The sequence below is a fragment of the Somniosus microcephalus genome, chromosome 8, assembly GCF_052327205.1.
Source record: "Somniosus microcephalus isolate GS21.2 chromosome 8, FLI_Smic_1.0, whole genome shotgun sequence".
Classification (NCBI taxonomy): domain Eukaryota; kingdom Metazoa; phylum Chordata; class Chondrichthyes; order Squaliformes; family Somniosidae; genus Somniosus; species Somniosus microcephalus.
The window spans coordinates 224,232,044-224,304,132 of NC_140994.1; positions in this window are offsets into that span (position 1 = coordinate 224,232,044).

Genomic DNA, 72,089 nt, shown 5'->3' on the forward strand with positions numbered 1-72,089 from the left:
AATAAAGGAAACTATGATGGTCTGAGGAGCGAGTTGGGTAGGATTGATTGGGGAATGGCACTCAAAGGGTTGACGGTGAATAGGCAATGGCAAACATTCAAAGACCGAATGGATGAACTACAGAATTTGTTCATCCCAGTTTGGCATAAAAATAAAACAAAAAAGGTGACCCAACCGTGGCTAACAAGGGAGATTAGGGATAGCATAATGTCCAAGGAGAGGGCATATAAATTAGCCAGAAGAAGCAATAATCCTGAGGATTGGGAGCAGTTTAGGATTCAACAAAGGAGGACAAAGGGATTAATTAAGAAAGGGAAAATAGAATATGAGAGTAAGCTTGCAGAGAACATAAAAACTGACTGTAAAAGCTTTTATAGATATGTAAAGAGAAAAAGATTGGTGAAGTCAAGCGTAGGTCCCTTGCAGTCAGAATCGGGGGAATTTATAATGGGGAACAAAGAAATGCCAATCCAACTAAATACATATTTTGGTTCTGTCTTCACAAAGGAGGACACAAATAACCTCCCAGAGATGCCGGGGAACATAGGGTCTGATGAAAGGGTGGAACTGAAAGAAATCAGTATTTGTAGGGAAATGGTGTTAGGAAAATTGATGGGACTGAAGGCCGATAAATCCCCAGGGCCTGATAATCTACATCCCAGGGTACTTAAGGAAGTGGCCCTAGAAATAGTAGATGCATTGCTGGTCATCTTCCAGAACTCGATGGACTCTGGAACGGTACCCATGGATTGGCGGGTAGCGAATGTTACCCCACTATTCAAAAAAGGTGGTAGAGAAAAGGCGGGGAATTATAGACCGGTAAGCTTGACATCGGCAGTGGGGAAAATGCTAGAGTCCATTATAAAAGATGTAATAGCAGAGCACTTGGAAAGCAGTGACTGGATCGGACAAAGTCAACATGGATTTACAAAAGGTAAATCATGCTTGACTAATCTACTGGAATGTTTTGAGGATGTAACTGGTAAAATAGATAAGGGAGAACCAGTGGATGTGGTGTATTTGGACTTTCAGAAGGCTTTCGATAAGGTCCCGCATAAGAGATTAGCGTGCAAAATTAAGGCACATGGGATTGGGGGCAAGGTATTGACTTGGATAGAGAACTGGTTGGCGGACAGAAAGCAAAGAGTTGGAGTAAACGGGTCATTTTCCGAGTGGCAGGCAGTGACTAGTGGGGTACCGCAAGGATCGGTCCTAGGACCCCAGCTGTTCACAATATATATTAATGATCTGGACGAGGGAATTGGATGTAATATCTCCAAATTTGCAGACGACACAAAGCTGGGGGGGAGGGTATGCTGTGAGGAGGATGTCGTGAAACTCCAGCACGATTTGGACAGGTTGGGTGATTGGGCAGAAACATGGCAAATGCACTATAATGTGGATAAATGTGAGGATATCCACTTTGGTGGCAAAAACAGGAAGGCAGATTATTATTTGAATGGTAATAGATTGGGAGAAGGGGAAGTGCAAAGAGACCTGGGTGTTCTTGTACACCAGTCGCTGAAGGTAAGCATGCAGGTGCAGCAGGCGGTTATGAAGGCAAATGGTATGTTGGCCTTCGTAGCAAGAGGGTTCGAGTACAAGAACAAGGATGTCTTGCTGCAGTTGTACAGGGCCTTGGTGAGACCACACCTTGAGTATTGTGTGCAGTTTTGGTCGCCTTACCTGAGGAAGGACGTTCTTGCCATGGAAGGAGTGCAGCGAAGATTCACCAGGCTGATACCTGGAATGGCAGAAATGACGTATGAGGAGAGATTGTGTCGATTGGGCTTATACTCACTGGAGTTTAGAAGATTGAGAGGGGATCTCATCGAAACCTATAAAATTCTGTCAGGCCTGGACAGACTAGATGCAGGAAGGATGTTTCTGATGGCCGGGGAGTCCAGAACCAGGGGTCATAGTCTAAGGATAAGGGGTAAGCCATTTAGGACTGAAATGAGGAGGAATTTCTTCACCCAGCGAGTGGTGAACCTGTGGAATTCTCTGCCACAGAGGGCGGTGGAGGCCAGTTCATTAAGTATATTCAAGAAAGATTTGGATATATTTCTTAAGGCTAAAGGGATCAAGGGATATGGGGAGAAGGCAGGGATCGGGTACTGAATTTGGATGATCATCCAAGATCTCATTGAATGGCAGAGCAGGCTCGAAGGGCTGAATGGCCTACTCCTGCTCCTATCTTCTATGTATCTATGTATCTATGTATCTCTTCTGATGTACAAGCTGCACATGATGTAAGCATGCACCTCTTGCTTTCCTGCCCTCACCTCACCACAACCCTACCCTTCTCCCTTCCTCATTTCACACACCCAAGAAATGCAGTCTGCCCAACCAATGGTTGACCAAGAAGAGGGAGAGGAGAGTGAAGAAGAAGAAGAAACACCATCACTCGGTTTCATACTCCCAGCCACCAGCTCCTCGAGGTTGTCCTGCAAGGCCCACTGAAAGTCAGCAGCCTTCCATCAGCCATGCTGCAACCAATGGGGTAGCACTGCATAACATCGCTAGAATAGGCAACGGCACATGCAAGACAGTCACTAAGGAATGCACAAGGGTGATTAGGTGATTTTTTGATGTAATATTGGACACATATATGGATAAAGTTAGATTGAAAAGTTTGCTTTGCGGTGGCCTTTATTTCAGCATTGTGGCCAAGAGGATGCTGTGATGGTCAGTAACAGAGGGAAGGTAAGGTATGGGACAAATGCTGACAGGGGAATTGGGGTTGTGTTCACTGGTACATCAGGCAGATGATTCGATACCGGATATCCCGGCCAGAAAGGGGCTGTCTGGGTTGCCTCCTTCCATCTGCTTCCTCCTCTTCTACTTCTTCCTCCTCCCTCTGCGAGCAGCTTGTGCCCTTTGCTGCCTCTGCTTCATCTCTTTGTGATGTTGCAGGCCAAGGGACAACTAGTGCCCCCAGGATGGTGAGCAAGTGGTCTTCTCAGAGGCCTTCCTTTAACATGCAAAGCCTTGCAAGCATCCAGCAGCACTCCCTGCACACTTTAACAACTTTTTACATATATTTCACCAAGCCACTACTTCAATAAAATGTATTTAAAAAAAGCCCAAAAGCTGAAATCGAAACTTACCTGAAAGATGTGTGTGTCCCTTTTAGAAGCACTGGCAACATCTCTGTAGTACTGCTGCGTGCATGTTCTTCCATGCGTGGTTTGGAGAGGGCGGTATGGAGAGAGACGATGTCCAAAATCGCAGTTGTGCGTCAATTCAGGCGTTGCACGCCGATTGACGTCACCAACTGCATATTTATATGTGAGAGATGAGCACAGGCACTGGCAGTGCTAATGACCTCTCCAAAATGGGGCCACCATACTCCGCGGTAGAAATGGGCGGACGTGTGGCGGCCGCCTTTTTTTCAACAAAACCGACCTTAACGTCTGCCGCTTCATCCCCGAATTTTGTGGCCTACCTTTCCAATCCATAATATTTACATGCTTCGGAATTCAGGGATGGTAATGGTACTGACCTGTCATATTTTTACCTATTACTGTCCCAATTATAATAACAACAACTTGCATTTGTATAGCGCCCTTAATGTGGTAAAACATACCAAGGCGCTTCACAGGAGCGTTATCAAACAAAATTTGACACCGAGTCACACAATGAGATATTAGGACAGATGACCAAAAGCTTGGTCAAAGGGATAGGTTTTAAGGAGCATCTTAAAGGAGGAGAGAGAGGTAGAGAGGGGGAGAGGCTTAGGGAGGGAATTCCAGAGTTTTGGGCCTTGGCAGCTTAAGGCACGGCCAGCAATGGTGGAGCAATTAAAGTCGGGGATGTGCAAGAGGCCAGAATGGAGGAGCGCAGAGATCTCAAAGGGCCAGAGCAGGTTATAGAGATAAGATGGGGCGAGGCCATGGAATGATTTGAAAACAAGGATGAGTTATAATGAACATGGTTCTGAGGATTATTTAACTGGGGATTAAAATTAATGTTTGAAAAGGCAAAAAATCAAGAGAAATAATGTTCAATTCTTAGCATACATTGTTTCAAAAGAAACTAGTGGGAAAATGCTAAATATAATCATAAAGGACATTTATTCTGTGAAAAGACGTAAAATAACAGACCCACATGAGGTCATCTGTAAAAGCACATTCACTGGAGGGGCTGAACACCTTTATCATTGTCACAACATTCATACATTGTGGTGAGAGCAAATGAAACTGCAGCCACTGCACCACGGCGAGTAATTTGCTTGTTAATTAGAATCTGTCGCGTGCGCAGGGTCGAGCAGCTACGTGAGAAAAGGTCTGCCGTATGGTTCCGAAGTGAGATTTTTATTCAGCTTTTAATTACATTTTCTTCACCAGAGGTGCTAAGACCATTTTGAACATTTAACTAGAGCATATAAATTGGCGAGATCTTTGTTGTTCCACAAGAAGAAATCCCATCATTTTCTTTATTTTATTTATTAGTTTCAATTATTTTGGGAGATACTTTGTGCTGTTCAAGGTTTCAGTTTGTAATGATAGAGGCATTGGATTATGAAAACAATTATGTAAATTGAGCAAGTTCTCATTGATAAAGAAGTCTCGAGGTGATATTATTGATGTTTTAGGATTCTAAAGGGACCAGATAATGTCCCATGACAAGCTGTGTAATTTTGTCCAAAGCAGTAGAGCCAGAAGATAGAGCCTGCACTTGAAGGGGGGTAATTCGAAACTAATCTGTGAAAATAAGATTCCAGTGAAAAAGTAGTAAATCTATGGAACAGGCTCCCGAGGGAGACGATGGAAGCCGATAGTGTTGATTCATTCAAATTCAACATAGTCAGATTTCTTTCAGAAAATAACGGGGCAAATTTTGCGGTCAGTGGCAGACCATCGGAGTACACCGCCGGCATCCGAATAGAATACATAGATACATAGATACATAGAAGATAGGAGCAGGAGTAGGCCATTCGGCCCTTCGTGCCTGCTCCGCCATTTAATGAGATCATGGCTGATCCTTTAATTCAGTATCCCGTCCCCGCCTTCTCTCCGTAACCCTTAACCCCTTTTGCCCGTAGAAATATATCTAATTCCCTCTTAAATATATTTAATGAGCTGGCGTACACTGCCCTCTGTGGCAATGAGTTCCACAGGTTCACCACTCTCTGAGTGAAGAAATTCCCCCTCATCTCTGTCCTAAATGGTTTAGCCCTTATCCTTAAATTATGTCCTCTAGTTCTGTTCTCACCCGCCAAGGGAAACATTCCTTCTGCATCCAGTCTGTCTAGACCTGTCAGAATTTTATACACTTCTATGAGGTCCCCTCTCAATCTTCTAAACTCCAGTGTGTACATCCCTAAACTACATAGTCTCTCCTCATAGGTCATTCCCGCCATTCCTGGTATCAGCCTGGTGAATCGCCGCTGCACCCCCTCCATGGCAAGAACATCCTTCCTCAGATGAGGCGACCAAAACTGTACACAGTACTCGAGGTGTGGTCTCACCAGTGCCCTGTACAGCTGCAGCAAGGTATCCCTGTTCCTGTATTCTAACCCTTTTGCTATGAAGGCCAGCATACCGTTTGCCTTCTTGACCGCCTGTTGCACCTGCATGCTCGCCTTCAGTGACTGGTGTACAAGAACACCCAGGTCTCTCTGTACTTCCCCCTCTCCCAATCTATTGCCATTTAAATAATAATTTGCCCTCCCGTTCCTGCACCCAAGGTGGATAACTTCGCACTTGTCCACATTATAGTGCATCTGCCATTTATCCGCCCAATCGCCCAGTCTGTCCAAATCGCTCTGGAGCTTCCTGGTCTCTTCCTCTGAGCCCACCCCACCTCCTAGTTTAGTGTCGTCTGCAAATTTGGAAATGCTGCATCCGACTCCCTGATCCAGGTCATTAATGTAAATTGTGAACAGCTGGGGGCCCAGGACAGATCCCTGTGGTACCCCACTTGTTACTGCCTGCCATTCAGAAAATGAGCCGTTTATTCCAACTCTCTGTTTTCTATCTGACAGCCAGTTCCCTATCCACGCCAAAACTTTCCCCTTTATCCCATGAGCCTCAATTTTCCATGCTAATCTTTTATGTGGGACCTTATCGAAGGCCTTTTGGAAGTCCAGGTACACCACATCTACTGGCTCTCCCCCATCTATTCTACCAGTTACTCCCTCAAAAAATTCCAATAGATTAGTCAAGCACGATTTACCCTTTGTAAATCCATGTTGACTCTGTCCTATCCTGTCCCCATTTGCTAAGTGCTCCGCTATTTCATCCTTAATGATGGACTCCAGCATTTTGCCCACAACTGATGTAAGGCTTACAGGTCTGTAATTACCTGCTTTTTCCCTACCCCCCTTTTTGAATAGTGGGGTAACGTTAGCTACCCTCCAATCCATCGGCACTGTTCCCGAGTCTAATGAATTCTGAAAAATCATCCTTAGTGCATCCGCTATCTCTAGGGCCACCTCCTTCAGTACCCTAGGATGCATGTTATCAGGCCCTGGGGATTTGTCCACCTTCAATCCCTTTAGCTTCCTTAACACCATATCCTTAGAGATATTGATTTGCGTCAGTTCCTCCTTTGCCAATGTCCCTATTTTTCCCGATATCCCAGGGAGGTTTTTTGTGTCTTCCTTCGTAAAGACTGACCCAAAGTATGCATTTAGTTGATCTGCCATTTCCTTATTTCCCATTATATATTCCCCCGTATCTGACTGCAATGGACCAACTTTGGTTTTCACCAGTCTTTTCCTTTTGATATATTTATAAAAGCTTTTGGAGTTAGTTTTTATATTTTCCGCCAGCTTGTTTTCATAAGCTATTTTGCCCCTCTTGATCATGCCCTTTGCCCTCCTTTGCTCTATCTTAAACTGTTCCCAATCTTCCGCTCTGGCGCTTTTTTTGGCTATTTTATACGCCCTATCTTTGGATTTTATGCTGTCTCTAATTTCCCCTGTTATCCACTGATGGGGACCCTCCTTCATAAACTTGAATGGAGAGTGTCTACCTCCAATACTGGGAACACTCTTTATATTGCATTTCACATTGCAGAATTATGTGCAATTGGATGCATTCTCAGAATAATTGTAAGGACTAGGAGAATATAGTCAATACTGAGGAGGACTGCCACAAGATACAGGAGGACATTAATAAACTTGCAGAATGGGCATATAATTGGCAAATGAAGTTCAACACAGATAAATATGAGGTGTTACATTTTGGTAGGAAGAATAGAGAGGTCACTTGTCACTTAGAGGGTGCGAGTCTAGGTGGAGTAGAGGAACAAAGGGATCTCGGAGTACAAATACACAAATCACTAAAAGTTGCGACACAGGTTAGCAAGGCCATAACAAAAGCAAACCAAGCACTAGGGTTTATATCTAAAGGGATAGAATTGAAGAGTAGGGAAGTTATGCTAAACCTGTATCGAACCTTGGTTAGACCACACTTAGGATACTGCGTGAAGTTCTGGTCGCCATATTATAAAAAGGATATAGAGGCACTGGAGAGAGCGCAGAGAAGATTTACAAGGATGATACCAGAAATGCGGGGGTATACATATCAGGAAATGATGAACAGGCTGGGTCTCTTTTCTCTTGAAAAAAGAAAGGGTGACCTAATAGAGGTCTTTAAAACATAGAAACATAGAAACATAGAAGATAGGAGCAGGAGTAGGTCATTCAGCCCTTCGAGCCTGCTCCGCCATTCAATGAGATCATGGCTGATCATTCAGTTTCAGTACCCTGTCCCTGCCTTCTCCCCATATCCCTTGATCCCTTTAGCCTCAAGAAATATATCCAACTCTTTCTTGAATATACTTAATGAACTGGCCTCCACCGCCCTCTGTGGCAGGGAATTCCACAGGTTCACCACTCTCTGGGTGAAGAAATTCCTCCTCATTTCAGTTCTAAATGGCTTACCCCTTATCTTTAGACTATGACCCCTGGTTCTGGACTCCCCGGCCATCAGAAACATCCTTCCTGCATCTAGTCTGTCCAGACCTGACAGAATTTTATAGGTTTCGATGAGATCCCCTCTCAATCTTCTAAACTCCAGTGAGTATAAGCCCAATCAACACAATCTCTCCTCATACGTCATTCCTGCCATCCCAGGTATCAGTCTGGTGATGGGTTTTGACCCATGAAAGGTTTTGATAGAGTGGATACAGAGAGAATGGGCTAGATTTTCAGGGAGCCGTCAGGCGGGGTTTCAGGCGTGTGTGGGGGGGGGGGAAATCCCGAATTTGGGGGTCCCGACACCATCCCGCCCAAAACCCCGCCCCACCTAAGTTTCAGCGGCGGCGAGTACCCGCCCCGCACTGGGACCCACTGAAACCAGGCGGGAAGGGATTAGTGCCAATTAACTGCCTGTTAACAGGTAGTTAACAGGCAGTTTTTAGCCTAATCCCTATTTTGAGGGGTTTCGTGTGGGTTTCCCGACGGCTCTAAACCACGCCAGGTTAGAGCAGGCGGGCCGTCGGGTTGAAGGAGTTGGAGGGGTCGCGATGTCGGCGCTCAGGTGAGTGATGGGTGCATGAGTGCAAAGGTAAGTGTGTTTGGTGTGTCTAAAGTGTGTAAAGAACTTTTACTTACCTGTACTTACCTTAACAGCCTTTCTTCCTGTAGCCATCGGGAGCGCATCACTCAGCCAGAACTTAAAGCTGAATGGCTGCGATCTGTCAAAAGTGACAGCCTTCAGCTTTGAGTGTCGGTGTGAGTTCTAACTGAGTCTGTGCAGAATGACTCATGTCAGAACTCAGACTGTCAGTGTTTCACAGCTTCAAACAGCTGTCAAACGCTGATATTTCATCTGTCAAGGACTCTTGACAGATGAAATTTCAGTCTGTGATGTCACCATTTGCCGGGTGGCCCGTAATTGGCCTGCTGAGCCCGGTGGGCGGGCTCAACAAGGTCAATCAAGGGAAAATCACGCGGATTGGCTGGACGTCGAAGTAGGCGGGTCAAAAACCCAAAAGGGGAAGTCCCGCCTTCTTCCCGAGAGGTTCGGCAAAATCTACCCCAATGTTTCCACTTGTGGGGAAGAGCATCACTAGAGGCCATCAATATAAGATAGTCACCAAGAAATCCAATAGGGAATTCAGAAGAAACTTCTTTACCCAAAGAGTGGTGAGAATGTGGAACTCGCTACCACAGGGAGTGGTTGAAGCAAATAGTATAGATGCATTTAAGGGGAGGCTGGACAAGCGTATGAGGAGGAAGGAAATAGAGGGTTACGCTGATTGATTTAGATGAGGAAAGACTGGAGGAGGCTCGAGTGGAGCATAAACGCCGGCATGGACTGGTTGGGGCGAATGGCCAGTTTCTGTGCCTTATATCCTATGTCATCCTATGAATCAATAGTTCCAAAATGACCCGCTGTTCTGGACCGATGGACTATTTTATGTGCAGATAGCACCCTCTGGTGGTGGTTATGTGTTAGCAGTGTGTTTGTATGAAGCAGAGGTCATTTGACCTTTGTTCCTTTCTTCCTGTGTGAGGTCATTTGATCTTTGTTCCTTTCTTCCTGTGAGAGGTCATTTGACCTTCATAACTTTCTTCCTGTGTAACCCAGGAAGTAGAATCCCAGGAAGTAGAATTCCAGGAAGAACCTGGCAGTAATAGTGGATTCCATGAGGGTTTCACAATCCAATGTAATCTGATTTCATATGGTAGGCCAAGCACAATATCTGTGAGTATCTTTGTTTGTTAGCATAATAGCAACGTTGTCAGAGTAGTATTTTGACAATAATATGCTTATAAAAGGTTAATATTTGATAGTTACAGAAGTTAGTCCAAATGTTAGTTAGTTATACAATTAGTCTATTCTACTGTTGTAAATGTGTTTATATCTTATGTAATATTGAATGTATAGTACTCAGTTTATGTACAAAACATACTTTGTCTTTGTTTACAGTTTCACAAAAATTGTTCAAGTAAAGGCTTTAAACAGCAAACAGCTTCACGAAGAATTATTTTGAATAAGTGTTTAACTTGCTGGATAACTAGATAGGAGCACGTCTAGCGTGGCCAGTACAGTGAAAAGATATCAGTGAAAAGATATCAGTGAAAAGATAGCAATACGGTTAGCTGTGAAGAGCAGAGCAGGAGGAACCCAGAGTAAGCCTTAACCTCGTAGAGCACATCTACCTCACATCAACATGTCAGAAGATAATAACGAAAATGCTTTGCAGCGAGGAGAAGACCTTAAACAGGCAGACGAAACTGTAGAAGGTGACAATTGGTCTATAAGCTCCGGTTACGTCAGATCGCAAGCTGGTTCACGGTCATCAGGTGGTTCTAGAATAAGCATGACTATCACCAGAGCACGGGCTAAGCTAGTGGCAGCTCAAGCCAGAGCTGCGCATGCGAACAGTGAAATAGAAATAAAAGTAAGACAGGCCCGTCTCTAAGCTGAACCCCAAGCAGAACAGGCCCGACTCCAAGCAGAACAGGCCCGACTCCAAGCTGAATTCCAAGTGGAACAAGCCCATCACCAAGTGGAATGGTAGGCTGAACAGGCCCGTCTCCAAGCCACATTAGACGCTCTGCAGCAACAAAAAGAGATAGATGCTGCATTAGCCGAGACACAAGTATTCGAGGCAATCTTGGAGGGAGCTGTTCCCGAGACAGCTTACAAACCTTTAATTCCCGTTCCGTGGCAGAGTCCACGACAGCGCACCATAGATTACGTGAGCGACCATGCTGATATACAGTTTACAGGAGAAAGGGATGAAGGCCCGCACATCTCTACAGACGCAAGCACTTCGTATAACATGCCACAAGTTGCCAATCAAGGTCAAAGCAGACGGCGTGCCTCAAGCCGCAGAGTCTCCCCCAGCAGAACGGAAGACACAGTGCAGAGGAATAGGACGCCGAATAGAGAAAGTGAGAGGCAAATCCCCTCTCGGTTCCTTGAGACCCCCAACAGAGCCCCTAGCCAAGGCAACCCTGGCACAGGTCCCAGCACCTACGACCTTGCCAAATACCTTGCACGCACCCAGCTGGTGACTTCGGGGTTAATTAAGTTTGATGACAGGCCGGAGAATTATCGGGCTTGGAAGTCCTGCTTCCACGATGCCATATCGAGCTTAGACCTGTCGGCAGGAGAAGAGCTCGGCCTCCTTATCAAATGGCTCGGCCCAGAGTCCGCCGGACAGGCCTGCAGGATAAAAGCGGCTAATGTGGGACAGCTGCCAGAGGGGTTGAAGAAGGTTTGGGCGAGGCTGGAAGAAAGCTACGGCTCGCCCGAAGCCATTGAAAGGGCTCTCTTTGACAGGTTGGAGAACTTTCCGAGGTTGATGAGTAAGGAACCCCAGAAGCTCCGCGACCTTGGAGATCTGCTGTCGGAAGTCGAAGCCGCAAAGCAGGACGGCTACCTACCCGGTCTATCGTGCTTAGACACTTCCAGAGGGGTAAGTCCCATCATTGAGAAGCTTCCATTTAACCTGCAGGAGAAGTAGATAACGTTTGGATCAAAGTTCAAGCTAAAGCACAACGTGGCGTTCCCACCATTCTCTGCGTTCGTTAAATTCATCCGTATAGAAGCCAAAGCCAGGAACGACCCCAGCTTCAACTTCTTCTCCTCCCACCCAGCACTTGCCAGAAGAGACAAGTTCGACAGACATGGATAGTCACCAATATCTGTCCACAAAATGCAAGTGTCCTCAACTGAGCACACAAAGATTCAGAAGAAACCTGAGGATATGAGCAAACAATGCCCTATCCACAACAAGCCCCATCCTTTAAAGAAGTGCAGAGGCTTCAGGGAGATGTCCCTGGAAGATCGGAAACAATATCTTAAAGAGAACTCTATATGTTTCAAGTGCTGCTCTTCCACGAGCCATCTCGCCAAGAACTACAAGGTAGATGCAAAATGCACTGAATGTGAAAGTGATTGGCACATTTCAGCACTACACCCAGGCCCAGCTCCTTGGAAGTCAGAGACGCCTCCTCCCGCTTCAGAGCACGGTGGGGAGAGAGAGGGAGCAGCTGGTCCGGAGATTACATCCAGGTGCACCGAGGTGTGTGGAGAAGGAGTGAGCGCAAGAGCATGCTCCAAGATATGCCTCGTTAATGTGTACCCTGCAGGATGTCACCAGGAATCTGAAAAGATGTATGCCATACTAGATGAACAAAGCAATCGTTCTCTAGCAAGATCCGAGTTCTTCAACATCTTCAAGGTTAAAGGAAGTCCGTCGCCTTACACGCTGAAGACGTGTGCTGGACTTTCAGAGACAGCCGGCAGGAGGGCCTGCGGTTACGTTGTTGAGTCAGCCGACGGGAAGATTAGTCTCCCCCTTCCTACACTCATCGAATGTAATCAAGTCCCCGACAATCGTTCTGAGATTCCCACTCCGAATGCAGCTCGTCATCACCGTCATCTGAGACGCATTGCAGACGAGATCCCACCTCTTGATCCAGATGCAAGCATACTTCTGTTGTTGGGAAGAGACATCCTGAGGGTACATAAGATAAGGGAACAGATTAACGGTCCACATGACACCCCTTTCGCCCAAAGGCTAGACCTCGGCTGGGTCGTTGTTGGAGATGTGTGCCTCAAGGGCACTCATAAGCCATCTCAGGTGAGCACACTCAAGACTTCCATCTTGGAGAATGGTCATCCAAGCTACCTTACCCCATGCAGTAGTCAGATCCGAGTGACAGAGAAGTTCAGTCATACGGCTCAGCCTCAGAAAACCCCAGCACTGATCTCCGCAGACAGCACACAGATGATGCTCACTGGAGAGAACCCGGGTCAGTCAGTCTTCTGTCGCACCGCCAATGACCACAAACTTGCTCCATCGATCGACGACATGAGGTTCCTCCAGATTATGGACAATGAGGTCTCTAACAGCTGGGTTGCATCCTTATCCTTCCGGAACCCCAGACGACGGCTGCCGAACAACAGGGGGTATGCCTATAATCGTCTTAACTCACTCCGTCGTACACTAGAGAAGAAGCCAGAGATGAAAGCACACTTCCTAGAATTTGTCAAGAAAATGCTTGGCAACGATCATGCAGAGATAGCTCCTCCACTCCAGGAAGGCCAAGAGTGTTGGTACCTCCCTTCCTTCGGAGTCTATCACCCCAAAAAGCCGGAACAGATCCGCGTGGTGTTTGACTCCAGTGCACCATTTCAGGGAGTCTCTCTCAGCGACGTACTCCTCACAGGGCCCGATCTTAACAACAGCCTCTTGGGAGTGCTCATGAGATTCAGGAAAGAGCCCGTCGCCATCACTGCCGATATCCAGCACATGTTTCATTGCTTCGTGGTGAGAGAAGACCACAGAGACTTCCTCCACTTCCTGTGGTATCGGGACAATGACCCCAATAGAGACATTGTGGACTACAGAATGCGTGTCCATGTCTTTGGGAATAGCCCATCCCCTGCTGTCGCCATATACGGACTAAGGAGGGCTGCCAAGGAAGAAGACGACGACTTTGGCAGTGATGTGAGAGGGTTCATCGAACGAGAGTTCTATGTCGACGACGCACTGAAGTCATTCCCGACCGAAGCAGAGGCCATCAGTACCCTCGGACAAGCCCAGGAACTACTTGCACTATCCAACCTCAGGCTGCATAAGATAGCCTCTAACAGACCAGTTGTGATGGAGGCATTCCCCCCTGAAGATCGTGCTAAGGACGTCAAAGACCTAGACCTCTTCACTGATGACCTCCCCCTACAGCGTAGCCTAGGGGTGTCGTGGAACATAGCAACAGACACGTTCACGTTCCAAGTCTTAGACGTCAAGCAACCCTTCACACGTAGAGGAGTGCTCTCTACAGTCAACAGCCTATACGACCCTCTCGGCTTCTTAGCCCCTGTCACCATACAAGGCAGGCTGCTCCTCAGGGAACTCTCCACATGCGCTGAAGAGTGGGATTCACCTCTCCCTGAAGAGATGGAAGCAGAGTGGGACAGATGGAGAGACTCACTCCAAGACTTACAGGAGATCCGAATACCTCGCTGCTATTCGTCTTTCTCTCCCTTAAATGCCCAATTCAAAGAGCTTTGCGTCTTTGCAGACGCATCCGCTAAGGCCATTGCAAGTGTGGCTTATCTGAAGGTCACCACTCAAGATGGACAAAGCAAAATTGGCTTCGTCTTTGGTAAGGCCAAGTTGGCACCCCAGCCAGACCTCACCATACCCAGATTGGAACTGTGCGCAGCAGTATTAGCAGTTGAGATTGCAGACTTCATAGAAGACGAGATTGATCTGAAGTTCGACAGCATCACATATTATGTAGATAGCAAAGTGGTGCTAGGATACATCCATAACCAAAGTAGACGGTTCTATGTATGCGTGAACAATAGGGTCCAACGTATTCGACAGTCCACGTCCCCGACCAGTGGAGGTACGTCCCTACAGACCTGAACCCAGCTGACCATGGGTCTAGATCTGTAACAGCGTCCCTACTCAGCAGCACGACTTGGCTGTCAGGACCTGCTTTTCTTCAGGATCCGTTCCCACACTTCTCCGAAATCAACGAGTCTTTTGACCTACTCAACCCTGTTTCTGACTGCAAAATACGCCCACAAGTAACAGCGAACGTTACTCAAATCTCTAAGGACCTGATGAGCACCAAATGCTTCGAGCATTTCTCCAAATGGAACACTCTCATAAAGACGATAGCACGCCTAACCCATATAGCTCATACCTTTTCCCAGCCTACGCAAGGGAGTAACTGCCATGGGTGGCACATCTGTCTTAAGAGTCCCTCTGAAGAGGAGCTCAAGAGAGCCACAATCCTTGTGATAAAGAGTGTCCAACATGAGTGTTATGCAGAAGAGTTGAAGTGCGTAGCAGCAGAATACAACCTACCCCCTCACAGCAGTCTATGGAAGCTGCATCCCATCATCGACGCCGATGGCCTTCTCTGAGTTGGGGGACGCATATCGCAGTCTCAACTAGGAACGAATGCAAACAACCCCATCCTCATTCCAGGTCGTCATCATCTGGCCATTCTGCTTGTGCGTTATCATCATGAGGCTGTGAAGCACCAGGGCAGACATTTCACCGAAGGTGCCATCAGAGCAGACGGCCTCTGGTTGGTTGGAGCTAAGAGATGTATCAGCGGCACGCTTTTCAAATGTGTCATCTGCAAAAAACTCCATGGGAAGACGGCGCACCAACAGATGGCAGATCTGCCAGCCGAGCGGCTACAAGTAGCACCACCTTTCACCTACGTAGGCGTAGATGTCTTTGGACCATGGGACGTGGTCTCACGCTGCACCAGAGGAGGACACGCCAATAGCAAAAGGTGGGCGGTGATGTTCTCATGTATGTCCACAAGAGCTGTACACATCAAAGTCATAGAAACAATGAACGCCTCCAGCTTCATAAATGCTCTGAGACGGTTTTTCTCAATTAGAGGCCCGGCAAAGCAAATACGCTCAGATTGTGGCACAAACTTTGTTGGCGCTTGCAGAGAGCTGAAGATGGATGGATCTAGTTCCAGCTCTCAGAGGGTGGAGAAGTATCTCCAAGAGCAGAAATGCACCTGGGTATTCAACCCACCTCACTCATCCCACATGGGCGGCGCATGGGAGCGTATGATTGGCATTGCCCGCCATATCCTCGACTGCATGCTTCTCCAAGGTAGATCATCGTGCCTCACACATGAGGTCTTGACCACACTGATGGCTGAGGTCACCGCCGTGATGAATGCAAGGCCCCTCATTCCTATATCTTCAGACCCAGAATCGCCCCTCATCCTCACTCCGGCCATGCTTTTGACCCAGAAGGCAGGTGTTCCCCCTTGCCCTCCAGGAGAGTTTGGGGAAAGAGAACTCTTCAAGGAAGAATGGAAACGAGTCCAGAGTCTGGCAGACACATTTTGGAACAGGTGGCGAAGGGAGTACCTCAACACACTACAGAGCCGACGCAAGTGGCAGGACAAGAGGCCGGATCTCAAAGAAGGAGATGTTGTCTTGATGAGGGACAATCAGGTAAAAAGGAATGAGTGGCCTATGGCTATCATCGTGAACTCCCATCCCAGCCGGGACGGGAGAGTGAGAAAGGTGGACTTGAGAGTCATCAAAGAAGGAACAGCAAAGGTCTTCTCTCGGCCCGTCTCTGAGGTGGTTCTTCTTTTGTCGCCAGAGGACTCCAGTGACAAGTAGAGTTCGGACTATGTGGCGTCATTAATGACCCCAGACGGGGAGTGTTCTGGACCAATGGACTATTTCATGTGCAGATAGCACCCTCTGGTGGTGGTTATGTGTTAGCAGTGTGTTTGTATGAAGCAGAGGTCATTTGACCATTGTTCCTTTCTTCCTGTGTGAGGTCATTTGACCTTTGTTCCTTTCTTCCTGTGAGAGGTCATTTGACCTTCGTACCTTTCTTCCTGTGTAACCCAGGAAGTAGAATCCCAGGAAGTAGAATTCCAGGAAGAACCTGGCAGTAATGGAGGATTCCATGAGGGTTTCACAATCCAATGTAATCTGATTTCATATGTTAGGCCAAGCGCAATATCTGTGAGTATCTTTGTTTGTTAGCATAATAGCAACATTGTCAGAGTAGTATTTTGACAATAATATGTTTATAAAAGGTTAATATTTGATAGTTACAGAAGTTAGTCCAAATGTTAGTTAGTTATACAATTAGTCTATTCTACTGTTGTAAATATGTTTATATCTTATGTAATATCGAATGTATAGTACTCAGTTTATGTACAAAACATAAAGTTTACAGTTTCACAAAAATTGTTCAAGTAAAGGCTTCAAACAGCAAACGGCTTCACGAAGAATTATTTTGAATAAGTGTTTAACTTGCTGGATAACTAGATAGGAGCACGTCTAGCGCGGCCAGTACACCCGCTCTCTCTCTCACATGCAGACCCACCTAAAAAAATGAATTGGGAATTAATTCTTAAATCTAATTTAGGAATTAGAGTTCTGATAAATTGTTCAAGCTCTGTGAAATTCCTTACAAAATACATCGATAACAGAGCCGAGACAAAAATCCGTACCTTAATCATTGGAGATGTTTCGGACAGTTTTACAATTCATTACATCACATTCCAGAGCTAATAGAATGAGTAACTCTCTCTATCTAATCCTCTTACGCTGATGCAAACAAGCCCTGCTCATCAACCGTAAAATTTTCATATGTAATTGCTGGGCAGTTGCTGCCCAACTTTGCGCCAGCAATTGTGATTTCCAAGGCGGTGCGGATCACCTGTCAAGGCGCACCTTGACAGATCGCAAGTTCGGGATTTAGTGCATGCGCTCCCGAAGTTGCGGTCAACTTCAAAGGCAGTATATGAATAATTTGAGATCTGACATATGGTAAGTGTAACGTGCTTGGTAGGAACAGGTGTGATTAGACCTATGGTTCTGAAAGCTCCCGACCGCTGGGGTTTTATTTGCCTTGCTGTGGAGTATTTTAAACCAACACTTGACACAAGGTTTTTAGATCGATAGTCAAATGGTGTTTATTACACCAGTGGGGAGATAATCTTTACTGGCGAACCAGCAGACTTCTCTGAAATTATACAGTAAGCGTTACATATTTATGCGTTCAAAAGTCGTGGTAACCTCCTGCATATTTTGTTACATTGTTTTAATTGGCTTAAAGCCCACATGCATAGTTGCTGGTTGGCTAATTCCCTATCTCGCGTCGCACAATCTTTCGCCTATCTTTTATTGTCACCTGTTGTTATATTTTGTAACCTTTAGTAAAACCACATGTCTGCATTTCTGTCTTGCTGTGCCCCATGTGGTTTCACTTCCATAGTTTGTGGTTGGTTCTTCTGAGCTCACTTCATCTAATCTTGCAAAAGCATCAAGACCTTGTGGTCAACATATCTGATCTCTGCCGATCGCTGTCTCAACCGTTTCTAGTGTGCAAGCTGCATTGTAAACCCCTTAATTCCTGAAGGGCACCACTGCTCCACTTCAGCCTCATGTCTGTGTCTTGTCAGATTCTGAAAAGTGTAATAAAACCGCTGCTACCATGTGGAGATCGAAATTGCGAATGAATTGTAAGATGATAATGGACGGATTCAAAATGTAAGAAATCAGTAGGTGTTCTTTGTTTGTGAAGACACAAAATGGTGGTCAGTATGTGTTCTTTGTTCGAGAGGCCACCTGGACAAGAGGGGGAGAACATACATCTCACGGGAACAGGAATGTGTCATGCGGATGGAACTCCAATTAGGGAAGGTTTGGAGTGGAACAGACCTATCCAAGGAGGGCAGAGAGTAATTTACGATCAACAAGGCCTTATAACCCAGTGGTGGGAGTTTTCAGAGATAAGTTGAAGAACACAGAAGACAATGCAGGAGGAAGATTGAAATGAGAAAGCTGGCCAGTTTATGTTTCGACTTACAGTTTCCTTTCACCGATCACCCAGAAATGAAGGAGTATGTATGAAAGTTGGACATGGGCTTAGATATTATTAAAGGGGGTACTTTTATGTACATTTGATTCATTAAAGGGGCACTTTTATATACTTTGAATTGATAAGTTGTAGGCATATTTATTGCCGGGAGTTCTTTGAATTTATTGACGAAGGTGCTGCTATATACACTTGAATTTTGAACTATAGTCTGATTAAAAGACCAATTTTATTGATCACATCCTTGTCTGTCATTGTTAAGCTAATTCATCATTCTCAAGGTCCGAACAGTAGTAAGAGAAAGTGCTACATAAATTGCCGAACCCTGAAGGGACCTCGAGGGGAAAAAGCATTTTTATAACAATGCCGGACAAGAAAGTGAGAAGTATCGAGGATTTGGTAGCAAAATATATTAGTTCAAAATTTGATACAGATAAACTGTAATGATCAATAACATGTCATTCTATAGTGGGCACTAGGTGGAGCCGTAGAGCTGTGTAGAGCTGTATATAGTTGTATGCATAAGACTACACTACCCAGCTGTATGTATATAAGACTACATTACCCATGAGGCACTAGGCTACCCACAAGGCAGCAGTCAAGATGGAAGCCTCTACAGATACTGTACCTAGTCCACATGCGCTCAATAAAGTAACTAGCAAAAGCTAGATGTGTTCATAATAAGAATGTCTAGTTATTAATGAACATAAGATGGTACCAGGATGGTGAAGTTCTGCTAAAAATTGTGAAAAGCGACATGGAGAATTTGAAGCCACCAGAGCGTTTGAAACTCACAGGAAAAATCGGCTACAATTGGCAGACTTTTAAACAACAGTTCGAACTCTACATTGCAGCCATCGGATTCAGTACAAAGCCAGACGCAAGGAAGATAGCATTGCTGCTTACGGTTGCAGGCCCACAGGCGATAGAGGTATTTAATACATTTGTATTTAATCCAGAGGACAACAGAGAAAAATTAGAAGATGTGCTAAAAAAAATTTGATGCACATTGCTCTCCCAAAAAGAATGAGACGTATGAAAGATACATCTTCTGTTCTCGGACACAGCAGCAAAATGAGACTTTTGATAGCTTTATAACTGATCTGAAACTGAAAGCATAGACATGTAATTTCTCTGAGCTCAAAGCATCCATGTTTCGTGACCAGATTGTGTTTGGTATTCATGATAAAAAAGTCAGGGAACGTCTGTTGAGAGAAACCGAACTAAATTTGGAAAATGCGGTGAAAATATGCCAAGCCAGCGAGCTAGCTCAAAAGCACGCGAAGACTTTCAGTGAAATCAATAATGATGCGATTGTAATGAGTGATAATGCTGCTGTCGGTGCTGTGTCATATAAGGGGAAGAAACATGGGCAGAACAGAAATGAAAAGCAATCGGAGGATGAAATTTTTAATTGTAAACGCTGTGGTTACAAACACCAGTTAAGACAATGCCCAGTGTTTGGAAAAATGTGCACAAAAAGTGTAATGGAAAGAATCACTTTGCCAAACAATGCTTTTCAAAAGTACAAACTAAGAAAGGGCAACGAGTTAATGTAATTGAGGACACTGATTTAAGTGAGACATTTTTTGTAGGAATGGTGTCATGTGATGATATCAAAAAAGATACAGAAAATGTGCAGCCCTCAGAAATGGACAATGCTGAACATAAAGTCAATGCAATAAAAGTGGACAAATGGATGATCCCACTGCAGATAAATGGAGCATTAGTTACATTGAAACTGGACACTGGGGCAAAAGCAAACTTAATCAGTATGAGTGACATAAAATTATGAAAGAAAAGCCCAAAATACAGAAAAAGTCAGTACTACTGAAGAGATATAATGGACAGAAAATAGATAGCTTAGGTGTATGCAGACTTAAAGTGACAGTCAAAGACAAAGTGCATCATCTCATGTTTTCTGTTGTGGCTGAAAGACTTGATTCGATACTAGGTGACAAAGCTTGTGAAGACTTAGAACTGGTCAAGAGAGTCTACCGTATAAACTGTGCCATAAGCAGACCAGATGACTCAGGTGATGAAGCAGAGAGCCCATCAAGGATGAAAAGGCCAAAGGGTATCCATGTCTTCAAAAAGCCTAGTTTCTCCAAGAAAAAAGAAAAAGAAGAAGCCTGCTCCAGAGCAGGAAGCAGTTCCGGTGGATACTCCTTCTTCCCTCAGGCCAATCTTTGGTGTTCCATTAGCCGAGGCTGCTGAGAGGACTATGCTGTATGATGGGATCCAGCTGCCAGCAGTTTTTCGAGAGTGCATTGACTACATTGAGAGTTATGGCATGAAGAGTGAAGGAAACACTGAAACCCTCTCCAAGCAAAGATCGCAAGGAGACCTCGATCTATACAAGAGCAGATTGATGACAATGCCGCAACTGCATCTTGTCATTCACCGCCAGAACAATCTCATGAAGACACATCAGACTTACCCGTGTTGAGAAGATCCACACGTGAAGTAAAAGAGCCTGATAGACTTAATCTTTGAGTACAATGTAAAGCTTTGAAAATGTGTTGACTGTTTTTAAAATGTTTATGTTTATAGAGCACTAACAAAAGTATTACTGATATTATCTTTATTGTTTTCTTGAAAGTTGATTGATATTGATTTTGTTAAACCTCAAAGAAAGGGGGATGTAATGATCAATAACATGTCATTCTATAGTGGACACTAGGTGGAGCCGTAGAGCTGTATATAGCTGTATGCATAAGCCTACACTACCCAGCTGTATGTATATAAGACTACATTACCCATGAGGCACTAGGCTACCCACAAGGCAGCAGTCAAGATGGAAGCCTCTACAGATACTGTACCTAGTCCACATGTGCTCAATAAAGTAACTAGCAAAAGCTAGCTGTGTTCATAATAAGACTGTCTATTTATTAATGAACATAAGAATAAACCATGGGTTAGAGATATTGTGCAGAAAGATAACCCTATACAAAAAGCAAAAGAATGGACGGAAGGTCCATTTGGAAAGGTGCCATGGTATAAAGCGGTATGGCTTTTAGCTTATCAAAGACAATTAGTTCAAAATAAGAAAGAGTTTGAGCAACTGAAACAAAAGGCAAGTGACAGGGAAGTGGTGGTGAACCATTTGCTAAAAGAGTTAGAGGAATTAAAAGAACAGAGATAAGCTGAGAAAGTGAAAGGGGAAAATAAAATAGAATACTTGCAGTGTCAGGTAACATAGTACTGGCCAAGAGCTGATAGATGGGAGAAAGAAAAGTATAAGCAACATTGGCAGGCAGCCTCGGCTAAGGAAGAGTTAAGCAATGTAAAAACAGCATTTAAGGTGTTGCAGCAACAAAAAGCAGGAGAAACAAATCACACTAAATGCCGAAAGGAAATTGAGCGATTGGAAGCTCGTCTATCGGTAGAGAAGGGGATTTTGGCCCAGTAATTCCGGTCCCAACGCGTGAGTACGGACGGGGTACTCACGCGTTGGCCCGTTGGAAGTGCCGGATTTCAGCATGCACAGCGCATGCGCGGGAAACCGGCATTTCCTCCAAGGGGTTCAGAGGGTCAACGCGTGCGCGCAGGACTCTGCGCGCATGCGTTGAACTTCCTTCTTTTTGACAGGTTTGCCCGTGTGTAAGGGCCTCAACTTTTTAGAAATGTATAAAGGAGACGTAAGGACTTGATTCTTTAAGGTAAGTGGTCTATTATTTAAAATTATAACATTTTTTCCACAGCTTTATTGTTTTTAAGGACTTTACAGTAAGGTAAGTGTATTTTTAGACCCGATTTCTTAAAAAAATATATTTTTCAAAAATTTGATTAATTGTTTAAAATAGTTTTTTTAAAGTTATTTATAGTTCATTTAATTAGTGGGATGTTTTTTAAAATTTTATTTAAAGTTTAAGTAGTGTTTTGGGCGCCTGTAGTTTTCATGAGTTTGACAGTCTTTACTATCAAACTCATGAATGAAGTTTTCCCTCCCCTGATTGGCTGCCCAGTGCTCACCTGATCCCAGCCGGCACATCGAACTAACTACGCCGCAGGATCAGGCAAGCACAGTGCGCCGACAGCTGAACCGGGCCAGTGACAGGAATTCCAAGCAGGCCCAGGCTTCAGCTGTCGGCGCGCCGGGTAAGTGCACATCGGGGGCTTGCACGCGCGGCAAGCCCCCGAACCTAATTTCTGGGCCAATATGCTTAATGATCCCAGAGGAAAGGGATATCGAGGGGGAAGGAAAGTGGTCTGATGATGGGCCACAATACGGGGAATTGAGACCCCCGCCAGAAGTACCGGAACCTCCGGTCCCACTGCCAATGAATCCTATGAGGCAGCAGAAATTTGGTCCCCCTCTAGGAGCACAGGATAGAGGGGTGTTACAGAGTGATTATACCATACCGTATAACACCACGCCATTGAAAGAAATGGTGGGTGATTTAGTAAAACTAAAAATGGGACATGACCCTACAATTATGTTTCAGGAAGTAGCAGCTGCGGCCGCGATAAATGAGTGTGATGAACCAGAACACATTAAGATGTTACTATTTACGCTGTCAATATCGGTCCTAAGTAACTTACCAGCTGCCATAAAAAGGGGTGCAGGAACATTGCAGGAAGTTAAAGACCAAATCACAACAGCACATCAGGTAATCCATTCAAACAGGTGGGAAAAACTAAGCAAAGACCCGGGGAATGTCCTGAAAGTTATGCAGAAAGGTTGTGGCCGGTATATAACACGGCCTGTGGAAGGATACTTGCTAGAGCTAACCTACAGCAGGGCCCCTGAATCATTGGTTGTGAGCATTAATAGCCAATAGCCTGCCACATATTAGAGCAGTGACAGAAGCATGGTATGACCCGCAAGGCAACCAGACTGAGGTACAGACCTTGCGGAAAATGAACCTAGCTTTTGAAAGAGAAAGGGGGGCCTAATTAAGTCAAGACAAAAGGGTAAGGTGTGTGAGACAAGGGGATGGAAACAGAAAGGAGATTACCCCCCTATGGAGGATAAGTGATGCTTTAATTGTGGAGGAAAGGGACATGTTATTAGAGACTGCAGAAGACCGAGGAAAGATAGAAATGAAGAACGGATTACAGAGCAGACAAAGGCAACCGTAACCGATCAGGCTGTGCTGGCCTCAGTGGGAGCCCTGAAACAACTAGGGGTCGCTGGGAAGGTGGATGCTGTAACAGGAAGCGATACACCACTAACATCATAATGAAGGGGCCGCGCCCAGCCCGAGTACCTGTGTCCCCTCAGGTACGACAATTGGGGACAACCATGAGTGAAAGTAGAAGTAGAACATACAAACGGAACGTGTCTAGTGGATACCGGAGCCTCAAGCAGCATGATTCATTTGGAATGTCCTGATAGTTAGCCGGTTTCACGGGCAACCAAAAGGCAGGGGCGGTATCAAGAAATTTAAAAGTTAAGGTAGGGGGACTAGAATCGAAGTGAGAATGTGTTCTTATGAATTGGGATAAGGAAGGGCATGGGGTGCTAGGCTCTGATTGGAGGCTGGCCCACAATGTGATAGTGGACCGGCATAATGATTGTTTCTGGGGTGCAGCAGAAGAGGATAAATCAGGAGAGGTGCAGGTAATCCCAAAGGGAAATAAAGGGGAGCTGCATGATGCAACCGCAAGTGAGATATGACAGGGAGAATAAGTTGTGGAGGTAATTTAAGAAAAGGAAAAAGAAGGGAAAAATTAAAGTTTTACCGACACGAAGCTGTTAGTTTCTGTCCAAAACAAGTAAAAAACAAGATTTGCTGAGTGAAAGGATCAGAAAAGAATGCTGGAATCTCAGTTTGTGTGAAAATGTGTGTTAAAAGTGTGATAGTTTTCTGTCTTTGAAAGAAAGGGCTCAATTTTGTCATTGGGGTGGGCTGGGGTCATGTCATCTGCTTTTCGTGTTATCCACCCAATTCCAAATTGATGTGGGAGAATGATGCGATTTTCAACTAATTGGGCAATTGAGTTCCAACGTGTAGGAACCCATGGCCCAATTAGTTTTTTCAGTTTGAAACTCCCCTCCGATGACATCATGATTGCTGCTGCATTTAAGGTCTGCAAGAAGCCTTGCTTCTTCTGCAAACTGCCAACCTTTTGGCCTTTGCTGTGAGAGGGACCTGGAGGCAAAATGAGCAGCGGGAAACCTAAGTCTGCTCCCAGATTTGATGACGTCGCCCTGCAAGCTTTGGTGGAGGGAGCAAGAGCTAATAAGGAGGTGCTGTTCCCTTCTTCAGGGAGGAAGAAGCCTCCCCAGCAGACGAAGGCTGTGTGGATCCAGGTGGCCCAGGAGGTCAACTCGTTGTCGCTGATCCGCAGAACCTGGCTTCAGTGCAGGAAGAGGTTTCATGACCTTCTGCACACTGGAAAAGTGAGTATGACTTTCCCATCACCCTCAATCTGATCCCCATTGCCTCTCCTCACCAGCACTCAGCTTTAGCAACCTCTTTCTCCACATCCCACTTGACACTGATATCCCTGCACCCTTACCCATTCCCTCACTCTCTATGGTCACATTCACCTAACTATTTGACTATGCAGCCCTCACACTCCCTAACACTGTGATGCTATGAAAACAACTTACAACACACAGGGAGGGAGGGCCCTTGGTCTTGCCACCTCACACCATCTTTGTCTCCTTCTAACCATCAATGATATGGAATCTCTACACTCACTCCCTCATTCTCACTCAAACTCCACTTGTCTCCCTCATTGCAGGAAAAGAGAGCTCACAATAAGAGGGAAAGAGTGAGGACAGGAAGAGGGCCACCCTCAGTAGTCCACCTCACCCCTTGGGAGGAGGCGGTCCTGGAGAGAGTGGGACTCGAGGACGATGCGCAAGTGGGGGACGGACAGACGGGTGCATCAGAGAAAGCTGGTGACAGAATAGTTTTTCATCTCTCTCATTGACATTGCATGAGTAGCTGATAATGAATCTGAAGCTCTAACAGATGGACTTATGATCATCTGCAATATGCAATGTGCATGTAACCTTGGCCTCACATCTCTGACTCTTTCCTTTACTCCCCCACAGGACCATCGCAAGCACCCGTCCCCACTATCCAGGTGGAATAGCCTGAGTTTCCAGACTCCTCAGAGGAAGCTACAACCTCTGAGGGTGCAGCATCAGCAGAATTCAGCCAACCCAGCACCAGCACAGACACTAACACCTCGGTGGGCCCATCACGAGATAGAGTAGTGTTGTCACCTGGTGTATCACAGTTCACAAGTGAGCATCAGCAGATTGTGGAGACAGGGACAGCAGTGGAGCATCCTAGTCGGAGGGAGCAGGACTCTCCCAGTTCGGCTCAGCTGCATGTCGACCCTCTGCCTCTGGGTCCATCCAGAAGAACAGCGGTGCTGGAACTCCAGGAACAGGTGCAGGAGTCTCTGGCAGGTTTTGTCTCCAGGGTCGCTGCGAGTGTGGAGCGAATGGAGGAGTCCATCGCGAACATGAACAGAGCCTTTGTGGAGTCATTGGCGTATGAACGCAGCACCACGGAAAGGATGGCAACCTCCGTGGAAAGGATGGCTACAGTAGATGAGAGGATGGCTATGGCCATGGAGTAGCTAAGTTGCCAGAGTGTAGAAAACATGGTGAATGTTCAGAATAGACTGACCTCTCTGGCGGAGCGATGGTCAGCTATTGAACAGAGAAACCACACCTTCATGGAAGTCCTTCTGAGTAGGACTGCCAGTGCAGATACGGGTCCCCATGGCCGCCCTGATGTGCATCAAGGTGCTCTCAAGCCACTTGCAAGCACTGAGGTGGACCTGACCCATGAGAGGGATGTTGGTGGCAGAGAACAAGGAAGTGGGGGCTCCTCTCCAAGTGCTCACACTTTCATGCCACTGCTAAGTCCTCGGTCAGAGCCCCACCAGAGTCCCCATCCAACTGAGATCGGCGTCTCAATGCCTGCACAGCTGCAGGAGCAGCAGACTGTTGCCGAGCACTCACAGGTTTGCAACCCCAGAGGATGCCTGCAAAAGGTGTCGAGGCATAAGCAGCAAGAAAGTGAGTAAGGGGCCTCCACATCTGCTGATGCCAAGGGGGAACCACCACGTAGGAGCACGTGTAAGAGAAAGATATTGCACAAATAGTCACAAGGGTAGTCACTTGGGTGAAATGTGATGTATAATGTTGAAAAGCCATCAGTTGGTTATTGTAAATAAAAGTTCTGATGGCAACTGTTGCAGTTGTGGTGTGTGTCATTCTGCTAATGGGTCTTCCACATTGAGGGCTTAGGATTACTTGCAATTGTCAGTATGGTGGTTAGAGTGCTAGGAATCCGCTGGTTCTTGGCCATTGTCAATGTTCTGGTAAGTAGCTGCGAGGCAAAAGTGTTTGATTGACTAGGCTAAGCAAATCTGGCCAAGATGAGTGCGTTCCTTGCATCCCGGGCAGCAATGTTCTCGCGTACTGCTGCCGCCGGTTGATGGGCCTCTGCAAGATGTTCGTTTTTGCTCTCCTCCTCCTCCTCCTCCTCCTCATCTGAGGAGGATATGTGAGGAGCCACTTGGTCCTCAGGAATTTTCAAGCCACGACGCTGTGCCATGTTGTGAAGTGCACAGCAAACCACGACGATTCTGGAGACCCTGGCTGCTGAGCACTGCAGGGCTCCATGTGATCTATCCAAGCATCTGAAGCGCATCTTCAGCAATCCGACGGTTTGCTCAATTATGGATCTGGTGGACATGTGGATGGAGTTGTAGCTCTCCTCAGCTTTGTTGGATGGGCTCTTCAATGGCGTCATTAACCACGTCTTCAGGGGATAGCCCTTGTCTCCAAGTAGCCATCCGTTAAGTTGGTCTGGCAGACTGAAGAGCAGAGGCACACTAGACTGGCGCAGTATGAAGGAGCCATGGCAACTGCCAGGGTACTTGGCACAAACATGCAAAATTTCCTTCTTGTGGTCACACACCAGCTGCACGTTGAGGGAGTGGAAACCCTTGCAGTTGACAAAAATACCTGGATTGCGATGGGGTGCCTTAAGGGCTACATGTGTGCAGTCAACGACACCCTGCACCCTTGGAAAGCCTGCCAGATGAGCTAATCCAACCGCTCGCGCCGTGACACTTGCTCGATCCTTGGTGAAATGGATGTGATTGTGCGAGAGGGCAAAGAGGGCATCAGTTACCTGCGTGATGCAAGTGTGTGCGGCCGCCTGGGAGATGCCGCTGATGTCTGCTGCTGATCCCTGGAATGAGCCTGAGGCAAAAAAGTTGAGTGCGGTGGTCACTTTGATGGCCACTGGTAAGGGGTTTCCACCTGCTCCTCTGGGCTCCAGGTATTGTTGCAGCATTGCGCAGATGTCACCCACTATCTCTCGCGAAAGTCGGAGACGCCTTTGGCACTGCTGCTCAGTCATGTTGAGGTAGATGATCCTCTGTCTGTAGACCCTGTTTGGGGGGTATCTCCTGCGCCGACAGGCTTCCATGCACTGGCGCCTTCTGGCCTGTGCAGCTTCAGGTGGATGAGCAGCAGCTTAGAGCTCCTGCTGTTGCTCCTGCAGTTGGTGCTGCTATTGTTCATGGTTCTGCTGCTGCCGTGGCTGGTCTTCATCTGAATTTTATGTCCAGGAGGAAAGGAAATAAATGGTTCCCATGCTTCTGGTATGTGCCTCAGTTGAGGAAGCGCTCAGTCAAGGTGGCGAGAGGGGTTTCCCAGAAGCTCACACTGGAGATTGGTGTCAGGCTCCAAATTTCCACAGCTATGGTTATGCCTGCTAAAAGTTTCCCCAGACCTGAGACAATAAAGTCCTGCCACCTGCAAATGATGACTGATCAAATCTCCTATTTAATGGTGGAGCTGCAGCTGATAGTCAGCAATCTAATTGTGCTGCCGCCAGGTTTCATCGTCGTGTTTCAGAGGAGGTGTGCATCACATGGGAAAAGTGTTAAAATCAGAAAGGCCTCTCAAAATGGTATTATAGTGGCAATTCAGTGGTTGTTAAGGGCCTTAAGGGCCGATCCCGCCTCTTGGAGGTGGGACGGGGACGGGATCAGAAACCACGCATTTGAGAAAATTGCTTGGAGGCGGGATGGAGGCGGGGTCGGGCCCACCCGCCGACCCACCCGCCACTTTTTGCAATTTTAACACCCCACACGCCTCCATTCCCGCCTCCTCGGGCCTGGCAAAATCGAGCCCAAAGTGTCTGGTGTGTTTGTTTCAGCTCCACTCATTTTTCTGTACTGAGAGCTTGTCTTGGCTTGAATGATGGAGAAGCGTATGCTGTTTTAAGTTTGTTAATTGTTTTACAAAAGATAAGCTTCATCCTTGAAGTTAATGTGCCTGGGATAAAATGAATTTGAACATTTCCAAAGCATGTGTGGATGTTTCTTTGTAAGTGTGGCTTCTTCAATTTTATTGATCTCATCCTTGTCTGTCATTGTTGAGCTAATTTGTCATTCTTGAGGTCCGAAGAGTAGTAAGAGAAAGTGCTACAGTCTCTTGCAGACTAATTGTTAGCATTTGATTGCAATGATTAGTCTACAACTCCATTATCATTGTACATTGCAACTACCAGGATGTAGAAGGCAAACTAGGTGGACCATGGTCTTTTTTTTCTCTAGCAATTACTATGGTTCCATGATGGAAATTGGAGCAGTTGCATCAGTGTCAACACCAAGCACTCCCTGGGCAGGTAGTATTAGGATAAGTGATTTGTTATCATTCAGATCCACTGATAAAGCAACATTTTAACTACCTCCACGTCTCGCGGTACAACTCTACAGGAAATGTCAGGGGATGGACTGCCATGTCAAATCACTTGTCCTGAAATATTGCATGCATTAGATGCAGAGTAAATGCTCTGCTCTAAATCAATGTGCTTTTACCGTAAAAAGCAAGTAACTACTGAGGGAGTTCTGCTCATTCAGAGGTGGTTCCTATTGCATCAGACGTAAAACCCAGGTCCCATCTGCCCTCTCGGCTGGACATAAAAGTTCGCATAGCACTATTCAAAGAAGAGCAGGGGAGTTCTCCTGGTAACAACAGAAAATGCTGGAAAAACTCAGCAGGCCAGGCAGCATCCGTGGAGAGAAATTAGAGTCGACGTTTCGGGTCTAACCCTTTTCAAAACTGGAAAGGAAATGAAATAGATCGAAAGGCAGGGCTGGGAGGGAACAAAAGAAGTGAAGAGACACTAAGAGGTATTCAAAACGAGACGAGATGGTGATAGGACGAGTGGAGACAAAAGACGGCTCAGATTAGGTGTGAAGTGTTCTGGCAGAATGAGAGACAGCTGCCATGTGGGAGAGAGAAAAAAAGGAAAGGGAGGGGGGACGGAAAAACCAAAACAAAGGGGTGGATAAAAAATATAAGTAAAAATGTAATAGGTGCCGAGGTTATGATCTGAAATTGTTGAACACGATATTGAGCCCGGAAGGCTGCAAAGTGCCTAATCAGAAGATGAGGTGCTGTTCCTTGATTTACGTTGAGCTTCCGTGGAACAATGCAAGAGGCCAAGGACGGTGAGGTCCAAGTGGGAATGGAGTGGTGAATTAAAATGACAGGCGACCGGAAGCTCGGGGTCACCCTTACGGACTGAACGGAGGTGTTCTGCAAAGCGGTCACCCAATCTGCGTTTGGTCTCCCCAATGTAGAGGAGACCGCATCGTGAGCAGCGAATACAGTATGCTAGATTGCAAGAAGTACAAGTAAATCGCTGTTTCACCTGGAAGGTGAAATCTCACCCACTGCCGCATTTTCACTATCCCCTCTGACCTTCCCCTCTCTGACCCTGAACGATCGGTCCTCAGCAAAGGCCTGAGCTTCATCCCCTTACGCCCCCACCTCAATTAATTTTGAGCTCGGCACGGTGTTGAGCTCTTTTTCCGCTGCCTTCATCTCCGTGCCCACTTCTCTGGCCAGGAGTCTTCCCCCCGCATAACTGACCCTTTCTCCCACTTTCAGAATTCCCGTTCTCTCTGGACCCCTCCCCCTGGCCTCTTACCCTCTCTAGATCTTTTCATCGCTAAATGCTACCGTGACATCGGCCATCTCCATTTCTCTGCTCCCCTCACTCACTCCAACCTACCTCCCTCTGAACTTGCAGCACTCCATTCTCTTAGACCCAACCCTGACATTGTCATTAAACCTGCTGACAAGGGTGGTGCTGTTGTTGTTTGACGAACTGACCTCTACCTAGCGGAAGCTGAACGCCAACTCTCTGACACCTCCTCCTACTTCCACCTGGACCATGACCAGACTACCGAACATGAAACCACCGTTTCCAAGACTGTCACCGACCTCATCTCCTCTGGAGATCTTCCCCCCCATGGCCGCCAACCTCATAGTTCCCCAACCCTGCACAGCCCGCTACTACCTCCTTCCCAAGATCCACAAACAGGACTGCCCTGGTAGACCCATTGTTTCAGCCTGTTCTTGCCCCACAGAACTTATCTCTTCCTATCTCGACTCTATCTTTTCTCCCCTTGTCCAGTCCCTTCCCACCTACATCCGCGACTCTTCGGACGCCCTCCACCATTTTAACAGTTTCCAGTTTCCTGGCCCCAACCCAACATGGACGTACAATCCCTCTACACCTCCATCCCCCACCAGGATGGCCTGAGGGCGCTCCGCTTCTTCCTTGAAAAGAGGCCCAACCAGTCCCCATCCACCACTACCTCCTCCGCCTGGCTGAACTTGTTCTCACATTGAACAACTTCTCCTTTAACTCCACTCATTTCCTCCAAATCAAAGGTGTTGCTATGGATACCTGCATGGGTCCTAGCTATGCCTGCCTTTTCGTGGGATGTGTGGAACACTCTTTGTTTCAGTCCTGCTTGTAATGTATGTACCTTTAAGGGGAGAACTACTTTTTACAGCTCCTGTATGCTGTAGTGCCGGCAGTGACCACACCTGTATATAAACCCTGAGTAGTGATCTGTACAGTTAGTTCTAGAGTAACCCTCATTCAGTAAACACCTGTTGATCATTCCCTGCAGTCTTTTGTCTGATTATTGAAGGACACAACATTAAGATACACGGATCTAACATTGGCGACGGCGCAGATTCGAACCTACCTGCAACTCTGCATCACCTCCCAGGGATTCGCTCCTGGAGAACAGTGGAAGGAGGTTGAGTCCAGAAGCACGGGCGTCGACCACGGGCAACCGCCCAGTCATCCAGCGGAGATTTGGGCATCACAGGGGAGGCTGTCGAGAGCCAGGCTTGGCTTTCCAGTCACGGTGGTCCAGCGAAACGGGCTGGCAACAGGTACTGCGCAGACCCTTCCCGGACCGCGGCGGCTAGAGCCGACCGAGCGGCACAGAAAAAGGCCGAGCAGCGTCGACGTGGGAGAGAGAGCGGGCAGAGAGCACAGGGCACAGCTGGTGTTCAGGACCTAGCGGCGTCAACGGGGAGAGAGACGAGAGAGAGCAGAGCGCAGCCAGTGTTCAAGGGCTGAGCAGCGTCAACGGGGGAGAGAGGCGCGCAGGAAAACGTGACGCGCTGCCATTGCCATGAGGACCGCAGAGAGCGGCATTGGCAGCAGCGCAGGAGCAGCACACGAAACCCATAGGGCATCGCCATTTGCCACGAGGACCGCCGAGAGCGGCGTTGGCAGCAGCACGGGAGAGGCCAATTTAAGCCGCAGCGGGGAAGAAAGGAAAGCGCGGGAGACGCCATTTTAAGCCAGTCTAACCACACCCAAAAATGCCAAAGAGTGGCAGTATCACAGCGTTTGACAATGAAGTCGAAGATTGGACGACATATGTCGAACGCATAGAAGTATACTGCAAGGCGAATGAAGTGCCAGATGACAAGAAAGCGCTGGTATTGTTGAATTCAATGGGTGCAAAAACGTATGGCTTACTACAAAACCTAGTAACCCCAGAGAAGCCAGTAGAAAAGGATTTTGAAAACATAGTGTCAATCCTACAGGACCACTTAAACCCCACACTGCTGCTGATAGCAGAAAGATTTAAGTTTCAGAAAAGGAACCAGCATAAAGATGAAAGTGATGCTGAGTATTTAATGGAACTGCGCAAGCTATCGAAACAATGTCAGTTTGGAACGGGACTAGCAGATACTTTAAGGGACAAACTTGTGTGTGGGCTTCAAAGTGAAGGAACCCAGAAACGGCTTCTATCAGAAAAGGATCTTACGTTGGACAAGGCTTTCAGCATTGCAGTATCACACGAAGCAGCCGCATGGGGCGCTGCAGAGATACAACGGAAACCAAAAGAATATGGCACAAATGAAATGTCATACGGAACAGTGAAGTGCTATCGCTGCAGCAGAACAACACACGACCATAATGATTGCTGGTTCAAGGACAAAGTGTGCAGACAGTGTGGAAAAGTAGGACATATAGCAAGAGTCTGCAGGTCGGGAAAGAAAACCAGCAGCAAGAAATCTCCACAGGAGAAGCACAAGAAGGTACATAAGGTGAAGGAGAGTAGTTCAGACGAACAGAAAAGTGATACAGACTCCGGAAGCAAGGAGCTGGGTTGTCTGAAACTACATAATGTGATCAAAACGGAGGATCACCAAACTATCTGGGTCACGCTCAAGATAGCAGGAGTCCAAGTGAAAATGGAATTGGACACACGATCAGCCCTAACAGTCATAAACCGAAAGGACTACAAGCGGCTATTCTCACATATACCCTTGAGAGATACAAAGATTGTCTTGAAGACGTACACGGGGCAAAAAGTCTACCCCAAAGGAAAAACAAGGGTGAACGTTATATGTAACGGCAAGGAAACACCAAAAATGGACCTATATGTATTGCCAGATGGAGGACCACCACTACTAGGATGTGAATGGATCCGGAAGATACAGCTAGATTGGCATTCCATACAAGCACTGACTGTAGATGCCAAAAAGGATGACGACGTCACACCTGGACGACTGTCAAAAATGCTAACTGACGCACAAGAAGTGTTCCAGCCGGGACTCGGAACACTAAAAGGCATAACAGCGACGATCAAAATAGAGGAAAATGCAAGCCCAAAGTTTTTGAAGGCCAGACCGGTACCTTATGCGATCCGCCCAGCCGTCGAAGCAGAGCTGGAAGGTTTGGAATGTTCATGAGTACTGTCGAAAGTGGACTGGAGCGAGTGGGCTACACCCATCGTTCCTGTAATGAAGAGGTCGTTGAGTAATACGCCTGGGGAACCAAAGAAGGTTCGCGTCTGTGGGGACTTTAAGGTGACAGTGAACCCAATCCTTCACACTGTACAATATCCGCTTCCACGGATTGAAGATATTTTTGCCTCGCTATCTGGAGGGAAACGCTTCACTAAGATTGATCTGGCCCAGGCGTACCTGCAAATGGAGGTAGAAGAAGCCTCGAAACAGTACCTCACGATCAACACTCATAAAGGTCTCTTCCAATACAACCGGCTGGTGTTCGGGGTAGCATTAGCTCCGGCTATTTGGCAAAGGGCAATGGAACAAGCCCTGCAAGGGATTCCAGAGACCCAGTGTTATTTGGACGACATCCTGGTGATGGGCGAAAATGACAGTGATCACCTCGCCAACCTGGAGCAGGTGCTCACTAGATTGAAGGAATATGGGTTCCGAGCTAATCGCCACAAATGCGAGTTTTTCCAGAAGCAGATCTCGTATTGTGGCCACGTTATTGATAAAGAGGGGTTACATAAGTCCCCTGAAAAGATTGAGGCAGTAATCAAGGCTCCAGCACCGGAAAATGTGTCACAACTGAGGTCGTTCCTCAGACTGGTGAACTACTACCATAAGTTCTTGCCGAATTTGTCTACCGTACTACACCCACTGAACACCCTAGTGCAAATGGGGGTACCATGGAAGTGGAGTGACAAATGTAAACGAGCTTTCCTTAAGAGCAAAGCATTGATCACATCAAAAGAGGTGTTGGCTCATTTCAACCCAGCACTACCAATTCGGTTGGTGTGTGATGCATCACCCCATGGCATTGGAGCGGTGATGTCGCACAAATTCCCGGATGGCTCAGAGAGGCCAGTAGCCTTTGCGTCTCGGTCACTAACCTCAGCCGAGCATAACTACGCCCAGATTGACAGGGAGGCCCTCAGCCTAGTGTGGGGAGTGAAAAAGTTCAATCACTACCTGCACGGGCAGAAGTTCACCTTACTGACTGACCACCAACCACTTGTCTCCATCTTTAATCCAAAGAAGGGCGTTCCGGTGATGACTGCGCAACGGCTACAAAGATGGTCCCTTTTTCTAGGGGCGCACCAATATGCAATCGAGTATAAGGGCACGAAACAGCATGGAAACGCTGATGGGCTATCGCGCCTGCCACTGCCTACTGTGGAGGAAGCATCAGCAGTGGATCCTGTCGAAATATTTCATTCGACTATAATTGACTGCTTGCCAGTAACTAACGCTGGTATAGAGAAGGAGACCCGAAATGACCCGACACTGTCTCGGTTATATGATTTGACGGTGAAGGGATGGCCAGCACATGGCGACTCACTGTTGCCAGCATTCTCATCCAGAAGAGAACAGCTGTCAGTATGCCAGGGGACCTTGATGTGTGGATCCCGAGTGGTAATTCCACCCAAATTAAGGGAGAGAGTGCTCAATGAGCTTCACGAAGGTCATCTGGGAGGGGTGAAAATGAAAAGCCTTGCTAGGGCTTATGTGTGGTGGCCGGGGATCGATCAGCAAATCGAGGACCTGACAAAGAGCTGCTCAGGATGCCAGAAGGTCCAAAATGCACCACCACATGCCCCTCTACACCCATGGGAGTGGCTCTCATCTCCATGGCAACGGGTGCATATTGATTTTGCTGGTCCATTCATGGGCTCAATGTTTTTAATAGCCGTGGATGCGCACTCGAAATGGCCTGAGGTGATCAAAATGTCCTCCACCACCACGGAGAAATCTATTGCAGTCCTACGGACCATTTTTGCCAGGAACGGCTTGCCAGAGCAGATTTGCTCTGATAACGGACCACAGTTTGTGTCCAAAGTGTATCCAAGATTTATGAAAAGGAATGGGGTAAGGCATTACACATCCGCCCCGTATCATCCAGCCACAAATGGATTGGCTGAGAGGTTCGTACAAACCTTTAAAAAAGCAGCAAAGGCCATGTGCGATGACGACATTCCACTGCAGCATAAGGTGGACAATTTCCTGTTAGCTTACAGAAATGCGACACATGCAGTCACCAACCAGGTCCCGGCCATGATGTTCTTTAACCGAAGGTTGAGATCTCGTCTGGATTTGCTCAGGCCAAATGTACAAAGAGATGTTGAGAGGAAGCAATTCCAGCACATCAATGAGAAGCCGACAAGGAGCTTCAATGTAGGGCAACCAGTCTTGGCCCACGACTACCGAACAGAGAAATGGCAACCAGGAACGATATGCACACAGCAGGGACCACTAATGTACACAGTGGATGTTGGGGAGAACATTGTGAGACGCCATGCTGACCAGATCCTAGAGTCACGGGAACCAGTCAACCCCATGTCTCGGCCATACGTACCTGGTGTGGAACCCAACGTACAGGTTGCATCTACCTCAGAAACAGTAGCATCGGAAGCTGATGAACCAACCGACGACAGGGGGCCAGAATCGCCTCCGCACCAAGAGCAAGACACTCGGGAAAGGCGCTATCCAGAAAGGATCAGGAAGCCTCCCCAAAGACTGAATTTATAAATAGACTATTTTCAGCTAATGTTGCATGTTATAAGTGTTAATTGTAATTAGTTTGATATTTAATTGTTAAATGAGTGTTATGGTACTGTTAATCTAAAAGGGGAGGAATTGTAATGTATGTACCTTGAAGGGGAGAACTACTTTTTACAGCTCCTGTATACTGTAGTACTGGCACTGACCACACCTTTTTATAAACCCTGAGTAGTCATCTGTACAGTTAGTTCTAGAGTAGCCCTCATTCAGTAAACACCTGTTGATCGTTCCCTGCAGTCTTTTGTCTGATTATTGAAGGACACAACATTAAGATACACGGATATAACACTACTCAGGTCCCCTCCCTCACCTCTTTTTCCGATACATTAATGACTGTATCAGTGCCGTTTCCTGCTCTCGCCCTGAACTAGACAATTTCATTCACTTTGCCTCCAATTTCCACCCTTTCCTCACCTTCACATGGTCCATCTCTGACTCTTCCCTTCCCTTCCTCGACTTCTCCGTCTCCATCTCTGGGGATAGGTTATTGACCAATATTCATTACAAGCCCACTGACTCCCACAGCTACCTGGACTACACTTCCTCCCACCCCGCCTCCTGTAAGGACTCTATTCCATTCTCCCAGTTTCTCCGTCTCTGCTGCATCTGCTCCGACGATGCCACCTTCCACACCAATGCTTCCGACATGTCTTCCTTTTTCCTCAACCGAGGATTTTCCTCTACCGTGGTTGACATGGCCCTTGACCATGTCCGTTCTATCTCCCGCACTTCTGCCCTCACCCCTGCCCTCCTTCCCGGAACCACAATAGGGTTCCCCTTGTCCTCACCTTTCACCCCACCAGCCTCCACATTCAACGGAGCATCCGTTGCCATTTCCGCTACCTCCAAAGTGATCCCACCACCAAACGCATCTTCCCCTCCCCTCCCCTTTCAGCATTCCATAGGGACCACTCCCTCCGAGACACCCTAGTCCACTCCTCTATCACCCCCAGCACCCCTTCCCCTTCGCCTGGCATCTTCCCATGCAAGCGCAGGAGATGTAATACCTGCCCCTATACCTCACCCCTTCCCACTGTCCAGGGCCCCAAACACCCCTTCCAGGTGAAACAGCGATTTACTTGTACTTCTTGCAATCTAGTATACTGTATTGACTGCTCACGATGCGGTCTCCTCTACATTGGGGAGACCAAACGCAGATTGGGTGACCGCTTTGCGGAACACCTCCGTTCAGTCTGTCATTTTAATTCACCACTCCATTCCCACTCGGACCTCACCGTCCTCGGCCTCTTGCATTGTTTCACGGAAGCTCAACGTAAACTCGAGGAACAGCACCTCATCTTCCGATTAGGCACTTTGCAGCCTTCCGGACTCAATATCGAGTTCAACAATTTCAGATCATAACCTTGGCCCCTATTACATTTTTACTTATATTTTTTATCCACCCCTTTGTTTTGGTTTTTCCCTCCCCCCTCCCTTTCCTTTTTTTTCTCTCTCCCACATGGCAGCTGTCTTTCATTCTGCCAGAACATTTCACACCTAATCTGAGCTGTCTTTTGTCTCCACTCGTCCTATCACCATCTCGTCTGATTTTGAATACCTCTTAATGTCTCTTCACTTCTTTTGTTCTCTCCCAGCCCTGCCTTTCGATCTATTTCATTTCCTTTCCAGTTTTGAAAAAGGGTTAGACCCGAAACATCGACTCTAATTTCTCTCCACGGGTGTTGCCTGGCCTGCTGAGTTTTTCCAGCATTTTCTGTTGTTATTTCGGATTTCCAGCATCTGCAGTATTTTGCTATCGTGCTAGAGTTCTCTTGGTGTCCTGGCCAATATTTATCTCTCATTAAGTTACTAAAACAGATATCTGGTCATTTATCGCTTTGCTGTCAGTCATGATGCACCTGTAATAATGATCTTTAAACATTCTCAAATAGCTTACTGAGTCCTTAATTGAGTCCTCAATATTTTTGCAAAATGGCTAAGCAGTAAGTTTGGAAAGCCCTACAGGTGTTATGTTGGCTCAGTGGTAGAACTTTCGCCCCACTCCGGCACTTGAGCACCTAGCCTAGGTTGACACTCCGCTGCTGTATTGAGGAGTGCCGTATTATCAAAGGTGCTGTCTTTCAGAGATGACATTAAGTCAAGCCCTATTTGCCTGTCCTGTAAAATATAAAAGAGCGTACACTTGAAGAAGGGAAAGGAGTTCTCCTGGTGTCCAGGTCAACATTCATTCCTCAGCCAAAACAGATTGAGTGGTCACTTATCTCATTTGTTGTTTGTCGAGCCCTGCTGCATGCAAAATTAGTTGTCACATTTACCTATGTAACAACCATTCAAACAGAAATTCAGTGGCTATGAAATACTTTAGAACATCTTGAGGACATGAAAGCTGCAATGTGAATGCAAGTGTATGTTTTTGACAACTTCATTATGCAGGGCCTTTTTGGTGCAAGAGAACGTCCCCCACCCACCCCAAAAATGGCTGAAGGCCACAAATATAGCAGAGCCCTAACTCAAGAGGAGGTGCAGAAGGAACTGCACAACCTAGAAAAGAGCAGAAACATAAGAATAATATTTGGAAGGGTGTAGTGCCAAGTGCCGACACAGAGGGTTGCCGCACATGCACAGCAAGTGACTTCGATGGACTGGTCAAAAAACGAAAGTTTCCACACTGTGTCGCTAATCACTGCGAACAAGGCTCGAACACGTGGTATAAGTAAAAATAGCAGAGTTATATCATTTAGTGCATTATACAGGCCGTGATGGTAAAGAGAATATACTGTAAGAAGGAATTTCCTTGGGGCAATTCAGTCTATCTCAATCCACATTCTTCTTATGTTTAAAGAAAGTCCGTGCACAGACTGGGACAGGTGGTGGATCCTACAAGCAATGACAACAACTTGCATTTATACAGCACCTCTAATGCAGCAAAATGTGTCAGGCACTTTAAAGTTGGACATCAGATCAGGAACAGAATAAAGGGTTGAGGAAGATGGCCGAAATCACAAGCAGTAGGTTTTAAAGAGGCTTTTGAAGATGGTGGAAATGTTACAAGCTGGAGAGGTTTAGGGATGGAGTTCCAAACCTCATGGTGGAACGGAGTGAGGGGGAGAAATTGCAGTAGATCAGAGGCGAAAGAGCAATGTGTGGAGGCATGAAATCAATGCACTGAAGAATAGGGAGCCAGTGAAAATTGGCAAGGATTAGAATGATAGATGAGTTGTTCTCCATTGTTCAGCTTAGTGAGACTGCTCTCACTTGGTTGTACTCTTACCTATCCAATCGTAGCAAGAGCACCTGAAGCAAAGGTTTCTCTTCCCACTTCCCACACCATTACCTCCGAGTCCCCAAACAATCTATCCTTGGCACCCTCTTCTTCCTCATCTACATGCTGCCCTTTGGCGACATCACCAAAGACTCAGGTTCCATATAGATACTGATGACCGCCCACTCTATCTCTCCATCCTGATATGCCTCTGTGTTGTCAGGTTGCTTGTCTGACATCCAGTCCTGGATGAGCCACAAAATCCTGAAGTTAAATATTGGGAAGACTGAAGCCATCGTCTTTGGCTGTCCCCACCACAAACTTTGTACTCTCACCATCAATTCCATCCTTCGCTCTGACTATTGTCTCAGGTTGAACCATATTGTTCTTATTGAACTACGAGCTGAGCTTCCGAGCCCATATCCTCTCCATCACAGAGACCGCCTACTTCCACCACCATAACATCACCTACCTCCTCCCCTGCCTCGATCAAACTGCTGCTGAAAACCTCATCCATGCTTTTGTCACCTCCAAACTCAACTATTCCAAGGCTTTACTGGCCAGCTTCCTATCCTTCACATCCCTTCCTTTGGCGGATGTGCCTTCAGCCGCCCAGGCTCCATGCTATGGAATTCCCTCCCTCTAACCCTCCACCTTTCTCTCTTCATTTAAGAGCCTTCTTAAATCCTGTAGGATAGAGTATACCTGTAGGATTTAGTAAACATTATTAATATTCTACTGTGGCAGAAACACTGAATGACTCTGGCTAACTGTATATAATTCTCTTTAACAATGTTCTAACACCAGCCTAAACCTGTACCATTGTGTTAGGCATTACTGTGTTTTGTATATAGAGTTTACATGTACGGGGCGTGGCCCCTTTAAGAGCGCGGCAAAACACGGGCAAACGTGATGACGTCACGTTGCAAACCATGGGACTGCCCAGGCAGTCCTCGTGGCATCTCCGTTGAGTAAAGACCTGTTTGATTGTTCTCCTGTGTCGATCTCCGTTATTCGTAGGAATTTGTCAATTCCTACATTGGTGACCCCGTTTTTGTGAACGTTTTCACAAAAGAAGAGCACAGCATGGAAGCAAACGCCGTTTCGCTGAAGCTATGCCAGTTCGCCCTGCGGAACATCGATGCGGATCAGACCAAGTATCTTTATGTGGTCTCCGCACTCGACAGCTCTACCACATCTCGGATCGTCAGCCTCCTCGAAAACCCCCCAACGGAGCGCAAGTATGAAACCCTCAAAGCATGGTTACTGCAGGTTTTCGGGTTCACGAAATCGGAGCGCGCCCGTCGATTACTCGCTATGCCCGGGCTTGGGGACTCCAAGCCTTCAGAGTTGATTAGCCAAAGGCTCACACTCCTGGGCTCAGAACAGGAATGTTTTCTATTCCGCGTGATTTTCCTCAGCCAACTGCCTGAACAGGTACAAGCTGCCCTGGCCAGATCTGAAATTGAAGACTGCGCAACACTCGCTGCAGAGGCTGACAAAATTTTCACTGTAACTAGGCAGTACTGCGCCGCCATGAGGCACCCATCCCCCACAGATGCTGCCCCAGCTCGTCAGCCTGCTGGGCTGTGTTTCTACCACGCGCAGTTTGGCGCGAAGGCGAAGTGTTGCCGCCCTCCCTGCAGCTTTCCCCCCAAAAAACATCAACTGACACTGCGACCACCAAGGAACGGGTCTAACGGGCACTCCGCGGCCGCAATGGCGATCGGCAACGCGGGAAAATTGCTGTTCATCACCGATACTCTCTCCGGTCGTCGTTTTCTGTGCAACACCGGAGTGCAGTGCAGCATTTTACCCGCGTCCGCCCTCTATGTGCAGGCGGGGAATCACAGCCCCACCCTTGAAGCGGCCAATTGCGGAGCAATTCGGACCTTCGGCAGACGGCGAGTGGAGGTGTGCCTCGGGGGGCAATGTTTTCACTGGGATTTTGTTACGGCCAAAGTTTCCCAGCCCCTCCTCGGCGCGGATTTCCTGTGTGCCAACAGCCTCCTGGTCGACGTCCGGATCCGACGGCTGATCAACGCAGCAACTTTTAATTCTCTTCCGTGTTGCCGCAGTAATACTACGTCACGCACCATCTCCTGTGCGTTCCCGACCCCTGATGGGTTCGCTCGCCTGCTCGGCGAATTCCCCGACCTGACAAGACCCATGTTCTCCTCCACAGCCACGAAACATGATGTGGAACACCACATCACCACCAACGGCCCCCCGGTCTACGCGTGGGCCCGGCGCCTGGAACCCGGCAAGCTGGCGGTCGCAAAGGCGGAGTTCGCCACCATGGAACGGTTAGGGATTATTCGCCAGTCGAATAGTCCCTGGTCTTCACCCCTCCATATCGTCCCGAAGCCTGGCGGCGGATGGCGGCCATGCGGCGACTATCGACAACTAAATGACGCCACCACTCCTGATTGGAACCTGATACCCCATATCCAGGATTTCTCTGCCCATTTGGCAGGGAACACCGTGTTCTCAAAAGTCAACCTCGTCTGGGGCTACCACCAGGTCCCAGTTCATCCAGAAGACGTCCAGAAGACCACAGTTATCACCCCATTCAGCCTCTTTGAGTTTTTATGGATGCCGTTTGGGTTAAAGAACGCCACCCAGGATTTCCAACGCCTGATGGACTCCGTGCTGCGGGGACCTCAAGTTCCTCTTCGTCTACCTGGACGATATTCTAATTGCCAGTCCTACTAAGGAAGAACATACCTGTCACCTACGCACCCTTTTTCGACACCTCAGTCAACACAGCCTGATTAGGGGGAGGGGGGAGGGGGAGGGGGTAGGAAAGGGGGAGGGGGAGGGTGGGAGGAAAGGGGGAGGAAAGGGGGAGGGGTGGAAGAAGGGGGAGGGTGGAAGAAGGGGGAGGGGGGAAGAAGGGGGAGGGGGGAAGAAGGGGGAGGGGGGAAGAAGGGGGGAAGAAGGGGGAGGGGGGGAAGGAAGGGGGAAGAAGGGGAAGGGGGAAGAAGGGGGAGGGGGGAAGAAGGGGAGGGGGGAAGAAGGGGGAGGGGGAAGGGGGGAGCAGGGGGGAAGAAGGGGAGGGGGAGGGGGAAGAAGGGGGGTAAGAAGGGGGAGGGGGAAGGGGGGAAGGGGGAGGGGGGAAGGGGGAGGGGGGAAGGGGGGAGGGGGCGGGGGAGGGGGAAGGGGAGGGGGAGGAGGAGGGGGAAGGGGGAGGGGGGAGGGGGAAGAAGGCAGGGGGAAGAAGGGGGAGGGGGGAAGAAGGGGGAGGGGGAGGGGGGAAGAAGGGGAGGGGGGAAGAAGGGGGAGGGGGGAGGGGGAAGAAGGGGGAGGGGGAGGGGGGAAGAAGGGGAGGGGGGGAAGAAGGGGAGGGAGGAAGAATGGAGAGCGGGGAGGGGGGAAGAAGGGGGAGGAGAGGGGAAGAAGGGGGAGGAGGGGGGAAGAAGGGGGAGGGGGGAAGAAGGGGGAGGGGGGAAGGAGGGGGAGGGGGAAGGAGGGGGAGAGGGGGGAGAGGGGGGAGAGGGGAGGGCCCCGTCAGCCCGAGCCCCGCCCCCCCGAGCCCCGCCCCCACCTCCCCAAGCCCTGCCCCCCAATCTCCCGAACCCCACCCCCCCGATCTCCCGAGCCTCGATCTCCCGAGCCCGATCTCCCGAGGCCTGATCTCCCGAGCCCCGCCCCCCGATCTCCCGAGCCCTGATCTCCCGAGGCCCGATCTCCCGAGGCCCGATCTCCCGAGTCCCGCCCTCCGATCTCCCAAGCCCCGATCTCCCGAGCCCCGCCCTCCCGAGCCCTGCCCCCGCCCTCCTGAGCCCCGATCTCCCGAGCCCCGCCCCCCCGATCTCCCAAGGCTCACCCCCCCCCGATCTCCCGAGGCCTGATCTCCCAAGCCCCGCCCCCCCGAGCCCCGATCTGCCGAACCTCGATCTCCTGAGCCCCGCCCCCCGCCCGAGCCGGCTTCAAGAGCAGAGAGAGAAATGCCGCCGTGCAACCTACCGCGTGAGGCCCGGCCGGACTCAAGTCGCGCGCGCTGACTCCTGCCCCACCCGCTTTTACTAAGATGGCGGCGGTGGTGACGCTCGGCTCAGGCCCGCCCCCTCCAGCCTTCACAAAGATGGCGGCGATCGCGAGCCACTTGTTGAGCGTGACGGGAGGTGCCTTGCTCGGGCATGGCTGGGCAACAGAGGCCCAGGCTTACAGGCCTGGAAAAACGGTGAAAGGTAGGAAAATTCTAGATGTTGGAGAAAAGATTTTACAAATTATTTAACTTTTTTAAAAAACAATTTAAAAGCAACTTTTTTTGCTGGAAATGTAGATTTGAAAGAAACACACAGAAAGTGGGAAAAAGAAATGAACAGTTTGGAATTAAGATGGCGGCCACTCACCTCGGTTCAGAATGATAAGGCCCGCCCACACACGCACCGATTGGTCAACCGTCAGGTCACTGAACTGTAGGATTGGTCAATCATCACATCACTCAACTGTAGGATGGCCCGCCCGCACACACAATGAACCCGCCCCCACTCGATGCAAGTGAGCGGATAATGAGCGGAATTTTGAACGTTTTTTGGATACCGTCGGCACAATTTTTGTCCGACCGTCGGCACAATTTTTGTCCGAGCAAAAAGTAAATATGCCTACAAGAGTCCCCTAATGATGAGCTTTCTTTTGATATAACATATGTGTAGGTACGCTCTATAACTTTTGATTGTATAGCCGGACAGAGAGACAGACAGAGAGACAGACAGAGAGACAGACAGAGAGACATATCCTTTTATATATATGGATAATAATATGTGAAATTTTATGTTAAAAACCTAAAAAGCCTGTATAAAATGGCGAATTGCTGAGACCAAAGCATGATGGTAAAATTAAGTCAACATTAGGTTAACTGCAAGAATAGTGCTGAGCTGAGGTATAGTGTAGATTTTCTGTTATATTAGAAACAAAAAGACAATGAACGACAAACATTAATTAAGTCTCAAAGTAAGATAGAGGGTTTTCAATACCTAACATCGCTTATCGCTGAAGTTTCAGATGAGTCTAGATAATGGGCTATGGGAAAGGCAATAGACCTCTGTTGTACTTCATGGGAAGTCTAGCTATGTAAAAATTCTCATACTAAAATCTCACAGCAGAAAAGGGGAGGGAATCATAGATCGTACTTGTGAAGGTCAGAATGGTGAGATAGCCCAAGCAGCTGCAAGTTGCTATGTATTTTGAAAAACAGGTATAAAGGAACAGCTATTGAACACTGAAAGCAGCGCAAAACCAGAGGATGAGAAGCTTCAGTCAACAGAACACAGCAAGATAATAAAGAGACCACGCCACAGTCACTCGGAAGGAACGCTGGGGTTCAATGAACAGACTGCGACTATCTTTTTGTTAAGTATTACTTCTTTGTCCTGGATGTTTAATGCTTAATAAACCTGTTTTACTTATACACAATATACCTGGACCCAGAGTGGTTTGTGTAGTCATGGACAAATTATTATAAAGAGCTTTTAAAAGCTACAATCCCACTTCTTTGCCCATGCTTTTGGTCATCTCCACCTTTGGCTCTGCATTTTTCTTGTTACATCTCTGTGAAGTGCCTTGCGACATTTTTCTACGTTAAGGGCATTATATAACCTCAGGTTATTCTTGTTTTACTCAGAGATATCTAACGAGCGTAGATTTTCCACAATGTTTGCAGATTGAGTGGGGAGCTGCTGCAGTTGGCTTTGTGCCTGCCACAGTTGTGTACACATCTCTCTGCGGAATTTTTCGCAGGTCAGGTTTAATTATGTATTGCAGTGAGTACCTGGCATCATTGGGTTGCTCGCTGTTTGAAGGTGAGATATCTGGCACTGCTGCAGGGTTTCACAGGTCTGCAACAGCAGTTTAAAAGGGAGGACATTTTTAGTGGATAAAGGTTTGTCTGTGATAAAATCATAGCCACACCGGAGCAGAAGTGCCACAAGCCCAGTAGGTCACCGATGGAAGGTGCTACATAGAAAAGTTTTCCGCTACAGGGCACTGGCCACACATATGAGCCATGCAGAGTACGTGAGAGGAAGTGCCAGTCGAGATCGATGCTGTTTCCACCATGCAGAGGACCTGACTGCAAATGTGGAAGAAGACTTCTGCAAATCGGCCAAGGTAAGACGACTCATCGTGCCTCTATGCCAAGTATATTTGCAATGTATGAATGCCACAAAGTTTTTCATTCCACTCAGACCACCCTTGAATACTTACCATGTATGTTCATTCTGCATCAAGGCACACTTCTGGCAACAGCTTATACTTGTACTTTTGCTACACTGACATCCTTAAAGACTTCTACCTAAAAAGTACTTTAAAGAAAATCTATCTGAATGATGCACTTGGACACCTGGTATGTAGTTCTGACACCTCCAGCCTCCCAAGTCTCCTTCTCTGCTTGCAGGAAGTAGTGGCACATAACAGAAGGAAGTAGAGAAAAATGAATGGTGGGCTTTGTAATGTAAATTGCAGGGTTCTTTCAAAGAAGTTGCAGTGGGGAGGGAGCATCTGAAGGTCCCCCTCAGGCACAAGACTAGTAGTCCCCTTCCTATGGTCTTTCTTCTTACTCTATTTATCTACTCACTTACTCACTGTCCCAGGCATACAATCAAGCACAATATCATTGTAAGCCTCAATGTCCTATTCTCAGGCTTGTAGTTTGTTTTGACCCGCGAATTACAAGGGAAATAATTAATGAATCACCCAAAAGCTCTTAAGTTAAATAAGGTCGTTTATTGAAGGAAAAGAAGAAGAGAGAAAAGAAAACTAACACGCTTATAGATTTAAATGGTAATACAATGCCCTTCTTAGCCTACCTGGAAATACAATGCCCTTCTTACTCTACTCTTAGCAATAAAGATGCTCGAGCAATACATGCCCAAATATGTTCTAAGTAAATGGTCATACAATCACCCTGAAGTGGCCAGCTCATGTTGATTGCAGCTCTCTCCTTCCGACGATCGGTCAGGTTCTTGTTAACTGCAGCTCTCCTTCTGACCCCCTTGACTGCAGTAACGAGTTACCTTAACAACCTCTTTTATATCCTTTTCCTTTCAGTGGTGGACAGGATGTTACATCACCAAGGCTTCATTGACCTATCGATGATAGCCTTAGATCATGATAACCAATAATATATTGTGGTTTTTGTTTAAAACTTAAAGTTAAAGCCGACATGATCTTAAACCACAGTAACAGTTGATTGGCTGGATAGCTCACGCAAATCTCAACCGTCTAGTTGGCAAACTTTCTGATTGTTGTATCCGTGTGTTAATGGAGACACGGAATGCAGGAGTTGGTTTAACAGGTGTTTACTGAACAAAGTCTGGAGGTGAACTAAAAGATACAAGACACTATACAGGCTTATATAGCCCGAGTGGCCACTACCGGCATTACAGTACACAGGGGCTCTTAAAGGCACATACACCACAATTCCTCCCCTTTTAGACAACCAGTACATAACATTTTAAGTAATCATTAATTAACATGTTTACAAGAAGAATAATCTACACATTTGCTGCAGTTAATCAATTATAAGTCAGTCTCTGGAGGCTTCCTGACTCGCTCCGGATAACGCCTCGGTGTTGTAGTTTTCGGTGGTGTAGTAGGTTCTTTTGGCAAGGTCGATTCGGCTTGAATGCCAGTGTCGGGTTCATCTGGTTCCAGTATCACCGGATCGGAGGTAGATACTATGGGTATCTCGGCTTCATCATTAGGCGTATAGAGTTGTGGTGTAGGTTGTCCCTTTTCGGATGACTCTATGATCTGGTCAGCATGGCGCCTTATTATGCTTTCTCCAATGTCCACGATATACATCAGCGGTCCTAGTCGTGTGCAAATAGTTCCAGGCTGCCATTTCTCGGTACGGTAGTCCCGGGCCAAAACTTGTTGACCTATCTGGAAGGTTCTAGTTGGACTTTCATTCACGCCTTGAAATTGTCGGTTCTCTACGTCCCTTCTGATGTTGGGCTTGATCAAATCCAGCCGGCATCTTAGTCTTCTATTGAAAAACATCATGGCGGGAGTTTGGTTTGTAACCACATGTGTTGCATTCCTGTATGCAAACAAGAAGTTATCTACCTTATGCTGTAGATTTATGTCTTCATTACCCATGGCCTTTATGGCCTTCTTGAAGGTCTGGACAAACCTTTCAGCCAATCCATTGGTGGCGGGATTGTATGGGGCAGACGTGTAGTGCTTAACCCCATTGTTTTTTAAGAACTTCCTGAATTCTTCGGACACAAATTGCGGTCCATTATCAGAACAGATCTGTTCAGGCAGCCCATTCCTGGCAAATATGGTCCTTAATACTGTGATGGTTTTTTCCGTGGTGGTGGAGGACATCTTTATTACCTCCGGCCACTTGGAGTGTGCATCAACCGCGATTAAGAACATTGAGTCCATAAATGGACCAGCAAAGTCGATGTGTACCCTTTGCCATGGAGATGAGGGCCACTCCCATGGATGTAGAGGGGCTTGTGGTGTGGCGTTTTGGACCTTCTGGCATCCGAGACAGCCCTTGGTCATTTCTTCGATGTCTCCATCGATACCTGGCCACCACACAAACGCTCTGGCTAGGTTCTTCATTTTCACTCCACCCAGATGCCCCTCGTGAAGCTCCTTTAGCACTTTATCCTGGAGTTTGGGTGGAATCACCACTCTGGATCCACACATCAAGGTTCCTCGGCACACTGACAGCTGTTCTCTTCTTTGCGAGAATGCTGGCAACAGTGGTTCGCCATGTGCTGGCCATCCCTTCACCATTAAATCGTAGACTCGTGAGAGAGCTGGGTCATTTCTCGTTTCCTTTTCAATGGTGGAATTTGTTACTGGTAGACATTCCACTATGGTTGAGTGGAACATCTCCACTGGGTCCACTGTAGGTGCCTCTTCTACCATTGGCAACGGTAGGCGCGATAAACCGTCAGCATTTCCATGCTGTTTTGATCCTTTGTATTCTATGTCATATTGGTGTGCCCCTAGGAAAAGGGACCACCTCTGTAGCATTTGCGCTGTCATAATGGGAATGCCCTTTTTAGGGTTCAATATGGAGACGAGGGGTTGATGGTCAGTCAACAAGGTAAATTTTTGTCCGTGTAGGTAATGGTTGAATTTCTTCACCCCCCACACCAGGCTGAGTGCTTCCCTGTCGATCTGGGCATAGTTATGCTCAGCTGAGTTCAATGAGCGTGACGCAAAAGCTATCGGCCGCTCCGAGCCATCAGGGAATCTATGTGATAATACCGCTCCTATGCCGTAAGGGGATGCATCGCACGCCTGTCTGATTGGCAGTGATGGGTTGTAATGAGCCAAAACTTCCTTGGACGTGATCAAGCCTTTGCATTTATGGAAGGCACGTTTACAGTCTTTGCTCCATTTCCAAATTATTCCCGTTTGTAGCAGTTCGTTAAGAGGGTGCAGAACAGTTGACAAGTTCGGTAAAAATTTATGATAGTAATTTATCAATCCCAGAAACGACCTTAATTGTGAGACATTTTCAGGTGCTGGGGCTTTTATGACCGCTTCAATTTTTTCAGGTGACTTATGTAACCCTTCTTCATAGATTATATGGCCACAATATGATATTTGTTTCTGGAAAAATTTGCACTTGGGGCGATTTGCTCGTAGGCCCCGTTCTCTCAGCCTAGTGAGCACCTGCTCCAAATTGGCAAGGTGCTCGTTGTCATTTTCTCCTGTTACAAGGATGTCGTCTAGGTAGCATTGAGTCCCCGGAATCCCTTGCAGGACTTGCTCCATAGCTCTTTGCCAGATAGCTGGAGCTGATGCTACTCCGAAAACCAGTTGATTGTACTGGTACAGGCCATTGTGTGTGTTTATCGTGAGATACTTTTTAGAGGCCTCCTCAACCTCCATCTGTAGATATGCCTGTGCCAAGTCAATTTTGGTGAAACGTTTCCCTCCGGATAGTGAGGCGAAAATATCTTCTATCCTCGGAAGAGGATACTGTACTGTGTGAAGGACCGGGTTTACAGTCACCTTGAAGTCCCCACAGATGCGAATTTTTCTCTGTTCTTCAGATTTATCATTATTCAACGTTTTCTTCATGACCGGGATGATGGGTGTTGCCCACTCGCTCCAATCTATCTTGGATAACCCGCCTGCCTTTTCCAAATTCTCCAGCTCTGCCTCGACTGCTGGACGAATTGCGTATGGCACCGGCCTTGCCTTAAAAAACTTGGGAATTGCCGCATCATCCACTTTTATTGAGGCGGTGACGCCTTTCAAGGTTCCTAGTTCCTGTTGAAACACTTCTTTGGCGTTGGCCAAGATGTCTTTTAATCGTTCAGGTATGACGTCATCATCATTTTTTTTCTTACTGGTGACCGTCAGTGCCTGAATGGAGTGCCAGCCTAAACGTATCTTCCTGATCCATTCACGTCCCAACAGCGGTGGACCACCATCTTGCAGAACGTATAAATACAACTTCTGTATTTCCTTGCCGTTGTATACAACAGGCACCCTTATTTTTCCTCTGGGGTATACTTTCTGCCCCGTATATGTTTTCAAGATAATGGTTGTGTCTTTTAAAGGTATATGCGGAAATAGCCGCTCGTAATCCCGTCGACTTATGACGGTCAGAGCTGATCCTGTATCTAGCTCCATTTTAACTGGGGACCCCGCTATCGTGAGGGTAACCCAAATGGTCTGGTAATCTTCTTTGGCAATTACATTATGTAATTTGAGACAGCTTAGTCTCTTGTTTCCGGAGTCGCTATCACTCTTCTGGTCTTCGGAGCTACTGTCCGTCATCATTTTTACCTTGCTGTACTTTTTCTTATTGATTTTTTTTCTGTCCGTGGATTTTTTTTTTCCAGATCGGCATACACGTGCGATGTGTCCCATCTTTCCGCATTGCCTGCATGCTTTGTCCATGAACCAGCAGTCCCTCTGGTCATGGGTGGATCTGCCGCAGCGATAACATCTCTCAAAACCCTGTGTCATTTTATGGGTGCCGAAGTCCTGTGGCTTTTGCTGTATCTCTGCAGCTCCTCTTGCTGCTGCTTCGTATGATATAGCCACACTGAAAGCCTTGTCCAGTGTTAAATCTTTCTCAGAAAGTAGCCTTTTCTGTGTTCCTTCACTTAGGAGACCGCAGACGAATTTGTCTCGAAGAGAATCTGCCAGTCCTGCCCCGAATTGGCAGTGCTTTGACAGCTTCCTTAATTCGGTGAGGTAATCAGCGTTACTTTCATTCTTGTGATGATTCCTCCTGAAGAATTTGAATCGTTCCGCTATCAGCAGCGGTGTTGGGTTTAAGTGCTCCTGTAGGGTATCAACAATCTCCTTAAAATTCTTGTCCATCAGTTTGGCTGGAGTGATTATGTTTCGTAACAGCCCGTATGTCCTTGCGCCCATTAGATTTAGAAGTACCGATGCCTTTTTATCATCCTCTATTTCATTCGCTGTGCAATATACCTCCACTCTTTTCACATATGTGGTCCAATCCTCTATATCACTATCGAAAGCAGTAATATTGCCAGTCTTAGGCATCCTGAAAAAAAAATGGCGCCTCCCGCGCTTTCCTTTCTTCTCTGCCGAAAAAAAAATGGCGCCACCCGTGCTTTCCCGCCGCTGCCGCTGCTGACAACGCTGTTCTCCGCGGTTTTTATTGATACAGATATTTTTAATAGTTGGAGACTCGTTCCCGCCGGACTCTCTGGGACTTTTCCCTCCCTCTGCTTGGTCCGAACGCCGACCTGCTTTGCAGCGCCGGCCGTCTCCCGAGTGCTCCACCCTCCGCCTCTGTTTGCCTCCGCCTTCGCTGCTCGGCCCTGCTGCAGAGCCAGCCGATCGAGCCCCAGCCCGCCGCCCAGGAAGGATTATTGCAGTACCTGCCACCAGCCCGGCTAGCTGGTGAAACCACAGTTTTTTCTTTTTCTTTTTTTTTTCTTCGACCTTCGTCTGAGGAATCGATCTCCTTGAGGTGCTGCCGAATTGCAGGTAAGTCCGTTTCCAATTCGTCGCCACTGTTGTATCCGTGTGTTCATGGAGACACGGAATGCAGGAGTTGGTTTAACAGGTGTTTACTGAACAAAGTCTGGAGGTGAACTAAAAGATACAAGACACTATACAGGCTTATATAGCCCGAGTGGCCACTACCGGCATTACAGTACACAGGGGCTCTTAAAGGCACATACACCACACTGATAAGGATTGTTTATTGAATAGGCCCACTGAGTTCTGTGTTACCTCATCAAGGCCTAATCCCTCATTGTTTACACAGACGTTTCCTTTAGCTACACAATGTCTTTGTTCCTTCTTGATAGCACCGTCCGGTTTCGATGTTTTGCCACGGCTCAGCAGGTTTTAATTTTAAAACAAGCTTTTCCCCCATCAGCACTGTTCACAGCTTCCCAAAGCATGCTGGCTGAATGTCCAGCTTGTAAATTGTATTAAAAAAAAGGACTTCTCTTCCTTACAGTCCTCCCTCAAGTGTCTAGTGTGACTTGACACAGTACGACACTTTTAATAGTTGTTTCCGAGGGACTGCCGAAGAAGAAGAAGAATAGTTGTTTCCTTTCTGCTTTCTCCACCATATTAAGCAAATGTTTGTACCGTTTTCTTCTATATCGATTAATTGATTCTGTTAGGAGGTAGATAACAATGAACAACTGAACAATTACCAGGACATGAGATACGAACCTATTAATGTTCAGACCAATGACCCACCAGGATGTGCTGGTTTTTATATTGTTGATTTTTGTCCTGGTTGCCCGAGTGTGTTGCTGTAACTGATAATAATGTTTCCTTGATCGATCAATGGCCACTTTAAGCTTCGTTAAATGTTCGGGCAGGGGCAGGATGTCATAACCAAACTTAGTAATATATTTGAGCAAGCTGAATCTAAGCGTGTCATTTACAAGCACTTCGGTAGCGACATCATGCTGATATATGTTCATTAACTCTTGCCTTGACGAGATAACACAAAACTCAATTGGTCTCTTCAATAAACTGTTCTAACTGGTTTAATCGGGGTAAAACAGAAGTTATGATGATCAATCTAACAAGTGGTATTAGTCCAATACTTATATTGAGTTTCACTAGTAGTCACACAATAGAAACATAGAAACATAGAAGATAGGAGCAGGAGTAGGCCATTCAGCCCCTTAAGCCTGTTCCAGCATTGAATGAGATCATGGCTGATCATCCAAATTCAGTACCCTGTCCCTGCTTTCTCCCCATATCCCTTGATCCCTTTAGCTTTAAGAAATATATCTAACTCCTTCTTGAATATATTTAATGAATTGGCCTCAACTGCCTTCTGTGGTAAAGAATTCCACAGGCTCACCACTCTCTGGGTGAAGAAATTCCTCCTCATCTCAGTCCTAAATGGCTTACCTCTTAGCCTTAGACTGTGACCTCTGGTTGTGGACTCCCCCGCCATCGGGAACATCCTTCCTGCATCTAGTCTGTCTAGTACTGTTAGAATTTTATAAGTTTCAATGAGATCCCCTCTCATTCTTCTAAACTCTAGCGAATATAAGCCTAATCAACCCAATCTCTCTTCATATGTCATTCCTGCCATCCCAGGAAGGAATCAGTCTGGTGAATCTTCGCTGCACTCCCTCCATGGCAAGAACATCCTTCCTCAGATAAGGTGACCAAAACTGCACATAATACTCAAGGTGTGGTCTCACCAAGGCCCTGTACAACTGCAGCAAGACGTCCTTGCACCTGTACTCGAATCCTCTCGCTATGAAGGCCATAATACCATTTGCCTTCTTAACCGCCTGCAGCACCTGCATGCTTACCTTCAGCGACTGGTACACAAGGACACCCAGGTCTCGTTGCACTTCCCCTTTTCCCAATCTATTGCCATTCAGATAATAATCTGCCTTCCTGTTTTTGCCACCAAAGTGGATAACCTCGCATTTATCCACATTATACTGCATCTGCCATGCATTTGCCCAATCACCCAACCTGTCCAAATCATACTGGAGTTTCTCTGCATCCACCTCACTGCACACACGCCCACCCAGCTTTGTGTCATCTGAAAACTTGGAGATATTACATCTAGTTCCCTCAGCTAGATCATTAATATACAGGAAACACTTTTTCATCCATCACCGACGGGACCGGCGTGCTGCCGGTTGATAAAAAAGTCCAGATTACAGAGAGGTATACTTACTAAGGTACGAGAGTCCCATACACGGCCACAGATCCAGGCATCCCTGTTGCATGGCAACAGGTGCAGGAACCCTGATTACATGGCCACAGATCCAGGAACCCCGATTACACAGCCGCTAAAACTTACCTGAACCTACTCCTGAATTTTGCCGGTTAAGAGAGATTTCCGGTTATTTAGGTGCCGGTAAAAAGAGAGTTTCCTGTATATTGTGAATAGCTGGGGTCCTAGCACTGATCCCTGTGGTACCCCACTAGTCACTGCCTGCCACTCGGAAAAAGACCCATTTATTCCAACTCTTTGCTTCCTGTCTGCCAACCAGTTCTCTATCCAAGTCGGGACCTTACCCCCAATCCCATGTGCTTTAACTTTGCACGCTAATCTCTTATACGGGACCTTATCGAAAGCCTTCTGAAAGTCCATAGACACCACCTCCACTGGTTCTCCCTTATCTATTCTACCAGTTATATCCTCAAAAAATTCCAGTAGATTAGTCAAGCATGATTTACCTTTTGTAAATCCATGTTGACTTTGTCCGATCCTGTCACTGTTTTCCAAGTGCTCTGCTATTACATCTTTTTTAATGGACTCTAGCATTTTCCCCACTACCAATGTCAGGCTTACTGGTCTATAATTCCCCATTTTCTCTCTAACACCTTTTTTAAATGGTGGGGTTACATTAGCTACCCTCCAATCCATGGGAACTGATCCAAAGTCTATAGTATTTTGGAAGATGACCAGCAATGCATCTACTATTTCCAAGGCCACTTCCTTAATACCCTAGGATGCAGATTATCAGGCCCTGGGGATTTATCGGCCTTCAATCCCGTCAATTTCACTAACTCCATTTCCCTACAAATACTGATTTCATTCAATTCTTCCCTCTCTTTAGACCCTATGTTCCACAACATCTCTGGGAGGTTATTTGTGTCCTCCTTTGTGAAGACAGAACCAAAGTATGTATTTAATTGGTCTGCCATTTCTTTGTTCCCCATTATAAATTCCCCTGATTCTGACTGCAAGGAACCTACGATTGACTTCACCAATCTTTTTCTTTTCACATATCTATAGAAGCTTTTACAGTCAGTTTTTATGTTCCCTGCAAGCTTACTCTCATATTCTATTTTCACCCTCTTAATTAATCCCTTTGTCCTCATTTGCTGAATCCTAAACTGCTCCCAATCCTTAGATATGCCAATTTATATGACCTCTCCTTGAATGTTATGCTATCCCTAATTTCCCTTGTTAGCCATGGTTGAGTCACCTTTTTTCTTTTATTTTTATACCAAACAGGGATGAACAAATTCTGTAGTTCATCCATGCGATTTTCAAATTGTTGCCATTGCCTAGCCACCGTCAACCCTTTAAGTAATGCTCCCCAATCCATCCTAGCCATCTCGCGCCTCATACCATCGTAGTTTCCTTTATTTAAATTCAGGACCCTAGTCTCTGAGTCAACTAATTCACTCTCCACCTTAATGAAGAATTCTATCATATTATGATCACTCCTCACCAAGGAGCCTCGCACAACAAGATTTCTAATTAATCCTTTCTCATTACATAATACCCAGTCTAAGATGGCCTGATCTCCAGTTGGTTCCTCGAAACCATCCTGTATACACTCTAGGAATTTCTCCTCCACAGTATTGTTACTAATTTGGTTAGCCCAATCTATATGTAGATTAAAGTCACCCATGATAACTGCTGTGCCCTTATTGCATGCATCTCTAATTTCCCATTTAATGCCAACCCCAACCTCAGCATTACTGTTTGGGGGTCTGTATACAACTCCCACTAATGTTTACTGCCCCTTGGTATTCCTCAGCTCTATCCATACAGATTCCACATCATCAGACCTAATATCCTTCCTTACTATTGTATTAATCTCATCTTTAACCAGCAATGCTACCCCACCTCCTTTTCCTTTTTGCCTCTCCTTCCTGAATATTGAATATCCCTGGATGTTGAATTCCCAACATTGGTCACCCTGGAGCCATGTCTCCATAATCCCAATTATATCATATCCGTTAACATCTATTTGCACAGCTAATTCATCCACCTTATTACGAATGCTCCCCACATTAAGACACATGGGGGGAAAATTCAGTTGTTTGCACCTCCCGTTAGCGCCTTAAGAGGCTGCTAATTGGGTGCAAAGCAACTAGCGCCCGGGCGCGCCGATGTTTGTGCTGCTCGCGAAATTAACTAGACATTTTGCGGTGGCGCTTAACACTACCGCCACGATCTCCTACACTGGCAGATCGTGACATCAGTCGAGTGCGCAATGCCCCGGCAGCGCCCTGGTCTGGATATTGAGTGGCACCCCCTGCCTTACCGCCTGCCGCTAGCAATGTCAGGTTGAGGGAAGCGTTTTGCAGTCAGGAAGGGACTGGGGGATTTAAATAAAGGAGACTACGATGGTATGAGTTGGGTGCGAGTTGGGTAGGATTGATTGGGGAATGTCACTCAAAATGTTGACTGTGGATGGGCAATGGCAAACATTCAAAGATCGCATTGATGAACTACAGAATTTGCTCATCCCAGTTTGGCATAAAAATAAAACAAAAAAGGTGACTCAACCGTGCCTAACAATGGAAATTAGGGATAGCATAAGATCCAAGGAGAGGACATATAAATTGGCCAGAAAAAGCAGTAAACCTGAGGATTGGGAGCAGTTTAGGATTCAACAAAGGAGGACAAAGGGATTAATTAAGAGGGGGAAAATAGCATATGAGAGTAAGCTTGCAGGGAACATAAAAACTGATTGTAAAAGCTTTTATAGATATGTGAAGAGAAAAAGATTGGTGAAGTCAATCGTAGGTTCCTTGCAGTCAGAATCAGAGGAATTTATAATGGGGAACAAAGAAATGGCTGACCAGTTAAATACATACTTTGGTTCTGTCTTCAAAAAGGGCACGAATAACCTCCCAAAGATGTCGGGGAATATAGGGTCTAATGAAAGGGAGGAACTGATACAAATCAGTATTTGTAGGGAAATGGTGTTAGGGAAATTGATGGGATTGAAGGCCGATAAATCCCCGGGGCCTGATAATCTACATCCTAGGGTACTTAAGGAAGTGGCCCTAGAAATAGTAGATGCATTGCTGGTCATCTTCCAAAATTCGATAGACTCTGGAACAGTACCCATGGATTGGCAGGTAGCTAATGTTACCCCACTGTTCAAAAAGGGTGGTAGAGAGAAAACGGGGAATTACAGACCAGTAAGCCTGACATCGGTAGTGGGGAAAATGCTAGAGTCCATTATAAAGGATGTAATAGCAGAGCACTTGGAAAAAAGTGACCAGATCAGACAAAGTCAACATGGATTTACAAAAGGTAAATCGTGCTTGACTAATCTACTGGAATTTTTTCAGGATGTAACTGGTAAAATAGATAAGGGAGAACCAGTGGATGTGGTGTATTTGGACTTTCAAAAGGCTTTCAATAAGGTCCCGCATAAGAGATTAGCATGTAAAATTAAGGCACATGGGATTGGGGGCAAGGTATTGGTTTGGATAGAGAACTGGTTGGCAGACAGAAAGCAAAGAGTTGGAATAAACAGCTCTTTTTCCGAGTGGCAGGCAGTGACTAGTGGGGTACCACAGGGATCGGTCCTTGGACCCCAGCTATTTACAATATATATTAATGATCTGGACGAGGGAACTAGATGTAATATCTCCAAATTTGCAGATGACACAAAGCTGGGTGGGTGTGTGTGCTCTGAGGAGGATGCCGAGAAACTCGAGTATGATTTGGACAGGTTGAGTGATTGGGCAGAAGCATGCAGATGCAATATAACGTGGATAAATGCGAGGTTATCCACTTTGGTGGCAAAAACAGGAAGGCAGATTATTATCTGAATGGCAATAGATTGGGAGAAGGGGAAGTGCAACGAGACCTGGGTGTCCTTGTGCACCAGTCGCTGAAGGTAAGCATGCAGATGTAGCAGGTGTTTAAGAAGGCAAATGGTATGTTGGCCTTCGTAGCAAGAGGGTTTGAGTACAGGAACAAGGATGTCTTGCTGCAGTTGTACAGGGCCTTGGTGAGACCACATCTTGAGTATTGTGTGCAGTTTTGGTCACCTTATCTGAGGAAGGATGTTCTTGCTATGGAAGGAGTGCAGCGAAGATTCACCAGGCTGATACCTGGGATGGCAGGAATGACATATGAGGAGAGATTGGGTCGGTTGGGCTTGTAGTCGCTGGAGTTTAGAAGAATGAGAGGGGGTCTCATCGAAACTTATAAAATTCTAACAGGACTAGACAGACTAGATGTTGGAAGGATGTTCCCCATTGTCAGTGAGTCCAAAACCAGGGGTCACAGTCTAAGGATAAGGTGTAAGCCATTTATGATGGAGATGAGGAGGAATTTCTTCACCCAGAGAGTGGTGAACCTGTGGAATTCTCTACCAAAGAAGGCAGTAGAGGCCAATTCATTAAATATATTCAAGAAGAAGTTGGATATATTTCTCAAGGCTAAAGAGAGCAAGGGATATGGGGAGAAAGCAGGGACAGGGTACTGAATTTGGAGCAGGCTCGAGGGGCCGAATGCCCTACTCCAGCTCTTATCTTCTATGTTTCTATATGAGAACACTATTTAAAGGCGACCGCTTCCTGCCTTTTTTTGTTGGTGACATTTTTGCACTACGCATTCTGAAAGAGAGAGAGAGGGAGAGAGAGAGAGAGAGCGAGAGAGTGAGACTTCTGGAGAAATTCAACGCTGTGTGAAGGAGTTTTGGGTACTGAGCAGCACTTTGCAGGTTCATTTTGATTTGCTCTTCCTTTAATCGATTAAAAGAGACTGCGGGGGCTGCACTCTGAGCTCTTTCCCTGGGTCTCTCCATTGTTCTTTCCAGCAGATTTGATGTACAGGTCTCTGCAGGCCGAGATTCAGGGCTGCAATGAGCAGGATGTGGATGGAGAGCAAAATCAAGCCTCCCCTTTAAGATAAAAACAGAAAATGCTGGAGAAACTCAGCGGGTCAAGCAGCATCTATGAAGAAAGAAACAGAGTTAACGTTTCAGGTCGATGACCTTTCGTCAGAACTCCCCTTTAAGAACTGGCCGGCGCCAGTGTGTCTGTGTTCCATTGTTGACTGACTTCACCTGAGCTTCGCCAGCGTTCTGAGTTAACGCCTCGCTCCTCGGCCTTTGCGCCTTAAGACAGGTGCGAAGCGGAAGATTAGCACTCCAATTATCTCCAGGGGCGAGAAAAGCCAAGTTTGCCGTCGGAGGCGATAATTAGCGCCAGGCGCTAAACTTTGCGCACGGCCGATTATGGCACCCCAAATGGGGCAATACTGAATTTTCCCCCCAAAGCCTTCAGGCTTGTTTTTTTAACACTCTTAGTCCTTTTAGAATTATTATTTACTGTGGCCATGTTTGATTTACACCCTTGATTTCTCTGCATGCAACATTTGCTTTTCTCCTTCCTGTCTTTTGTTTCTATCCTTGCTTCCCTTTCCTCTGTCTCCCTGCACAGGTTCCCAACCCCCTGCCATTTTAGTTTAAACCCTCCCCAACAGCACTAGCAAACACTCCCCCTAGGATATCGGTTCCCGTCCCGCCCAGGTGCAAACCGTCCAGTTTGTACTGGTCCCACCTCCCACAGAACCAGTTCCAATGTCCCAGGAATTTGAATCCCTCCCCCTTGCACCATTCCTCTAGCCACATATTCATCTGAAATATCCTTGTATTTCTACTCTGACTAACATGTGGCACTGGTAGCAATCCTGAGATTACTACCTTTGAGGTCCTATTTTTTAATTTACTTCCTAACTCCCTATATTCAGCTTTGACGACCTCATCCCATTTTTTACCTATATCGTTGGTACCTATATGCATCACGACAACTGGCTATTCACCCTCCCCCTCCAGAATGCCCTGCAGCCACTCCGAGACATCCTTGACCCTTGCACCAGGGAGGTAAGATACCATCCTGGAGTCTCGTTTGCGGCCGCAGAATCGCTTATCTATTCCCCTTACAATAGAATCCCCTATCACTATAGCTCTCCCAATATTTTTCCTCCCGTCCTGTGCAGCAAAACCACCCATGGTGCCAGGAAGTTGGCTGCTGCTGCCTTCCCCCAATAAGCCATCTCCCTCAACAATATCCAAAGTGGTATATCTGTTTGAGAGGGGGATGGCCACAGGGGACCCCTGCACTACCTGCCTGTGCCTACTACTCTGCCTGGCGGTCACCCATTCCCTTCCTGCCTGTGCAGCCTTTACCTGCAGTGTTACCAACTCATTAAACGTGCTATCCACGATGTCCTCAGCATCGCGAATGCTCCAATATGTATCCATTCACAGCTCCAGCACCGCAATGCAGTCTGCCAGTAGCTGCAGCTGGATACACTTCCCGCACACATGGTCGTCAGGGACACAGGAAGTGTTCCTGATTTCCCACATAGCGCAGGAGGAGCATGCCACAGGGCCGAGCTATGCTGCCATGACTTACCCTTTAATTAATTTGTTAAATCAAATCAATACCACTAATTACACTACAATTAAATGATATACTCAAGGGCCCTTGTTTACTAGCACTCCCCGCTACACAACAGAGACCTTAGAAACTATAACCACAAAAATTAAGATCTTCTAAACTTTATAAACTATTAACCTTAACTGGCAAACTATAGAGTAGTATAAATACTCACCTGGCCGTACTCATCTAATCAGCTGCTTCCTCTTGCCCACATCCCTTTTTAAATTGTGACGTGGCTCTGGAATGCCACCACCGCTCTGTGAGATTGGTAAGTCTCTGAGGAAAAAGGCCGGCAAAACTGAGTTTAAATATTCACTGTACCGCCGCTCTTTCTGCTCCCAACACCGGCCTCTGTAAAAAAGCCCGCGAAAGTGAGTTTAAATACTCACTGTACCGCCACTCTCTCCACTCCTGACACCGGCCTCTGTAAAAAAGCCCGCGAAAGTGAGTTTAAATATCACTGGAATGCCACTCTTTCCGCTCCCGACACCGGCCTCTGTAAAAAAGCCTGCAAAAGTCATTCTTCCTCCGCCTCGATATACTGACTTGGTGTGGAAAAATTCCACCCCAAGTACCTCCATAGTACAATTAATTGTCTGTTTAGTAAGGTGGAAACCGCAGAATGATTCATCATGTTCCTGGACTCTATGAGGGCACACTATGGTCTGCCCATGCTTCTTACACCCCTGTAGTTCCGTTCCTACTAAAGTCCCACTGATATTCACAAGATAAGTATGGTGTTGGTTATATTGTATATGCATCTCCCCTTTTTTTATTCCAATATTTTCTAAGCTGTAAGGGGTTTTCGATCGACGAGGTCTCTCTCTCTCTCTCTAGAAGCCTCTCTCTCTTGCACAGTAATTCACCGAGTGGTTCGACCCACTCACCCCTTAGGTTCTATACACTGGACTTTGAGGCAGGAACTACAATGCAGAGAATACTCTATAGACCAAGTTTAATGAAACAAAATGAAATTTTATTGCACAAAGGAAAAATTGAATGTAAGCCAATAAGGTACATGGGAGGGAAAAACAAATCATAATACAGTACTAACCAACATATCTACAGGCATATTATGCTTTACAAGGTTCATCGTGAAATAGGGAAGCACACGGAACATCGAGGGGCAACAACTCATTGTTAATTATCCCCTAAAATGCCCACCCCCTAAACCTAGCTAGATTAGATTATGAGGGGCCAGAAACATGCTCACCAATCCAAAACTGCGGTTGGGTTGGGGTTCTTTACTTGGTGCTCTCTCTCTCGGGCCTGCCGTCGTCACGTGGTCATTGGGCTGTAGGCGCAGCGGGCTGCCCAGGTGAATGGCATCTCGGCCACCTTAATTCAGCAGGACTCGCCGTCCATCATTTCACCCACCGGCTGTCTTCTCGGTGCTCCTGCATACAACGATGGTTGTCACAGTCTCGATTTCTCCGTGCTCCTGCACACGACGCTGGTGGCTACCCGTTCTGTAAGGCGTTTCGTTTTCTTCCTCTTCGCCAACTGTCTTCTTGTCTCGTCAACGGCCCGGGGCTTTTGTCGATGATCTCCCGATAACTACCCCGGGTCTCGTCTTCTTCTTCCGAGTCTGAAAAGGCCTTCTTCGGACCCCTGAGCAATCTCTCGAAAATGATCTGCACTGGTCTCTCCCGATGCTGATGCTCCTCAATGGCTACCGAAAACCCGATGGTCTCCGATCCGAATCTTTCTTCTCCCCCAACGCTACCCCAGGACTCCAGTTATACTTTTCCGTGGAGGCCCTTATCTCCCGCCAAATCAAGGTTAGTCTTTGTTTAACTTTTGGCGGGCTTGTAGCACAGCGGGGTAGTCTTTGTTTTTAAAGTATCTTCGGGATGGCCGGTAACTGCCATCTCTGGTCTGGAATGACCCTGTATTGTCTTTAATGTCCCTCTTCGAACTTGAACCTGTTCCTCTTTGTCTGGGTAAACATTTAGATGGCCTTTATCTACAGGCCAATCTGATCGGATCTGCATCCAATCTGTATGCATGGGGCTCTGTCTGGTTTCGTTTTCCCTGAAACTGCCTTCCAGAACTTACTGTGGGCTGAATCCACAAATGCTGTCTGGGGACTGCAGGAACCATTTTAAAATGTCCCAAAAGCTGGTCACGGGGTCTGGCGGCCATTTTGTGTGCCCCTTTTCCTGGGCTTCTTTTAAAACAGTCTTTAAAAATTAAGGCCTTTTCTGCCAATGGACCCTTACAGGATAATGTTCAAGTTTGCGAATTCTACAAAGCGATAAACTGGGATGGGGTTTTCTCCCTTCGGAACTACGGGAAAGTATAAGACTAATCCCAGAATAGTCAGGTTTGATCCTGATTTACATTCATGTCTTACGGGGTAGACTTGAGTTAGCCCCCTCAATTCAAACGTGGTGATATTACTATGATACTTGACCAGAGCATTTATATATTGATCCTCTATCTAAGAGGCAATTTTACCTTCTTCAACCAATCTTAAATTCTCTCGTGCTTGTTCTACTAACCAGGATCCGTACATTATGCACATGTCATTCCGTGCTGCCTCGGTAGAAACATTTCTATCTTCTACCTTGCCATGGAAGGAGTGCAGCAAAGATTCACCAGGCTGATACCTGGGATGGCAGGAATGACGTATGAGGAGAGATTGGGTCAATTGGGCTTGTACTCGCTGGAGTTTAGAAGAATGAGAGGGGATCTCATCGAAACTTATAAAATTCTAACAGGACTAGACAGACTAGATGCAGGAAGGATGTTCCTGATGGTCGGGGAGTCCAGAACCAGGGGTCACAGTCTAAGGATAAGGGGTAAGCCATTTAGGACTGAGATGAGGAGAAATTTCTTCACCCAGAGAGTGGTGATCCTGTGGAATTCTCTTCCACAGAAGGAAATAGAGGCCAATTCATTAAATATATTCAAGAAGGAGTTGGATATATTTCTTAAGGCTAAATAGATCAAGGGATATGGGGAGAAAGCAGGGACAGGGTACTGAATTTGGATAATCAGCCATGATCGCATTGAATGGCGGAGCAGGCTCGAGGGGCCGAATGGCCTACTCCTGCTCCTATCTTCGATGTTTCTATATTTCTGTGATTATTGCATTTATTGTTGTGGCGAGAGATTCCAATTGTGTAACTACATCTTGTAAATGTACTGTCATTATTTGATCTTCACTGAGTTCTCGATCCTGATTAGTATTTGCTTCTTGTAAAATTTTCTTGAGCTGGGCTTTTGTATCTTTAATTTGTTTATCCAAAGCGGCTAAATCTAAGCTATTTACAAGTGATGTTCCTGTATTAAAGACGGTTGCTGCATCATTTACTAAGCTTCGCCTCCCTGTACCATGAGTTTCACCCCCCTTCAGGTTCCCATAGATCTGGTCCTCATGACGAGGCCCATAATTATTTACATTTCTAGCCCAGAAATCATCAACAACTTGTTGCAACAGGTTTCCAAACAAGAGGGTGGTTTTTGGCTTACAAAATTCCGGCAACCCCATTTTTCCTACATTTATTAGTACGGGCACTATCTCGTGATAGATATCATGGTGCAGGATCATGTGTGTAGGAATAACGACTAAACCATCAGTCAGTCCCTCAGTATGGGTAGGGCAGGGGCGGCTGGAGAGTGGAGGTTTTCAGGGATACTTTCTTTGGGTTTAATTTGTACCTTCAGTCCTTGTGGATATATGGAGGGAGAAATTGGGTATAGCCCCGTTTGGGGCATTAGAATTGGCGCTGCGCAAATTTTTTCGTCAGGCGCAACTTATCGCCACCTCGAGCGATATTGGGTTGCTGCGCCCCTAAAGTTGATTGCGGCATTGATTCAGGCGCTGCACAGGAGTCTTAAGGCGCTAACCCAGCGGCGCTACTCAATATGTCGGCGGCCAGGCACAGCGCAGGTGCTGTCAATAATCGATTACCCGAGACATGCTGGTGCCAGCCAGCTCTTAAAGGGGCGGGTCAATTAGGAGCAGCAGCCACACTCTGCGGCTTGTAGGCCTCAAAATCGGCGCTGTGCTTTCTGTGGCATTCCAAACTTTGAACAAATGGAGAGGGTGAGGCAGAGAGCGGAGCGCTTTACCGATGGGGCATTGGATGCTTTGGTTGGCGAAGTGGAGTGCCGGTGAGCTGTGCTGTACCCCGACAATGGCAGGAGGCCTCATCAAAGCAAGTATCGCAGGGCTTGGAGGGAAGTTTGTCAAAGAGTCACCTCAACCAGCGTGGTGGCCAGGACTCCTGTGCAATGCAGGAAGAAGTTCAACGACCTCACTCGGGTCGTTAGGGTGAGTGCCTTTTTCGCAATCTTCTTCATCCCTCCATCTGCACCTGACATTATGGCCAGAGGGTGCGCGAAGCCCCAATGGCCATCTGTCAGCCAGCAACCATGGCCCTTTCTGGAAACACACACACACATTCAGCTCAATGCATAATGTAAGGGCTATTCTACCATGGGGGGCATGTGATGTCAGCTCAATGCATATTGGAAGGGCTAATCTACCATGGGGGGCATGTGATGTCAGCTCAATGCATAATGGAAGGGCTAATCTACCATGGGGGGCATGTGATATCAGCTCAATGCATAATGGAAGGGCTAATCTACCATGGGGGCATGTGATGTCAGCTCAGGCCAGCATGTTTCATCACTTCCCGTCCTTTCTCCTGCAGGCCAAGCTGGCCAGGAACCGGAGGGAGCAGCTTCGCACCAGAGGAGGCCCTCCTCAGCTGCAGACACTGATGGACCTGGAGGAACGAGTCCACCAGATTGTTGGAGGCCGGATGACTGGTCCTGTCACCACTGGAGCTGCCGACCCCATTGTGCACAGCGATGGTAAGGTCATCACCTATTTGAACTCTCTCCTTCCACTTCTTCCCCCCACCAGCATGCTTTTTCACTCTGGACCCATGTCAGAGCATTGCAGCACTCATGCATCCCTTGCTGCCACCCTGTCCTTTCACTAAAGCCACTCTTCAACCTCCCTGCTTTCAGATGCTGCATCACCAGCTCGGGAGCTGGGCCCTCAAGCTGCCACTGCCACTGCCACTGACTCCGGAGGCGACGAGCAGGAGGAAGCTGGACCATCCCTGCCACCCTCAGGCGAGCCAGCCCCTCTGCAGACTGGGGAGACTACTTCCCTAGAGGGGAGTGGGGGGGAATGTGTAGGGGGGGATTCTTTTAACTGGCATAAGGTAATTCACCTGGTCTGCAGCCTTTGCCTGCACTCTGACCAATTCCAAATAAACCAATTTTAAAACAGCGGTTTCGAATCACTACCCCACCTTCCAGTTCTGACTGCAGGACCTATAATTAATGATATTAAAACGGACACGTGCTTTGGATGAGAGAAAAATCAAGTTTTATGAACTAAAAGAAACTATAATCAAATATCAAACTATACCACACGAACACAGTAATTACAGTAAAATTGCTTAAATGGGGGAATGCAGACGGTAAAAATGAGGGGTAAGTGACTACAATGTTGATTAAACAATCTTAGCAATATCCCCTTAATTACCATCCCCTAACTCCTTACTAGGTTGCTTTGCTGAGGAGTCAGAAACTCTGCTCACATGTGGTCCAGCGAAGTGAGAGAGAGGGAGAGAGAGAGAGAGAGAGGCTCACCTGTGGTCCCAGGAAGTAAAGAGAGTAATAGCTTCTCAGGAGCTATCATATATACCTTGTGAGCCCCCTCCCCACTCTGCTGTTTGCCTGTCTGGGAATTTCGCACCCAAAAAGTTCCAATTCACAAGAGAAAAGCTGTGATTGGCTAACTCAAAGTGGTTGGACTGGGTTAGTGTGGGGCCGAAATGTTCCCGCCCACATCCAGAGCTCACCTGGGCTAAAACAAAAGAGAATTCAACTGCTCTATTGTCCAGAATGCTAGGTGATTTAAACCCATTCATTCTTAAACTGTTGCCTTTCAAAAGTCCATTTCAGGGTTTCAATGTCTCATTGACTGTGAGTGCCTTGAATTGCTGTGTAAACATAGCAGTTACAAATCGATTGTCCTGCGGTCAATTCTCAAGTGTAGATTATCAGGCCCTGGGGATTTATCGGCCTTTAGTCCCATCAATTTTCCTAACACCATTTCCCTACAAATACTGATTTCTTTCAGTTCCACCCTTTCATTAGGCCCTATGTTCCCCGGCATCTCTGGGAGGTTATTTGTGTCCTCCTTTGTGAAGACAGAACCAAAGTATGAATTTAGTTGGTCTGCCATTTCTTTGTTTCCTATTATAAATTCCCCTGATTCTGACTGTAAGGGACCTACGCTTGACTTCGCCAATCTTTTTCTCTTCACATATCTATAAAAGCTTTTACAGTCAGTTTTTATGTTCCCTGCAAACTTACTCTCATATTCTATTTTCCCTTTCTTAATTAATCCCTTTGTCCTCCTTTGTTGAATCCTAAACTGCTCCCAATCCTCAGGATTATTGCTTTTTCTGGCCAATTTATATGTCATCTACTTGGATCTTATGCTATCCCTAATTTCCCTTGTTAGCCACGGTTGAGTCACCTTTTTTGTTTTATTTTTATGCCAAACTGGGATGAACAATTTCTGTAGCTCATCCATTCGGCCTGCTCGTGTAGGTACGCCCTATAACTTTAGAGTGTATAGCCGGACAGACACACCGAAGGACAGACAGACAGACAGACAGATAGACAGACAGACAGACAGACAGAATGATCCTTTTATATATATAGATATACATACACATACATATATCCCTGTATCCTTTTGCAAAAAATCTCTCCAGCAGAAAATTTGTTTCATTTCTCTTGCGTAAGTGACCACCCCGGTTGTATTAAAATTAGCTTGTGTTTTATGGCTCGAATACTTTCTTAGGAGTGTCTTACTGTTTGATTCACATTCGAGACAGGATCCATTACCATCTTTCATATATATTACGGTAGTCTGTATGGACCCATTATAACATGCGTTGGCCTCCTTATCTGAAGTCTGATTACTGTTGGTACTGGAGTCGTGTTGATTCACGCTCCATCCTCCATCCTTACTGATTATGTGAATTCTCTACGATGGACCCTCTGTTCCACCCCTTTGAGTTATTGGACTGGGACCTATGTCGAATCTGTCATTGCAGATTACTACGGTGAATAGCTCAACCACTACTATCAACGACCACCACTTCTTCATTGCGCCTGCAAAACACAAGAAGAACTGTGGTCAGAGGTGAATTGGCATTCCCACCCGGTCTACACCGTTCTTCATGGCTGTACTTTATTGGAAAGAGGGGCTGAACTTATCTGGGGGTTTCCTCTGTCTCCCAGAGGTACGGTGGGGTTCCGGACTATTGTGTCATGATGAGGATGCCAAGGAGGATTGATCTTCCACCCTAACACCCTCCTGATACAATACCTGCGGTATCAGTGTTTCTTCAGCTTCCTCTTCTTCTTCTTCTAGGACCTATGGCATACTTCTGACCATGCACATGATGGTCCCAGTCTTCCTAGGCTGCTTCACCTGTGCTTCTGTAGGCCTAAGCTTCATTTAGTTAGTATGAAACCATTTGGGGAAAAAATTCAGTTGACTGGCACCTCCCATTAGTGCCCTAAGAGAGCACTCATGGGGCGCAAAGCAACTAACGCCTGGGCGTGGCACCGTTAATGCCTCCCGCAAAATTCAGCAGGAGGTTAGCGGAAGCAGTAACCATTAGCGCCCCGCAGTGTTGCGCCTCCGGCAATGATGTCATCGCCGTGCGCAGCGCCCCACTCGCGCCCCGGCCGCGGTCTTCAGTAGCGCCCCCGACTTACTACCGGACACTATGCTCGACAGGGTCAAGGGGGCCTACCTGCAGCCTCCTGTGCAGCCCCACCCCCCCACGGAGTGCCGGCTACACTCCGTGAGACCGGCACTTCTCTTGAGTGCCGGGTTCTTTTGCCAGCATCCAGATCCCCGGTGGCCCAGCTGGGCCCCGGGTTGTGCTGCACTAGGCCCCTCCCCTTTAATAAGGGGAGGAAGACCTGCAGTAAGCAGCATGACGTGCCACAGCACATGGCACTCTGGCAACTAGCACCGCGATATTCACTTGCATAGTTTCTTACTATTACTCGGTCTCCGATGCCACACTCCTGTGGTTTGGATGGAGCCAACAGGAGCTTATTACCTTGATGCATCTTGCCAATTTTGGTGGCAGCATCCAGGTGAAGCTTTGTCAGGGGTTCCCATAAATCTTTCAGGAACTTATCCCTGGTTACTTCCTTGATTTGCTTTGCGGTGAGGGTGGGTACTAACAGATGTGCAGGGTTCCACATAGGTCTCCCTGTCACCAATTCATGTGGAGAATATCCCGCTCCCTTCGATTCCTTACTCTGGATTCCCATGAGGTTATGTGCTACATGCCATTTCCCTTCAATTCCCAACATCTTCAGAATAGCCTGCATTACCTTCCCCGTGAAATGGCTTCCCTGATCTGATTCGACCACCTTCGGCAGTCCCCATCTGGAGAATGCTTCCCTGACTAATGTTTTTTGCTGTTCCCAAGGCTGTTGCTGATCTACATGGGAAGGTCTCCACCCACTTGGTGAAATTGTCTACCAGGACTAAATAATATTTATTTCCCTTCTTGGTGGTGGGTAAAGGTCCGATAAAATCTATCTGAATGCACTGCCACGGTCCTTCAACACGCCGTGTGTGTCCCAGAGGAGCCTTTCTCTTGTGTGGATCCGGGTTGTTAGCGGCACATATGAGACATCTCTTACAAAAGCTCTCCACATCCTCTCTGAGATGCGGCCACCATCCTACTTCTTCTATTCTTTTCCAAGTGGTCTCGGGTCCCAGGTGCCCTGCCCCTGGACCTCCATGTGCTAACTGAATAAACTCCTCCCGATACCCTTCCAGCACTATCCACTTGTCTCCTTTAAACAGCATTCCCTCCTTAATTTCTACATCTCTTGCTCCGTATGGTCCTTCTATCTCTGACCCTTCCTCTTTCTTTCTTGTGACTGCCTTCAGTAGCACATCTTTCAACTGAATAGTTTTAAGGTCGGGAGGGAGAGGCACCGTATTTGAGGTATGAGTTGCGACATTCACTACCCCACAATTGATACGGGTTCCAGAAAACTCCTTTCTCTGCACCCTTCCTGGCCAATTCATCAGTCTTCTGATTACTCTCCCATCTAGTTTCCGTTTTCGAATGGGCTTTTGCCTTATGGATGTAATAGGCATGACCCGTATCCTTTACAGACACTAAATTGGTGGCTAACATAGGATCCATGGTTAAAGGTTTTCCGTCTGCTGATGTGAACCCCCTTCTAGCCCAAATGGCTGGAGACCCTGTACAAGCATTACAGGTGAACATCGAGTCGGAACAGATAGTATTCAGAGTGGGAAGCTCAACAGGATGCGTGACCACATAAGTCACTGCGGCCAGTTCTGCCTGCTGGACATTCACAGTGGTGGGAAGGGATATTACTAGTTCAGTTCTCCACTGTAGATCATAAATCCCGCAGCCCATTTTCCGTTTTCCCCCCTCTACAAAGCTGGAGCCGTCTACATAAATATCTCGTCCCTCTGAATGGATCCCTGCTCTAAATTCTCCCTCAGTTTCCCAGACACCCTCTACAGTACATGTGTGGGGCTCGCCCAGGTAGTTGAGGCTTTGGATCATCTATTTTTTTTACCTCGATGCTCCTCTCTTGTAATAACAAAGTCCGTCTCGCTATTCCAGCACTAGATACCATCCCTTCTTTGATTCTACCATCTAGCAACAAGCGGATCGGAGTGTGGTGGTGATGTGCCAAATAAGTGCCTGAATCCATGAGGTTAAAGCTTAAAACTAAAGGCTTTTATTAAGTAAGAACATGGCATCAAGTTAACACAGTCATCACCGACCCAGCCCTTGGTAGAACATTCCAGAAGAGGGGGGGGCTAGGGAGGAGCATTAGTGGTTACACCAGTGGAACATTCCAGACATTAACAAGTACAACAACAACAACAACAGCAATACAAATGCCAGAACACAGAGTTATTTCATCACAGGTGGGTAAGTAACGCAAGAGCCTGGGTGCCAGTTATAACATTTGCTGATGTTGAATTGTCATTGGCCCGCAGGCATCTGTAAGGAATACCTATTATAGTCACATGTGATCACATGCTGAGTTGTCATTGGCCTGCAGGTATCTGTAAAGACTGCTATTGTTTTGGAGGACCCAGGGTCCGGAATCCATCTTGTCCACATGGTGCTGTACTGATATGAGTAAGCACAGACCTGATGCTTCATTAAAAGAGTGTAAACTGCAATTTATTATTTTTGTACAAAGTGTGCAAATCAAGACATGGTGTCAGAACAGGGATTTGAAATGGACATTGTTGGAGCTCCCTTAACTCGAATGGATTGGGAATCTTTGAACTTACATAGAGAATGGTGCAAGTTCAAGTAACACATGGAATTAATGTTCTCGGGTCCGTTGAAAAGCAAAGGGGAGGAAGAAAGATGCAGCTACCTACTCTTGTGGATCGGAGAAAAAGGGAGAGACATTTCTAACACATGGTCTCTCACCGCGGATGAAGCAAAGGTACTGAAAAGTTATTTTGACCGTTTTGAAGCATACGTGGTGCCCAAGACAAATCCGATATTCGCTAGGTACAAGTCTCAGGAGAAAGTACAAGGAGCTAGTGAGTTGTTTGAACAGTTTGTGACTGAGTTAAAACTGCTGGTAAAAGACTGTGCATATGCAGATAAAGATGAGATGGTCAGAGATCGCATCGTGTTTGGAATACATTCAGCTAAAGTGAGAGAGAAACTTTTGAATGTTGGGTCCGGGCTAACGCTGGACAAATCTATGGACATAGCTAGATCGCACGAGATAGCCCAAGCACAGTTGAAAACCATAACCAGCGCCACGAGCAGCTCGAGTGAACAGAGAGTGCACACAGTTAATAGACACACACCAAAGAACACCACCCAGAGAGCGTGTTTCAGAACAGAAAGAACAACGCGAGTTCTAAAAATGGGCGACAAAGACATAAAACGCTTCAAAAACTGTGGATATTGTGGAAACAACTGGCATGGAGAAAAGGAGTACTGCCCTGCCAAAGGAAGGCAATGTACTAAATGTGGTAAATGGAACCACTTTGCTAAAGTTTGCAGGACTGTTTTTGGAAAAACAGTATACACAGTGAGTGACAGCCAAATGCCAGATAGAGAGCCAAATGCAGAGGAACTGTTTATTGATTCTGTGTCACAGAAAAAACAGATTTCAGAGACTGAGCAAGCTTATGCTGATGAGATAGGAAAACAGGGCAAAGAGCTTAAGTTTAAACTAGACACTGGATCTCAGGTTAATGTAATTCCTCTGAGTGAGTATCACAGCTTGAAGGATGAGTGTGAGTTACAGCCCATCTCATGCAGACTGACCGGCTATGGAGGTGAGCAGCTCATTGTAAAAGGCACATGCGTGATGAAATGCAAGTACAAAGAAAGCGACATGATGTTGAACTTTTACATTGTTGACACTCAAGCACCTCCAGTGCGAGGTCTAAAGGCATGTTTAGACATGGAACTCATCAAGCTAGTGCTATCATTGACAGCACCAGTTGAGAAGCAGACAGTCATGGAGGAGTTTGCTGACGTCTTCAAAGGAATCAGACTATTCCCAGGTGAATGCACTATTCACCTTGACCCAGCAGCAACCCCTGTGGTTTGCCCACCGAGAAGGATACCCCTTGCTCTATGTAGTCGCCTGAAGGAGGAGCTACAGAGCATGGAGAATACAGAAATCATCATCCGGGAAACAGAACCGACAGAGTGGGTCAATGCGTTAGTAGTGGTTGAGAAACCACGTACAGGCAAGCTCAGAGTCTGTCTCGACCCCAGAGATTTGAACAAGGATATCAAACGCCCTCACTACCCTCTACCAACGCTATATGACATCACACCCAAGCTAGTGGGAGCACGTTACTTCAGTGTAATGGATGCATGATCAGGATACTGGAATATCAAGCTCACAGAAGAGTCATCTAAGCTAACAACGTTCAACACACCATTTGGACGCTACCGATTTCTGCATTTACCATTTGGTCTTATCTCAGCTCAGGATGAATTCCAGTGGAAGATCGACAAAACCTATGAAGGCCTCGACGGAGTAGTCGCAATCGTAGACGACATCCTCATCTATGGCAGGAATAGCGAGGAATATGACAGGAACCTCCATGCGATGCTACAAAGATCACGGGAGAAAGGTATCCGGCTCAACCCCGAGAAAAGCATAATCAGATCCACCGAGATCAGTTATTTTGGGCATCGCCTCTCAACTGATGGCATTAAGCCGGATCCAGAGAAAATA